This window comes from Macaca mulatta, chromosome 6, assembly GCF_049350105.2.
Source record: "Macaca mulatta isolate MMU2019108-1 chromosome 6, T2T-MMU8v2.0, whole genome shotgun sequence".
Classification (NCBI taxonomy): domain Eukaryota; kingdom Metazoa; phylum Chordata; class Mammalia; order Primates; family Cercopithecidae; genus Macaca; species Macaca mulatta.
The window spans coordinates 115,342,664-115,414,752 of NC_133411.1; the positions used below are offsets into that span (position 1 = coordinate 115,342,664).

The 72,089-nt window shown below is 35.1% G+C and overlaps 1 pseudogene; it reads right to left on the bottom strand.

Annotated features, from left to right (window-relative positions):
• Positions 1–7,583: 7,583 nt before the first annotated feature.
• LOC100429832 (uncharacterized) lies at positions 7,584–49,142 on the bottom strand (annotated as a pseudogene).
• Between the last annotated feature and the right edge of the window lie 22,947 nt (positions 49,143–72,089).

The window sequence follows — 72,089 nt, forward strand, 5'->3', positions numbered from 1 at the left end:
ATCTCTGCCTCCTGGGTTCAGGCGATTCCCCTCCCTCAGCCTCCCGCATAGCTGGGACTACAGGTGCTCACCACCATGCCAGGCTAATTTTTTCTATTTTAGTAGGAACGGGGTTTCACCATGTTGGCCAAGATAGTCTCTATCTCCTGATTTCATGATCTGCCCGCCTTTTGGGTGTATACCCAGTAATGGGATTGCTGGGTCTAATGCTATTTCTGTCTTTAGGTCTTTACGGAATCGCCACACTGTCTTCCGCAATGGTTGAATGAATTTGCTTCCACCAACAGTCATAAGTGTTCCCTTTTCTCCACAACCTCACCAGCATCATTTATTTATTTATTTATTTATTTTTACTTTTTAATAATACCCATCCTAACTGGCATGACATAGTATCTCATTCTTAATGGTATGAGATTGTTTCTCATTGTGGTTTTGATCTGGGCAGTATGTCCATTTTAACTATATTTATTCTTCCTACCCATAAGCATGAAATGTTTTTCCATTTGCTTGTGTCATCTCTGATTTCTCTGAGCAGTGGTTTGTAATTTTTTAGAGACCTTTTACCTCCATCATTAGCTGTATTCCTATATATATTTGTTGTGACTGTGAATGGGTATTTGTTTGTGATTTGGCCCTTGGCTTGACTGTTGTTGGTGTATAGGAATGCTAGCAATTTTTGCACATTAATTTTGTATCCTGACATTTCACTGAAGTTGCTTATCAGCTTAAGAAACTTTTAGGATAGGCCGAGATGATGGGTTTTCTAGATATAGAATCATGTCATCTGCAGACAGGGATAGTTTGACTTCCTCTCTTCCTATTTGAATTCTCATTATATCTTTCTCTTGCCTGATTGTCCTGACCAGAATTTCCAGTATGATATGGAATAGGGGTGGTGAGAGAGACCATCCTTGTCTTGAGGCAGTTTTCCAGGGGAATGCTTCCAGCTGTTTTTCATATGCTTGTTGGCTGCATATATATTTTCTTTTGAAAAGCATCTGTTCATGTCTCTTGCCTACTTTTTAATGAGGTTGTTTCTTTTTGTAAGTTTGTTTAAGTTTCTTATAGATGCTGGGTTTGTCATATATGGCTCTTATTAATTTGGGGGTATGTTCCTTCAATACCTAGTTTATTGAGAGTATTTAAGATGAAGGGATATTGAGTTTTATTGAAAGCCTTTTCTGCATCTATTGAGATAATTGTGTGGTTTTGTCTCTAATTCTGTTTATGTAATAAATCACATTTACTGATTTGCATATGTTGAACCAACCTTGCATCCCAGGATGAAGCCTCCTTGATCGTGAGTAAGCTTTTTGATGTGCTGCTGGATTTGGTTTGCCCATATTTTGTTGAGGACTTTTGCATTGATGTTCATCAAGGATATTGGCCTGAAGTTTTCTTGTTTTGTCATACCACCGCCAGGTTTTGGTATCAGGATGATGCTGGCCTCATAGAATGAGTTAGGGAGGAGTACTTGTCAATTTTTTTGGAATAATTTCAGTAGGAATGGTATCAGCTCTTCTTTGTACATCTGGTAAAATTCAGCTGTTAATCTATCTGGTCCTGGCTGGTTTTGTTTGTTTGTTTGTTTGTTTTGTTCTTTTTTTTCCTTTCCTTTTCTTTTCTTTTTTTTTTTTTTTTTTGGTTGGTAGGCTATTTATTACTGCCTCAATTTCAGAACTCATTTTTTATCTGTTCAGGGATTCAGTTTCTTCCTAGTTCAGTGTTGGGAGGGCATATGTCTCCAGGACATTATCAATTTCTTCTAAAATGTCTAGTTTATATGTATAGAGGCATTTATAATCTCTCATGATGTTTGTATTTCTTTGGGGACTGTGGTAATACCCCCTTATCATTTCTGATTATGTTTATTTGAATCTTCTCTCTTTTCTTCTTTATTAGTATAGCTGGTGGTCTATTATATTAATTTTATCAAAAAACCAGCTCCTTGGTTTGTTAATTTTTCTAATTTTTGTGTGTGTTTCTATCTCCTTCAGTTCAGCTCTGATTTTGGTTACGTCTTGTCTCCCGCTAGCTTTGGGATTGGTTTGCTTCTGGTTCTCAATTTCTTTTAGTTGTGAACATCTTATAGCATTAATGTCCTAATTTAAGCTTACAGTACCTTAACTTCAGTCATCTACAAAAACCCTACAATTCTACTTTTCATTCAACACATTTTATGCTATTGATGTCATACTTTACACCTATTTATATCATGTACGGATTAGCCAATTATTTATAGCTATAATTTTCCTTTTTATTATTTTGTTGGTACACAATAGATGTACATAATTTGAAAGTGCATGTGATAATTTGATATATTCATATAGTCCAATCAGGGTATTTGGGATATTCATAACATTAAATATTTATATTTTCTTTATGCTAAGAAGATCTGAATTGTTTCCTTCTAGCTATTTTGAAGTGTTCAGCAGATTAATATTAACTATTGCCACCTTACTGATTTATCAAACACTAGGTCTTATTTCTTCTATATAACTCTATAGTTATTTTTAATACACCTTTTTAAAACTCTTCTATTGAGTTAACAGTGATTTATACTCTACTTTTAAAGTAGTAGAATATCCCGAATTTGACTACATGTTTACCTCTATCAGTGAGTTTTACACTTTCAAATATTTTTCTATTGTTACTTATCATCCATTTGTTTCAACTTTAAGAAATTCCTTTAGCATTTCTTGTAATGTTGGTCTCACAATGAATGCCTTTAACTTGTTTGTCTTGTAATATTTTCATCTTTTCTTTATTGCTGATGGGCAGTTTTTCACCATATAGTATGGTTGATTGGTGATTCTCTTTTTCTTTCAGCACTTTGAATATGCCATTCCACTCCCTCCTATCTTCCAAGCATTTTGTTCAGAAGTCTACTGATAACCTTATGGTAGATACTTTATATGTAATGAGTTACTTCTCTCTTGCCACTTTCCAGATTCTCTCTTTCCCTTTGGCTGTCAACAATTTGATTACACTGTGTCTCATAGTATTTTTTTTTGAACTGATTTTGCTTGGCATCCCGTGAGGTTCCTGAATATGTATATCCCTATGCCTCCCAAGATTTGGGAAGTTTGCTGAGGATAATGGCTTCCAGCAAACCACCTTGGCACACATTTAACTATGTAACAAACCTGCACAACCTGCACATATATCCTGGAACTTAAAATAAAATTGAATAAAATTTTGTTTTAAAGATTTGGAGCCAGGCACGGTGGTTCACGTCTATAATCCCATCACTTTATTAGGCCGAGGCGGATGAGTCACTTGAGGCCAGAAGTTCAATACTAACCTGACCAATGTGGCAAAACTCCGTCTCTACTAAAAATACAAAAATTAGCTGGGCATGGTGGCACATACCTGTAATCTCAGCTACTCGGGAGGCTGAGGTGGGAGTATTGCTCTAACCCAGAATCAGGAGGTTGCAGCCAGTCAAGATCGCACCACCGCACTCCAGCCTGGGCGACAGAGCAAGACTCTGTCTCAAAAACAAAACAAAACAGAAAAAGATTTGGGAAGTTTTCACAAAGTATTTCTTTGAATAAGATTTTTGACTTTTTGTCTCTTCTCTTTCTTCTCCTTCAAGTACTGCCATAAATGTATATTTAATGATGTCTGATAGATTGCTTGTGCTCTTTTACTTTTTTTTTTTTGTCCCTGTAATTTGCTAATTTCAAATGACCTGTCTTTGAGTTTACTGATTTTTCTTCTACATAATTGAGTCTGTTATTGGAAGTTTCTATAGTTTCTATTAAAATTTTTAGTTATGTCATATTATTCAGCTCTAGGATTTCTTTTTTATTACTTCTATTTCTTTTTCCTTGTTTTTTCTTTTTTTTTTTTTTTTTTACCATACTAAGTTCTTGGAAACATGTGCAGAACGTGCAGTTTTGTTACATAGGTATACACATGCCATGGTGGTTTGCTGTACCCATCAACCTGTCATCTACATTAGATATTTCTCCTAATGCTATCGATCCCCTAGCCCTCCACCCCCCAGCAGGCCCCAGTGTATGATATTCACCTCCCTGTGTCCATGTGTTCTCATTGTTCAACTCCCACTTATAAGTGAGAATATGTGGTGTTTGGTTTTCTGTTCCCATGTTAGTTTGCTGAGAATGATGGTTTCCAGCTTCATCCAAGTCCCTGCAAAGAACATGAACTCATCCTTTTTTTATGGCTGCATGGTATTCAATGATGTATATGTGCCACATTTTCTTTATCCACGCTGTTGTTGATGGGCATTTGGGTTGGGTCCAAGTCTTTGCTTTTGTGAAGAGTGCCGCAATAAACATACGTATGCATGCATCTTTATAGTAGAAAGATTTATAATCATTTGAGTATATACTCATTAATGGGATGCCTGGGTCAAATGGTATTTCTAGTTCTAGATCCTTGAGGAATCACCACATTGTCTTCCACAGTGGTTGAACTAATTTATACTCCCACCAACAATGTAAAAGTGTTGCTATTTCTCCACATCCTCTCCAGCATCTGTTGTTTCCTGACATTTTAATGATTGCCATTCTAACTATTGTGATATGGTATCTCATTCTGGGTTTTGATTTGCATTTCTCTAATGATCAGTGATGATGAGATTCTTTTTTCATGTTTTTTGGCCACATAAATGTCTTCTTTTGAGAAGTGTTTGTTCATATGCTTTGCTTACTTTTTGATGGGGTTGTTTGTGGGGTTTTTTGTTTGTTTGTTTGTTTGTAAATTTAATTAAGTTCGTTGTAGATTCTGGATATTAGCCCTTTGTCAGAAGAATAGATTGCAAAAATTTTCTCCCATTCTGTCAATTGCCTGTTCACTCTGATGATAGTTTCTTTTGCTGTGCAGAAGCTCTTTAGTTTAATTAGATCGCGTTTGTCAATTTTGGCTTTTATTGCCACTGTTTTTGGTGTTTTAGTCATGAAGTCTTTGCCCATGCCTATATCATTTACTTTATTTCTGTCTTCCTCACCATACTATACTTAAGAGAGACACAAAATCTGTCTCACTCATTATTACATCCCCTAGTATCTGGCGTGGCACCTGACACATAGAAGATGCTCTATAAGTAAATATCAATTAATGGAATTAATTTTGCAAACTTTAGTAACCTATAAGATGGGTTTAACTTTGCAACACCGGTCTAAAGACTGGAACTTCTGGGACCACCTCTTGAGTTTCTTCCCTGATCTAAGGCTTCTGCCATTATTTATACAGGTCTCTTGCTAGAGCAGTATGCTGAGTTACCTGAGATCTGTAAACTGTATTTCCCACAGTGCTACTTCTATGTCAGATGCCCCTTTCTTACCCTAGAGAAGGGAACTTGGTGAGTACAATTAGAAACCAGAACTAACCATTTTACATATTAACCTTTTTCAGTTATCCCAGTATCCCTGTGGGGCAGGCACTCATCTCATGTTTGGAAAATAAGACACAGAGAGGTTAAGAAACTTAATACAAGTTTGTGCACTGAATAGGTGGCAGAGCAAGAATGAGGATCAGCTATTTTCATACTTTTTCATGCTGAGGCATAGCAGCCACCCAGATAATCCCTGCAGCATTCCATGGCTCATAAGAGAAGGCACTCTCAGTGCATGGTAGGGGCGGTCAACTGGAGAGGCATGGTAGACTTGCAAAATTTTATTTAATGAGGGGTGGATAAGAGTGTCTAGAGTTAAATATGTCACTAAATTTCAGAGTCCTGTTAACTCCAGCACTTGCAAGTAAAGAGAATAGACATCTGTGCTTTGCCTGCTCATCAAGCACCACTCACTCCCCTCTCCTTCTGGGAACCCCCTGCTTTCCCATTCTCAGTTTTGTGTCTCTCCTGTGGGTGTATGTCAATCAGAGCCATTCTAACACCATGATTGGCTCAGCAGTGGGCACATGACCTTTTCTGAGCCAGTGGCATGCTTGAGCCTTCAGGTGGAAATACCAGAGTGAAGACTCTCAAATTTTCCCCCTGGATCTGCACCTAGAAGTATGTGGCCCCAAATTGACAGAATCTGCTGAGATGGTTCAACTGTAAGAGGTGATCCTAATTTGGAAAGAAGCCAACACTAAAATAAAGATTCTATGACCTAATGGTGCCTTGTGTCTGTATCTGGAGAGACCTGACTTGCTGATACTAAGCAAGACAGTATATTATCTTCCTTCCTTCTCCTTTCCTTTCCCCTTTTTCTTTCTTCCTCCCTCTTCCTCCTCTTCCTCTTCTTCCTCTTCTTCTTATTCCTCTTTTCAACTGCTCCCTTCTCTCTTTCTTTCTTAAGCCAGTATTGCTTACATTTTCTGTTATTTGAGTTCCAAAGAATCCTATCAGATATAATTCATCTCATTTAAAGATCTCAACAACTCTATAAGACAGTATAGGCAGGGCAGGACAGAAATTAGAGGCATTGAATTTATAATAAAAATTTACAAAACTTAAATTTTCTTATAATCAGGAAAATTATTACAACAGTACCATCTTCAGTTGGCAGAACAGTGTTTTTGTTTGTTTGGGTTTTTTTTTTTTTTTTTTTTTTTTGTTGTTGTTGTTGTTTTCAATATTTTAGGCTGGGACCTAAAGAAGCTAGCTGCTGCTACATTTTAGTGGCTGACTGCTAAACTGGCTTCATTTTCCTTTCTTTCTTTTGTCTTGTTTATTGTTCTTCTTTTCACTTCAAAAGGTGTGAGCTGTGTTGAGAGTAAAATGATAAGGTCAAGAGCAAAGGTACAGGAGATTGACAGAGCCTTTTGCATGTGTTTTAAAGGGTAAAAGGGGAAAGCCTGCAGGTAAACTACCCAAAGTGTATTGAATTTTAATCTCTTTCACTGTTTATGTAAAAGAAACATGACTTTACAAATCTGGATTTTAAGTTCCATAGCAATTATTCTTTTTTCCCTTTTGAAATATGTTTTCATAAGGTACTTTTTATTATTTTTGTTTTGGAGGCTCACTACACCACAGCAGAATAGCAGCGGAAGAGCAGCAGAACAGGATAGACTCCCATTTGACTGGGCAGGAAACTGAAGCTCAGAAAAATGAACTGAACTCCTTAATATCTTATGACAAATAAGTCATAGAACAGTATAACAATTCTGGGTTGTTTATATTTATCTTAATGCAATAATATTCCATGCTGCCTTCAGCCTGTCTTAAAATCAATCAGGGAAGCCTGACTCAGGTAGTGGTTTGGTGAGTGGTAGTCTATTTCAGTGGTTCCCAAACTTGAATGCATATCAGAATACTCTGGAGGCCTTGCTAAAACAGGGCTGATCTCCACTCCCAGGATTCCTGAGTCAGTAAATCTGGAATGAATCTCAGTAATCTGCATTTCTAACAAGTTCCCAGGTAATGCTGGGATGCTGGCTTGGTGTCCACACTTGGAAAACTGCTAGTCTGTTGGACAGAATGACTTCAAATAAAGGAGCAGCAGATGCCAGAGAAATAATACAGAAGCTGGAGACTGACCACAGTCCACACCGCCAAGCTGAAGAGCAGCTTTCATAGACAGAGAACAACATATGCAGCTTCCATTTATTGGGTACTTACCGGAGGCAGGCATTGTATTAAAATCTCTACACAACTATCCTATTTAATGTTGCCTCTCTCTAGTATGAATTTGCTTATGTCTAATGAGATGTGAGAACCAGCTCAATGTTTTGCCACATTCTCCACATTTGCAGGGTTTCTCTCCAGTGTGAATTCTCTCATGATTAGTCAGGTCTGAGAAGCACTTAAAGTTTTTGCCACATTCTTCACATTTGTAAGGTCTCTTTTCCATATGAATTTTCTTGTGGTTAATCAGGGTTGAGGGGTGGGTGAAGGCTTTGCCACATTCTTCACTGATGTAGGGTTTCTCTACAGTATGAATTTTCTTATGTTTACTAAGGACTGAGAACCACTTAAAAGCTTTTCCATGTTCATTACATTCATAGAGTTTATCTCCAGTATGAATTATCTTATGTTTAGCAAGGTCTGAGAACCACCTACAGGCTTTGTTACATTCTTCACATTTTTAGGGTTTCTCTCCAGTATGAATTCTCTTATGAATAGTAAGGTCTGAGAAGCACTTAAAGGCTTTGCCACATTCTTCACATTTGTAGCGTCTGTCTCCAGTATGATTTCTCTAGTGCTTAAGAAGGGTTGAGGAACAGGTAAAAGTTTTGTCACATTTTTCACATTTGTAGGGTTTCTCTCCAGTATGAACTCTTATGTTTAGTAAGGTTTGAGAACTTTTTAAAGGCTTTGCCACGTTCTTCACATTTGTAGCATCTCTCTGCAGTATGAATTCTCTTTTGTCTAATAAAATCTGAGAACAACCTATAGTCTTTGCCATATTCTTCACATTTGTAGCATTTCTCTGCTAAAAAATTTATGTTCAGTGAAGACTGAGCACAACTTAAAAACTTTGCCACATTTATTACATTGACAGGTTTTTCTATGCATAGTTGACAAACATCAGTAAAGGCCATTATAACTGCTTTTCTGCCCCCTTGCACAGATGGATCCTTATATAAGCAATATTAAGCTGAGACTGCTGCAGAGTGGGGCTAGAGCCTAGTTACAAAAATAATTTTCACGTCAACTGCCAAGACCAATATTGATGAACACATGAGCCTTTCTGTCGAGAAACTATTGTGACTACTTTTGGACTCCTTGGTAACATTTGGTAGCAGGCTCAAGGCCAAACTAGACTCTAACCAAGCCCTTCTGGAAATGGGAGTGTTTCCAGGTTTGAATCCAGAAACACAGTTAATGAATCTATCACCTGGGTATGGGTCCTCACTCTCAAAATTACCCCCCTAGGTCTTGGACTCCATGAGGGATTCACAACCTGCAGCCTAAATACTAAAACTTCCACAAAGACTTTGGTCTGTGGAAGAATGCAGAATTATTGTTGTCGTGGAGTAATATAAGCAGTTGATCTCCTGTTCTGCCACCTTGCTAACATCATTTCAACAATGCCATTAAAAAAAAGATAAAAGCCATATAATTCTAGCCCTACAGCATTTGCTACTTTAATCAGATATTTTGAATAAAACTAATTAAATATTTGCCAGAAAATTTATTTCATATGGATTGAATGCACATAAGGAAATGTTTAAAGCAATTGTTTTAAGCATGAAAAATTGATATTTAGACAATTAATGCATCTATATGACAGACCTGGAGTAGTTACTGTGTGCTGCTAAGGTTTCTACCTCTAGATGCAAGAAAGGGTACCCTTGTGCTTTCTGTTTGTCTAGTTGTGGCAAGATTGAATGAGGAATATGGGGAATAAACATGGAAAGAGAATTTCTGCAACTCAGGAATAACCTTGGAAACAGTGAAGAGACTGTTTTACTCCAAAGGAGAACCCAAAATTTGAGTTTATGTGAGAAGTGTTAGAAGATGTCCCCTACCACCCACATCTGGTATATTATAACAAAACTAATTAAAAGCAAGCCAGGAAGGAAGGAAAAAAAGGAAGAAGGGAAGGAAGGAGGAATCAGGTGGGAGGGTTAGGGTTAGGGTTAGGAGGCAGAAAGGAAGAAAAGAAAAAGACTTCCAGTTTTAAGGTATTACATTAGAGATAATATGTCAATTACGGTATTATCAGACCATATACAATAGACAAAAATTGACCTAACATCAATATTTCTCCAATTTTAAATAATTTAAAAACTAGGAGTCATGCATATGCCATGAGTATCTAACTTAGTGTTTGCTTGAAGAAAGTATTCAATAAATGCTTTTCCTGCACCTAAATCTCCCTTTGTCTTTATCCATCCATCATATTATCCATTTTGAGGGTGTTTTCTTTTCTTTTCTTTTCTTTTTTTTTTTTTGACAGTAGAGATCTTAGTCATCTTTAAAGAAGAACACATCTATCTCCTTATCTTTGTTACTTACAGATAGACTACCTCTTGAACTCCTGACCTACTCACCAGATGTATTAAAATGTTAATATATATTCTCCACTAGTATTTTATTATCACTTTATCCATGATTATCTGTGGTCACCTCATCTTATTAAACATATTGGGTAGCATGATAGGAATCTTGGAATTTTTTTTTCCCTAAGCATACCATTTCTAACTACTTCAAAGGAGATACTTCATGGCTAGTGTTCAATGATATGCTTTTACTAGCCAATTCAAATCATTTTAAAAGGCAGGTTTTCTATGAAAACTTCACAAACTAGTTTTAATAAACTTACATAAGCCTGTTTTTCAAAATCATTAATATTTTATTAAGTTGATGGAATATCAGTTCTAGTTTATTAACATGCTCTCTGAGATCAACTAGTTATACTCACCTAGGTATTATAATTTACTTATTTAGTACTATATTAAATTTACTAAACCTTATAAAATGCTCTGAGCTTCTTAAAGAAGCCTTAACTACAAATTATATAGCTAAACCCCAGCAAATTATAATTACATTTGAAAGAAAATTTTAGCTTTGCATTAATCAAATATCCTTTATAAAGATTTTTTAAAAAAATAAAACCATTATAGAAAAGAGGAAACCAAAATCTCTCAAACACATGTGAAAAATATATCCACTCATTTAGTAATCCAAGAAATGCAAATTAAAACTCAATTAGATTTCATTTAAAAACTACCAGATTAACCTTGAAACAAATCAGAAACTGCCAATTGCAGGTGAAAATGTAGATAAAATATGCACAAACTAGTACATTTGAGGACATTAAGTAGAACATTTTAAGTTATTTATATTCTGTAATGCATCAATTCAATTTTATGTACATGTAATCCAGAATAGTATTTGTTCATGTGTACCAGAATACATGTACAGATGTATTCTTGGCAGTTTTTTTTTCTTTCAAATTAGTCTAAAACTGGTTATGTTCACCAAGCTTAGGATGAGTAAATTTCGTTATAGTCAAGCAACACAAAAATGTAGATTATAAAAACAAATAGTGGTATTCAAGAATATGAAATTACTTTACAATGTATAACACAAGAAGCAAGGTACAGAATTATGCATAGTATGGGTTAAAACCAAGCAAACCAAGGCAGTGTTTTGAAACGGTGAATGCATATTAAAATAAATAATATAAGCAAAATATTATCACAGAGATGAGAGTGATTATTTCTGCAGAAAGTAGTATTTGGTAGAGGGACACACAGAAGATTTAAGGGCACTAGAAATGTTCTCCTTTTTAAAAAGGTGACAGTTAAATGGATTTTTATCAATACTTAACTAAGCTACACATACATTTTATTTATTCTTGTGTGCCTATAATACTTCTCAGAATAGTAAAATTCAATCTAACTTGCATTTTACGTAACACAATATAGAACAAAAAAAGAAGTCAGGGGAGATTGAAATGAAATCAAAACAAATTAAGAATATAGAGAAAAAATTGGTTGGTTTGTTTTCCCGGGATCTCAATAAAGCATCTATTAGCTAAATATTCCTTGGCTTAGTTCAAATTTATAAAAGGCTTAACAAATGACTTCTATAATAAAGAGACAAGATACCTGAATAGCCACAGCACAGACAATTTAATTGGATTTCATTAAGATTGATTATATTGGCATATATAGTTATATAATGTGGCATATGATACTCAGACTATCAGGCTAGTAAATGACTTCAGTATTGACCGTGACTTTTGGAAATTAGGTGATTAGTGATTTAAAAGAAAATGGAAATAAAGTAAAAGAAACTGGAAGACAAGTAAAGGAGTACTTGGAAAATTTCTGTGCAGTCATTGTAAGATATTAATCTTTACCATTTTTTTCTATCACTTAGGTTATGTTCTAATTCTTTTAAATGAGTTTAGACATTGCACAGGTGTTCAAATACTCTTTTTTATACTATCCATAAAAGACTTTTAAAAATATTATTATTCCTGGAGCCCAAATTACTGGTACTCTTTTCTTTGTATTAGTTTTATAGGTATTGTTCCACAGATAATCAGTGTCTACCAACCAAACAAAGGCTTCCTTAGAAATCCATGAATGATTCATTCCTAAATGAAGAAACAATTTATCTTTAAAATACTATAAATAAAATTCAAAGTGACATTTAAGTCAATTTGTCTTTTATACTTGTTTAAGCCACTGCAATTTGTAAATTTCTTGTGGAATAACTATATCTAAAGGAAGAAGTCATTATACTGTAAACCTTTTGCAAAGCATCAATTGAGAAAAGGTGTGTCCTTCATGTAGCACATGTAATCCATTTCCTACATACACTTAGAGCAAATAACACATGTTAGTATACATAAGCTGTGGTAATTTTTTTTCTATAAGTTAAATTCATGCTAGCTCTCTTAATCAGAAAAATGTTCTATTACAACATGCACACACACACAGAGAAAGATATTATTCAACTGTATGGTGGAATGAATAATGCAAATAGTCTTATGTAAAAGACACTTATAAATGCCAAATAAAAGCATTATAAATATCCTCTTAATTGCCTGAATGAGCTCACAAGAGAGTAATAGAAATCTCCAGGGATCAAAAATGAAGAAGCTAAAAATTAAAATGGTTAGTTGAAAGTGAACTTGTGTCTAAACTGGGAATTTGAACTAACCTATGTATTCTAGAATTTTGATCTTGATGATTGCATGGATATAGAAATTGAGGGCTTAGTGGGGGTAGGGCGTGAGGATTCCATAAAGAAGTCAAAATCAGAACTGAAACTGAAATGCCAGAATAATGCCAGAAGAGGGATATCATAAGAAAAAAAGTATGCCTATTGTGAGCTCCAGATGGAGAATATCTACCCATGCAATTACAACCAAAGATCTGCTTTTTCATGAGTTTATTGCCTAAATTTATACTTTGAAGACACTTGGGATGTCAAGCAGGAACAAAGGCAACTTAGCAGTAAAATGATTATACAAAATTCCTACATATAAAGCATATCAAATATTGATACACAGTATAAAATAAGTTCAGACAAAAGTAAATATGCTACAACAAAGGAAAATGAGAAGCTTAGACACCCAGCATCTTTGGAAAATGGAATCTTTGGATATAGAATATAAAATATATGTCAAAAAATTTAGTGGAATAAAGATAAAAATAAAAATGTAAAAAGGAAGAAAAGATGAGAAACAAGCCCCCCAAAACAAATAGGCATATTATTTAAATTATCAAAAAGAACCTCTGGAAATTACAAACAGGATTATTCATATCATACATGCAATGGATAGATTAAATAGCTTAGGTAGAGATAATGGAAACATTAGTAAGCTCAAACATGCATCAGAAGAGATTACCTAGATTGGCACAGATAGAAGAAATTTGAAAATTTTGAAAAATGATATTAAAAATCATTGAATATAGGCAGATAAAAGAAAGAAATGGTATCCAAATAGGAAGAGAGAAAGTCAAAGTAACTCTGTTTGTAGATGACATAATTATATATCTAGAAAACCTCATAGTCTTGGGCCAAAAGCTCTATCAGCTGATAAAAAACTTCAGCAAAATTTCAGGATATAAAATCAGTGCACAAATCTCACTGACATTCCTCTACACCAACAACAGCCAAGCCAAGATCCAAACCAAAAAGGCAATCCCATTCACAATTACCACAAAAATTATAAACTACCTGGGAATACAGCTAACTATGGAGGTGAATGATCTCTGCAATGAGAATTACAAAACACTCCTCAAAGAAATCAGAGAAGACAGAAACAGATGGAAAACATCCCATGCTCATTGATAGGAAGAATCCATATCATTAAAATGGTCATACTGCCCAAAGCAACGTACAGATTCAGTGCTATTTCTATAAAATTAACAATGCCATTTTTCACAGAACTATGAAAAAACACTATTTAAAAACTCATACGGAATCAAAAAAAGAAAAAAGAGTCCGAATAGCCAAGGCAATCCTAAGGAAAAAAACAAAACAAAACAGGGAGGCATTACATTACCTGACTTCAACTTATCCTACAGGGCTACAGTAATGAAAACAGCATGATACTAGCACAAAAACAGGCACCCAGACCAATGAAACAGAACAGAGAGCCCAGAAATAAGGCCACACACCTGCCACCATCTGGTCTTTCACAAAACTGACAAAAGCAATGGGGAAAAGACTCCCTATTCAATAAATGGTGCTGGTATAACTCACTAGTCATATACAGAAAATTGAAGATGGACCTCTTCCTTACATCATACACAAAAATAAATTGAAGGTGGATTTAAAACTTAAATATAAATCCCAAAACTATAAAAATCCTGGAAGACAACCTAGGCAATACCGTCCTGGACATAGAAATGGGCAAAGATTTTATGACAAGACCCCAAAAGCAAGCATAACAAAAGCAAAAGTTGACAAATGGGATCTAATTAAACTTAAAAGCCTCTGCGTTTCAAAAGAAACTATCAACACAGTAAACAGAAAACCTGCAGAATGAGAGAAAATTTTTGCAAACTTTGCATCTGACAAAGGTCTAATATCCAGCATCTGTAAGAAATTTACAAGGAAAAAAACATTAAAGTGTGAGCAAAGGACATGAACAGACACTTTTCAAAAGAAGACACACATGCAGCCAATAAGCAAATGAAAAAAAAGCTGAATGTCACTGATCATTAGAGAAATACGAATCAAAACCACAATGAGATATCATCTCACACCAGTTTGAAAGGCTATTCTTTAAAAGTTAAAAAATAACAGATGCTGGTGAGGTTGTAGAGAAAAGGGAACACTTAATTCACTGTTGGTAGGAGTGTAAATTAGCCTAACCATTGTGGAAAGCAGTATGGCGATTCCTCAAAGAGCTAAAAGCAGAACTCCATTCAACCCAGCAATCCCATTACTGGGTATTTACCCAGAGAAATACAAACCATTCTACCATAAAGACACATGCACAGGTATGTTTACTGCAACACTATTCACAATAGCAAAAACATGGAATTGACCGACATGTCCATCAATGGGAGACTGGATAAAAAAATGTGGTACCTATACACTATGAAATACAATGCATCCGTAAAGAAGAATGAGATCATGTTTTTTGCAGAAATATGGATGGAGTTGGAGCTTTTATCCTTAGCAAACTAATGCAGGAACAGAAAACCAAATACTGCATATTCTCACTTGTAAGTGGGAGCTAAATGATGAGAACTTAAGAACACAAAGAAAGAAACAACAGACACTGGTATCTATTTCAGGGTGGAAGGTGGGAGGAGGGAGAGGAGCAGAAAAGATAACTATTGGGTACTGGAATTAATACCTGAGTGATGAAGTAATCTATACAAGAAACACCTGTGACACAAGTTTACTTATATAACAAACCTTCACATGTACCTCAAACCTAAAAGTTTTTTTTAAGAATACTAACAGTAGTTTCAGAAAAATAGACAAAAAAATGAACAGAGTATTTAAAGAGAGTAATAATTTTCTAGAACTGGTAGAAGATAATGATATATAATATATAAAAAAGTACAATGAATACCTGACAAACATTTATATGAATGGAAATAAAACTTCAAAGAAGTACCAAAGACAAAAACAAGATTTTAAATTAGCCATAACAGAAAGGTAGTTACGCAGAAATGTGTGATGATTAGATTGGCAGAAGACTATCAATAACAAAAATAGACAATAACAAGAACAGCGGAAAAAACTCTTAAAAATGCAGAGAAACTACAACTGCCCATTCAGAATTTTATACACATTTAATATTCTTTTAAGAATAAAATGTTAAATGGTAGTAATTTAGACACTGATTGAAAGTTAATTAACCCTTACTAAATAAAGGTTCAAAGTATTTGCTTCATAAGAAATGTAAACTAAAATAAAAGAAGAATCAAAATATGAAATGGAATGGTGAGGAAAGGTATTGGTAAATATGAATTCAATCTAAAAATAATATAGAATGTAAACAATATCCAAAAATGTTGGGAATGGTATGTAATATGTAAGTAAAATATTAGACAAAACATGCAAGAAAGAAACAGTTCTTAGAAATTCCACTGTTCAGGCTGGGCATGGTGGCTTATGCCTGTAATCCCAGCAGTTTGGGAGGCCGAGGTGGGCGGATCATTTGAGGTCAGGAGTTCGAGCCCAGCCTGGCCAATATAGTGAAACCTCATCTCTGCTAAAAGTACAAAAATTAGCTGGGTGTGATGGTGCACACCTGTAATCCCAGCTACGCGGGAGGCTGAGGCAGGAGAATCGCTTGAACCCTGGAGGCAGAGGTTGCAGTGAGCCGAGATCCTGCCACTGCACTCCAGCCTGGGTGACGGAGTGAGTCTCCATCTCAAAAAAAAAAAAAAAAAAAAAAAAAAAAAATTCCCATGTCCGAGGGCCTCCCATACTTTTTGAGATTAATAGAACTACTGGTGAATTTAGATGTATAGATAGATACACACATAAACACGCACACATATATAAAATGTAAGTGTGTTAAGCATAAATACCTACAATTTAAAAAAATTTGATTACATAGTTTAAATACCATTAGAAGAGAGAAAAAAGAATACAAAAACATCAAACCCAAAGAAGGCAGTAAAGAATATTAAGAACATATTAAGAACAAAACAGGGTCACAGGATGCTACAAAATATAGTTCTTTTTTCCTTTCCCCCCCTTTTTTTTTTCTTTTGGTTGGAGACAGGGTCTCACTTTGTTGCCCAGGCTAGAGTGCATGGTGCCATCTCAGCTCACTACTATCTCTCCCTCTGGCTCAAGGGATCCTTCCACCTCAGCTTCCCAAGTAGATGGGACCACAGAAGTGTGCCACCACAACCAGCTAATTTTTAGTATATTTGTAGAGAGAGGGATTCTCCATTTTGCCCTGGATGGTCTTGAACTCTTGAGCTCAAGAGATTCACCTGCCTCAGCCTCCCAAAATGCTGGGATTACAGGTATGAGCCACTGTGCTTAGCCCAAAATAAAGTTTTGATAATACATTAAAAGGATTCATAATTGTGATAAATGCAAATAGTTTACAGTTGCTAGTTAAAAGGCAAAAATCATAGAATTAAAAAGAAACCAGCATTTTGCTATTTGTAAACATAAACCATAATGGCAAAGACTGACTGAAACTAAATAGACAAAATTGTGCTAATTAAATCTTGATGAAGACAAGTGATATAGCCAGATTAAAACTAGACACAGTGTAATTTTAGGTAGAATCATCACATTATAATAACATACACAATTTGGGGCACTCGTTATAAATGTTATTAGCATATGATCTTTGAATCTCTTGATTTTTTTTATATATGTAACTAATGTAGTTCCAAAACACGTAAAGAAAAAATAGACATAATTCAATAAGATATTGATAAATTAGGCATCAAGCTCACTAGTATCAAATAAATAAATAAAATTGGCCACATACTAAAAATTAAAACAAGACTCAGGGATTATGAAGGACTTGTTTAACAGACCACATTTTGCTATCAAAATTCCATTAAGTTAAAAATGTATAACAAGATGACTGGGAAAAATATTTTCAAAAGCAAACATGAAAAGTAGTAGAATAACTTGTGGTTCAAAGTAAAATAGTGTAATTGGAGAATTCACCACATGATTTTAATTTTTATAAAACAAAAGAAACTGTTAGCAAATTAGGAATAGATGTGAGTTTTCCAAATTTAATTGCATGTATCTTCCAAAAATCCATCAACAAACAGTCACGAACTGATTAAAGTGTTCTTTTAAAAACAGGAGTGAAAAGACATGGTTGTATGTTTTCATTACTGTTTTTCAATATTTTATTTGAGGACATATCTAGTGCAAAAGGACAAGAAAAAGGAATAAAAATAATAAATAGAAAAGAAACCTCTAATTATTTACAGATATTTTTAGAAAATAATTAGACTATAGACAAATTGTTGGAATCCATTAGGTCAATGTGTAACAAACTGTATCATTGTTATGCAAATAAATTATTGGTCAATCAACCAGAAGCAAAAACAGAGGCAATATAATAGAAGAAAAATAGCATTTAGAAAAGAAGTGGCAATATTAAATTTTTATGAATATCTGAATTACATATGCAAGATACTTTTGAAGAACAATATAAAATTTTATGGATGGGCATCACAGAAAACCAAGAGGAAGAAAGAAGCAGGAGAAAGAGAGGTTTTCTATGTCATGAATGTAAACACCCTAAATCTTGTTTTAGGAAAGATTTTTAAAACCACACTCCTAAGTAAAAAGAAGGAGAATAAAACCTGATAAATATGACCATGTTTCTGTGTTTCTATAAATAGCAAACAAAGAAGAAAAAATTACCAAGAAACTATGAGAAGGTATTTGCACAAACATAAAAACATAAAAACTTTTGGTGTTCGTGTATTAATAGGTAAGTATCCCAAATATAACAAGTGATGTATTCAATAAAGACAGATGTACTTCCTCTACAACATAGCAATTCTTTTCCTAGGTATATGCCCAAAAGAAAGATCTGCTTATGTGCGGAAGTAGACATGCATAGCAATATTATAGCAACATTGTTTACAAGACTGAAAGAAATGGGAGAAAACCAAAATGTCCAATGCCAGAAAAAGTTTTGATGGAAATGTGATGTAATAGTATAATGAAATAGTAATAATTAATAAAAATTATGAAGTTAGCTATCAACAAAGATGAATGCAATCAAGTTATTAACAGAAATAACAAATTGTTCAAAACAATTATTATAATTATTTTGTACCTCTTTTACAATCTTATTTTAAAACCTATAATACAAAATTATAAATGTTTATAGATACATACATGTGTTTTAAAAATTTTAAAATATGTATGGAAATGATAGATCTAATGATAATTTCCTTTGTGCAGGGAAGAATGAAGAGGAAAGGAAATGAGATAGGGTGTACTAAAAGACTTTCAGTATTTTAGGTGCTGTATATCTTAAGCTAGTTGGTGGAAGGTGAATGTGTATAATTTTTGTATACTCTGGCATTTCTTGAAAAATTAGTCATATAAAATAGAATGTTTTTTAACTTAAAAATCATTAATGTCAACTTAGGGAGAAAATGATTTTTTAAAAAATCAGAAATGACAGTATTTATTTACATTATAATAAAATTCTATGATGTATCTAATAATAGAATGAAGAGATTTACATCTGCCTCTGTAGTCTCTTTGCTGTCAAATTGTAGTGATGACAGAAACTGAATATTGCCTGATATCTGAACCATAATGAGCATGATTTTGAGTTTAAAAAGGTAACACTCTGGGTTTTTAAATATAAAATTATTGGTGATTATAATGCTTTTCAAATCAATATTAAAGTTAAATAGGAATATTTATTTAGAAACAACATATTTCCAACTAAGTGTTTACTCTTAACTCTAGACTTGTCCAATATTCAATTTAATAAAGTATATCCACTACTTATGAATGATGTATCTGAGATCATCTTTAACCATTGTCTGCTTTATAATATATGTTCCCCCATGGGTATTATCTCTGTGCAACTCTTTTGATTTATGGAGAAAATAGAATATTATACACTGTTGTTTTCAGAAAAGCTAAATCTAGCATAGAGCAAATGATTTAGCAGAAAATATTACTACCACTAAAAATAAGTATACCTGCCTAAAGTATTTTTTATTATTTGCCCAAGTTGTCATTTTTAATCTCTTGCAGTACCACCACCACCCCAACAATCCTCTCCAACCGTACACACACACACACACACACTCCAGACTTGACACTTTCCTGCAGTCTGTATCCCATGTTCTACATTACCCATCCATAATTTCCTTTTCTACAAGAATGGATAACCAATTCTCAAGTCCATCATCTCACTATGTACAAGGACCACCTTCTCCACTAATTCTAAATCTCAATTGCAATGATTACTTTATTTGCTATCCTTACTAGATCTTTTATAATCTTATTGGGAACTTAAGACCAACAAATGATTTTTTTATTCTTTTCTCTTCACACCCAAATTTTTAGAATAAGTTATATATATATATATATATATATATATATATATATATATATATATATCTCCCATTTATTCTCTTTAATTCTATAACCACCCTCCTATCAAACCTAAATCCCAACACTTTACTGGAAACGTTCTCATAAATCAATCAACATCGTGTCACCAAATCCAATGAATGTTTTTCATTCTATGTATTCCTAGAATTATCAAAATTAATTATTAAACATAAACAACCTTATATAAATGCATAGCCCAGTGACAATTTTAATGGCACAATACATTTTTGTATATCACTTTTTCTCAGAATGCTATATCCTTATTTTGTCCACTAAATCACAACTTTCATGGTCATCTCTTTTATACTGTTTTTCCAGGAATTGGGTTGGTGTCAAAATAATTGTCATTTTTGCCATTGAATATAATAGCAAAAACCACAATTATTTTGGCACCAACCTAACATATAATGACTTCTACAATTTGAGTAAATATTGGCTGCTATGTTTACCATTCGTTGAGTTTTTTTGATTTCTGTGATACTGCAATTTCCTGATTTTCCTCCTATTCCAATGGGTCATCCTCCTCTGTCTCCCTATAGACTCTTCCTCCTGTACTGGATCATTAATGGTCATAAAAGATAGAATTCCTTAGAGCTTTACCCCAAATTATCTTTTTCCCTTAGGCTAATCTTTCTACTTAGATTATATTATTTGCCCTAATAACTTCAGTTATGAACAAAATGCTATGAACATCAACATTTTAATGTCTAATCTGAACTTTCCTTCTGAGGCATCTCCATTTTGATGGCTTAGACGAATATTTACTTATTTTTAAAAGGCTTGTATCTACCTCCAAACCCCTTCCTTCTCTACAAATCTGGTCAAAGTATAATTGGGTAGAACTTCAAAAGAATGTTAGCTACATGCCTTTAAAAGGCTTAACGTATTTATAATTTTTGAATGACACATTTCCAATAATTTTAAAATGTAAGAAAATTTCAAATAATTCTTAAAGCAATAATCATATATAGATACATTGTAAAAAGTTACCTAGTATAGTTTATGAAAACTTGGAACATCCTAGTTCTCATTATTATGTATTTGGCACACACAGACTGGAAAATAATAAAAAAATTAGACATATAGAAAAAATATGCTAAAGTGTACAACGTGCATTGTTAACTGAAAAAGCAGTGTTCAAATGAGTTTACGTTAATTATAAGAACAGTGAAATTTTCTGTACATACAAAGTGATATATAAATATAGCAGTGAAGAGAGAAATATGGTGATAGACAAAAGTAGATGATAGATACAAATCTGATTTGTTTTAACAACTGTTTCTACATTTATGCATTGTACTCCTTACACCACTGTAGTCATTATACATTAGGTACTCCTTACACAGCTATAGTTTTTTTTTTTTTTTTCAATGAACACAGGAAAATCAGTCATTTACTTTTAATATAAAGCTATTTTGTTTGGGCAAAAGAATGTTACCCCTCAACTGAATACTCAATTTATAAAATGCATCAAGAAGTTAATGAGTTTTTACTTTGTGAAATATTTTTCTAATTTCTCTGTGGTTTAAAAGACAAATAAGAGAGGATCCTTTTCCTTTCCCTCTTGAACCAACACTGAAGAAGCAGTTTGTTTCTTTTACACATGAATGTAGATCTGATGCCAAAAACTTTTGATTATTAATATGAATCAAATGTACCCTCAACAGTCAAAGGAACACTGCATTGTGAATATCAAAATAAAATAGTACTTTATTATATGCAGGCAATTATGAAATTGAAGATGACAACTCATTTATGTGTATGTGTCTGTAATATTTTTTGAGAAAAATCATTGCTTACTTTGTTAGAATCATTTTGACCGCTACCATATACAGTCTATATATGAAATTTTCTAAATTGGATTACTCATACTGACATATTGATATGTTTTAAAAATATTTTCTCATCCTTTGCCCTCTATTAATTTAATGAGATTTTCTAGTCTTCTGAAATTAACTAGTTGAGTATAATTTTAAATAATTCATTTCAAATTTACTCACAAAAGTCATAATTGTGACATTAACAGAGATGATCATAATAAAGGTGCTATGTTTTTGGGGGAATTTTCTTTTTTTTTTTTTTCTGTCTTTCTTGAAAGATGACCAACTTCAGAAAAAAAGAATCAGGTACAGCTACCATAATCGCATGTATCCAGACATTCACAGTATGTTTACTCATGCTCCTTTCTATAGGCTCATTCAGACTAGCATTACTTGAAGCAAAAATCTGTATTCTGCATTGAAAGTCAGTGATAGGGAACTAATGTCAAATTTGGTCTAAATTTCTCTTTTCTCTATCTCTTTGATTTCTCCTCTTACTGCATATATGACATGATTGAATGTTTTTCTTGATTTTGAATTAGCTTATGGGGATCTCCTCTTGCTTGTGTCATTCAATAATAAATGATAAAAATATTCACCTACCTAGCACAAGAAGGACAAGCTTTACCCACAACAGTCACTGTTTATTGCTACTTGTGTTAAAATCCGATCTCTGAGCGCATCAGCGCTGTTATCATTCCTACTAATTATCTTATGTTGAATGCATTTTTAATGATTCCAGACTTTTCTTCTAAGCAGATGTTCCTTGAATAGTTTCACTTACTTTTTTCTAGTATTAGACTGCTTAAATAAGTTGGCACCAATTTGTTAGGTTATAAAACTGGGTACTTTGCTGGAACCAATTTTATATTAGCATAAAACTTCAGCATACTCAGCCCTGAGTGTTTCCCCATGGAAAGGAAGTAGCCTTTCTTACCATTTTATTGCTTCATTCATCAGCGTTTTATTTGGAAACTGAAGTTTCTTTCCGTGAGTGTCTTTTTCTATGCTAATAAGCTACAAGCCAGTGTTGCCCAAGAATTGTGTAGCCCTTCAGGGTTAATTTCAGAAGCAAAGTAATTCAATTCCCCAGCAATTCCCTGGAAAAGATAAGTACAGGACAGGATTAGTGCAGACATAAAAGCAAGCTTTGAATATTCCTTCTGAGGTAGCTACTCACATATTTATCTCTACCCTTAAACCTTAATTACAAAGAATGTTAGAAATAATGGCAATATCATCATTTATACTTGTTGCTAGAGTCACAGTATATACGCTGTAAAAGCTCTGTTGCGAGGTAACCCAAGTTGGTTCTTTACCTCAGAGGTGAGATAATTGTCTACCTACTCAAACTAATTATTGACCATTATATAATTTACACTTTAAAAGAAAATACAAAGTCTCACAATAGTCCACAATATTGATGAAAAATGCACCTATTTTCACCATTAACACCGTATCAAGTTTTTATGATTAAATTTAATATTATCTCCATCTCTTCCATATTTTCCTCTCTTTCATAATAACTAAAGTGGGATTATTAAGGTAAAAGAAATATTATACTCCTTGTAAATTTTATGAAATAAAGAGAGGGCCATTTGCCCTTTGATCTGTGGTCTCTCACATAGTGCCACCGTATTGTAGATACATCACATATACAGGCCAAACACTAGAAATAGTTTACTTCTATGTCACCTTTTACTATTACTACTTAAAATAAATGTGAAAATTTCATTAAGTAAGCTATATTTTCTTTTTACTGTGAAATAGTCCTATTTGTGTGTGTGTGTGTGTGCGTGTGTATGTATGTGTTGAAATTTTCCTTTCAGACATGAAGCATTATTTTTCAGATGACAGAAAAAAAAGTCAAAACCTCCAAACAAGGCACAAACTCCCTTTATGTCAGATTAAGATATCCATGAGAATATAGTTCTATTTAATACAATATTATAATAGTAAACTACACTTTAAGAAAATAATACATTATCACCTTTGACTTTAATGAGTCTAAAATGTGATGTTTGTTTAGGTATTAACTGTGCCTCACTTCCAATATTCTAAAATTAACAGTGAATGTTCAATACAAATATGGCATAAAACAGATGTACCACCTCCCCTGGTCATCCTTCAGTGATCTCATCATTTGGTTTTCAAAACAATGATACCATAATATACACGTTTGATACAAGTGCCATCACAGATGTGGCATCACAAATCTGCCATGAGGACACTACCTACTTTTTTCTTCTATTCTTTAATACTGTCATATTATTCAAATAATTAAATCACATAAGATCATATCTGCTTACAAATGAAGAGCATCTTCCTAACCCTCTCATATCATTTAAGTTAGATGTCTTATGTCTTTTAATTAAGCTGTAGGCTATTAGTCAATTGGGCTTTTATCCAAAATTGGTAAGGGGAAACTTTTTTTAGAACCCTAATATTTTTAAAGTTTTACTACAGAGAATAAAAATACACAAAAGTAGGGAGAATAATGAAGCCCATGTACCCATAATCTAGTAAATTATTTTCTAATTGCTGCTGTAAAAAAATTACTATAAACTTTGTGAGTTCGAACAACACAAATTTATTGGTCTCACTGGGCTAAAATTATAATGACAGCTACATTCCCATTGTGGATGCTCTAGAGGAGAGTCTGTTTTCTTGTCTTCCCAGCTGCTAGAGGCTCTCTGTATATTCTTTGGCTTACTGTGCTGTTTCTCAAACTGCAAAGCCAGCAAATGTCAGACCAAGTCCTCTTCCTGCTGCCATCTCCCTGGTGTTCTCCCTTCTGCCTTGGTCATCCACATAAAAAAGACCCTTATGATTACACTAGTCCTACAGAAGTCATCCAGGATAACCTCCCCCATTTCAAGGTCAGTTGATCAGTTAATTTTTATCTGGAACCTTAATTCACCCTTGCCATATAACAAAATATGTTTACCTTTTTCTGACATTAGGGCTTGGACATCTTTGGCAGGGGAAAGAGGGTCAGTTTTCTGCCTTCTATACCTGTTATAATTACCAGCATTTTGAAATACTGTTTCATCTCTCCCTCTTATCCAAATCACAGACTTTTTTGTTTGTTTACTAGTTTTTTTTTTTAATTTATTTATTATTATTATACTTTAAGTTGTAGGGTACATGTGCATAACATGCAGGTTTGTTACATATGTACACTTGTGCCATGTTGGTGTGCTGCACCCATCAACTCGTCATTTACATCAGGTATAACTCCCAATGCAATCCCTCCCCCCTCCCCCCTCCCCATGATAGGCCCCTGTGTGTGATGTTCCCCTTCCTGAGTCCAAGTGATCTCATTGTTCAGTTCCCACCTATGAGTGAGAACATGCGGTGTTTGGTTTTCTGATCTTGTGATAGTTTGCTAAGAATGATGGTTTCCAGCTGCATCCATGTCCCTACAAAGGACACAAACTCATCCTTTTTGATGGCTGCATAGTATTCCATGGTGTATATGTGCCACATTTTCTTAATCCAATCTGTCACTGATGGACATTTGGGTTGATTCCAAGTCTTTGCTATTGTGAATAGTGCTGCAATAAACATACGTGTGCATGTGTCTTTATAGCAGCATAATTTATAATCCTTTGGGTATATACCGAGTAATGGGATGGCTGGGTCATATGGTACATCTAGTTCTAGATCCTTGAGGAATCGCCATACTGTTTTCCATAATGGTTGAACTAGTTTACAATCCCACCAACAGTGTCAAAGTGTTCCTATTTCTCCACATCCTCTCCAGCACCTGTTGTTTCCTGACTTTTTAATGATCGCCATTCTAACTGGTGTGAGATGGTATCTCATTGTGGTTTTGATTTGCATTTCTCTGATGGCCAGTGATGATGAGCATTTTTTCATGTGTCTGTTGGCTGTATGAATGTCTTCTTTTGAGAAATGTCTGTTCATATCCTTTGCCCACTTTTGGATGGGGTTGTTTGTTTTTTTCTTGTAAATTTGTTTGAGTTCTTTGTAGGTTCTGGATATTAGCCCTTTGTCAGATGAGTAGATTGCAAAAATTTTCTCCCATTCTGTAGGTTGCCTGTTCACTCTGATGGTAGTTTCTTTTGCTGTGCAGAAGCTCTTTAGTTTAATGAGATCCCATTTGTCAATTTTGGCTTTTGCTGCCGTTGCTTTTGGTGTTTTAGACATGAAGTCTTTGCCCATGCCTATGTCCTGAATGGTACTACCTAGGTTTTCCTCTAGGATTTTTATGGTATTAGGTCTAACATTTAAGTCTCTAATCCATCTTGAATTAATTTTCGTATAGGGAGTAAGGAAAAGATCCAGTTTCAGCTTTCTACTTATGGCTAGCCAATTTTCCCAGCACCATTTATTAAATAGGGAATCCTTTCCCCATTTCTTGTTTCTCTCAGGTTTGTCAAAGATCAGATGGCTGTAGATGTGTGGTATTATTTCTGAGGACTCTGTTCTGTTCCATTGGTCTATATCTCTGTTTTGGTACCAGTACCATGCTGTTTTGGTTACTGTAGCCTTGTAGTATAGTTTGAAGTCAGGTAGCGTGATGCCTCCAACTTTGTTCTTTTGACTTAGGATTGTCTTGGAGATGCGGGCTCTTTTTTGGTTCCATATGAACTTTAAAGCAGTTTTTTCCAATTCTGTGAAGAAACTCATTGGTAGCTTGATGGGGATGGCATTGAATCTATAAATAACCTTGGGCAGTATGGCCATTTTCACGATATTGATTCTTCCTATCCATGAGCATGGTATGTTCTTCCATTTGTTTGTGTCCTCTTTTATTTCACTGAGCAGTGGTTTGTAGTTGTCCTTGAAGAGGTCCTTTACATCCCTTGTAAGTTGGATTCCTAGGTATTTTATTCTCTTTGAAGCAATTGTGAATGGAAGTTCATTCCTGATTTGGCTCTCTGTTTGTCTGTTACTGATGTATAAGAATGCTTGTGATTTTTGCACATTAATTTTGTATCCTGAGACTTTGCTGAAGTTGCTTATCAGCTTAAGGAGATTCTGGGCTGAGACAATGGGGTTTTCTAAATATACAATCATGTCATCTGCAAACAGGGACAGTTTGACTTCTTCTTTTCCTAACTGAATACCCTTGATTTCTTTCTCTTGCCTAATTGCCCCAGCCAGAACTTCCAGCACTATGTTGAATAGGAGTGGTGAGAGAGGGCATCCCTGTCTTGTGCCAGTTTTCAAAGGGAATTTTTCCAGTTTTTGCCCATTCAGTATGATATTGGCTGTGGGTTTGTCATAAATAGCTCTTATTATTTTGAGGTACGTTCCATCAATACCGAATTTATTGAGCGTTTTTAGCATGAAGGGCTGTTGAATTTTGTCAAAAGCCTTTTCTGCATCTATTGAGATAATCATGTGGTTCTTGTCTTTGGTTCTGTTTATGTGCTGGATTATGTTTATTGATTTGCGAATGTTGAACCAGCCTTGCATCCCAGGGATGAAGCCCACTTGATCATGGTGGATAAGCTTTTTGATGTGTTGCTGAATCCGGTTTGCCAGTATTTTATTGAGGATTTTTGCATCAATGTTCATCAGGGATATTGGTCTAAAATTCTCTTTTTTTGTTGTGTCTCTGCCAGGCTTTGGGATCAGGATGAGGCTGGCCTCATAAAATGAGTTAGGGAGGATTCCCTCTTTTTCTATTGATTGGAATAGTTTCAGAAGGAATGGTACCAACTCCTCCTTGTACCTCTGGTAGAATTCAGCTGTGAATCCATGTGGTCCTGGACTTTTTTTGGTTGGTAGGCTATTAATTATTGCCTCAATTTCAGAGCCTACTATTGGTCTATTCAGGGATTCAACTTCTTCCTGGTTTAGTCTTGGAAGAGTGTAAGTGTCCAGGAAATTATCCATTTCTTCTAGATTTTCCAGTTTATTTGTGTAGAGGTGTTTATAGTATTCTCTGATGGTAGTTTGTATTTCTGTGGGGTCGGTGGTGATATCCCCTTTATCATTTTTAATTGCGTCAATTTGATTCTTCTCTCTTTTCTTCTTTATTAGTCTTGCTAGTGGTCTGTCAATTTTGTTGGTCTTTTCAAAAAACCAACTCCTGGATTCATTGATTTTTTGGAGAGTTTTTTGTGTCTCTATCTCCTTCAGTTCTGCTCTGATCTTAGTTATTTCTTGCCTTCTGCTAGCTTTCGAATGTGTTTGCTCTTGTTTCTCTAGTTCTTTTAATTGTGATGTTAGAGTGTCAATTTTAGATCTTTCCTGCTTTCTCTTGTGGGCATTTAGTGCTATAAATTTCCCTCTACACACTGCTTTAAATGTGTCCCAGAGATTCTGGTATGTTTTATCTTTGTTCTCATTGGTTTCAAAGAACATCTTTATTTCTGCCTTCATTTCGTTATGTACCCAGTAGTCATTCAGGAGCAGGTTGTTCAGTTTCCATGTAGTTGAGCGGTTTTGATTGAGTTTCTTAGTCCTGAGTTCTAGTTTGATTGCACTGTGGTCTGAGAGACAGTTTGTTATAATTTCTGTTCTTGTACATTTGCTGAGGAGTGCTTTACTTCCAATTACGTGGTCAATTTTGGCGTAAGTACGATGTGGTGCTGAGAAGAATGTATATTCTGTTGATTTGGGGTGGAGAGTTCTATAGATGTCTATTAGGTCTGCTTGCTGCAGAGATGAGTTCAATTCCTGGATATCCTTGTTAACTTTCTGTCTCGTTGATCTGTCTAATTTTGACAGTGGAGTGTTGAAGTCTCCCATTATTATTGTATGGGAGTCTAAGTCTCTTTGTAAGTCTCTAAGGACTTGCTTGATGAATCTGGGTGTTCCTGTATTGGGTGCATATATATTTAGGATAGTTAGCTCTTCCTGTTGAATTGATCCCTTTACCATTATGTAATGGCCTTCTTTGTCTCTTTTGATCTTTGATGGTTTAAAGTCTGTTTTATCAGAGACTAGGATTGCAACCCCCGCTTTTTTTTGTTCTCCATTTGCTTGGTAAATCTTCCTCCATCCCTTTATTTTGAGCCTATGTGTGTCTCTGCGTGTGAGATGGGTCTCCTGAATACAGCAGACTGATGGGTCTTGACTCTTTATCCAGTTTGCCAGTCTGTGTCTTTTAATTGGAGCATTTAGTCCATTTACATTTAAGGTTAAGATTGTTATGTGTGAACTTGATCCTGCCATTATGATATTAACTGGTTATTTTGCTCGTTAGTTGATGCAGTTTCTTCCTAGCCTCAATGGTCTTTACATTTTGGCATGTTTTTGCAATGGCTGGTACTGGTTGTTCCTTTCCATGTTTAGTGCTTCCTTCAGGGTCTCTTGTAAGGCAGGCCTAGTGGTGACAAAATCTCTAAGCATTTGCTTATCTGTAAAGGATTTTATTTCTCCTTCACTTATGAAACTTAGTTTGGCTGGATATGAAATTCTGGGTTTAAAATTCTTTTCTTTAAGAATGTTGAATATTGGCCCCCACTCTCTTCTGGCTTGTAGAGTTTCTGCCGAGAGATCTGCTGTTAGTCTGATGGGCTTCCCTTTGTGGGTAACCCGACCTTTCTCTCTGGCTGCCCTTAAGATTTTTTCCTTCATTTCAACTTTGGTGAATCTGGCAATTATGTGTCTTGGAGTTGCTCTTCTCGAGGAGTATCTTTGTGGCGTTCTCTGTATTTCCTGGATTTGAATGTTGGCCTGCCCTACTAGGTTGGGGAAGTTCTCCTGGATGATATCCTGAAGAGTGTTTTCCAACTTGGTTCCATTTCCCCCCTCACTTTCAGGCACCCCAATCAGACGTAGATTTGGTCTTTTTACATAATCCCATACTTCTTGCAGGCTTTGTTCATTTCTTTTTCTTCTTTTTTCTTTTGGTTTCTCTTCTCGCTTCATTTCATTCATTTGATCCTCAATCGCTGATACTCTTTCTTCCAGTTGATCGAGTCAGTTACTGAAGCTTGTGCATTTGTCACGTATTTCTCGTGTCATGGTTTTCATCTCTTTCATTTCGTTTAGGACCTTCTCTGCATTAATTACTCTAGCCATCAATTCTTCCACTGTTTTTTCAAGATTTTTAGTTTCTTTGCGCTGGGTACGTAATTCCTCCTTTAGCTCTGAGAAATTTGATGGACTGAAGCCTTCTTCTCTCATCTCATCAAAGTCATTCTCTGTCCAGCTTTGATCCATTGCTGGCGATGAGCTGCGCTCCTTTGCCAGGGGAGATGCGCTCTTATTTTTTGAATTTCCAGCTTTTCTGCCCTGCTTTTTCCCCATCTTTGTGGTTTTATCTGCCTCTGGTCTTGATGAAGGTGATGTACTGATGGGGTTTTGGTGTAGGTGTCCTTCCTGTTTGATAGTTTTCCTTCTAACAGTCAGGACCCTCAGCTGTAGGTCTGTTGGAGATTGCTTGAGGTCCACTCCAGACCCTGTTTGCCTGGGTATCAGCAGCAGAGGCTGCAGAAGATAGAATATTTCTGAACAGCGAGTGTACCTGTCTGATTCTTGCTTTGGAAGCTTCCTCTCAGGGGTGTACTCCACCCTGTGAGGTGTGGGGTGTCAGACTGCCCCTAGTGGGGGATGTCTCCCAGTTAGGCTACTCAGGGGTCAGGGACCCACTTGAGCAGGGAGTCTGTCCCTTCTCAGATCTCAACCTCCTTGTTGGGAGATCCACTGCTCTCTTCAAAGCTGTCAGACAGAGTCGTTTGCGTCTGCAGAGGTTTCGGCTGTGTTTGTTATTGCCCTATCCCCAGAGGTGGAGTCTACAGAGACAGGCAGGTTTCCTTGAGCTGCTGTGAGCTCCACCCAGTTCGAGCTTCCTAGCAGCTTTGTTTACCTACTTAAGCCTCAGCAATGGCGGGCGCCCCTCCCCCAGCCTCGCTGCTGCCTTGCCGGTAGATCACAGACTGCTGTGCTAGCAATGAGGGAGGCTCCGTGGGTGTGGGACCCTCCCGGCCAGGTGTGGGATATGATCTCCTGGTGTGCCTGTTTGCTTAAAGCGCAGTATTGGGGTGGGAGTTACCCGATTTTCCAGGTGTTGTGTGTCTCAGTTCCCCTGGCTGGGAAAAGGGATTCCCTTCCCCCTTGCGCTTCCCAGGTGAGGCAATGCCTCGCCCTGCTTCGGCTCTGGCTGGTCGGGCTGCAGCAGCTGACCAGCACCGATCGTCCGGCACTCCCCAGTGAGATGAACCCAGTACCTCAGTTGAAAATGCAGAAATCACCGGTCTTCTGTGTCGCTCGCGCTGGGAGTTGGAGACTGGAGCTGTTCCTATTCGGCCATCTTGCTCCACCCCCCTGTTTACTAGTTTTTTTTAAAATACATCTCATACTTCACATCACATCACCAATAAATATGTCTGTGTGTATCTCGATGGATAAGGACATTTGTTTAAACATAACCAAAGCAAAATAACACCTTAAAAAATAAACAATAATCCAATAATATCATTTAATACATTACTTCTAAGGCTTTCTAATTCTTTTACAAATGTCTTTTTTACAATTTTTGATGGAATAGGGACCAAAACAAGATTCACATATTTTAATTGGTTGCTGTGTCTCTTAAACCTCCTTTAATAGTTGATGCTACATAATTGTATATTCTAGAACTTTCTAAACTTTAAATTTGACTCATAACTTCATAGCATAGTTTAACATGAATCTCTATACTTCATATTCTCTATAAACTGGTAGTTAGATTTAGGAATGTTTCCCCTAAGAATACATTATTATAGTGTGTGCAATTTATAGCATATCACATTGGCTAATACATACTGGGTGATTTCCCCATTTTAGTGAATTTGAGAGCGATTATTCAGGAATTGTCATCTGTATTAGGGTTCTCTAGAGAAACAATTAATTGGATATATATATCCAGTTTATTATATATGATATATATAATATATATACACATATATTATCTGTGTGTGTGTGTGTGTGTGTGTGTTTGTATATATATATCAAACTTAGGAGCAAGGAAGCCAGTCTGAGTCCCAAAACTGAAGAACTTGGAGTTTGAGGTTCGAGGGCAGGAAGTATCCAGCACAGGAGAAAGATGTAGGCTGGGAGGTTAAGCCAGTCTAGTCTTTTAATGTTCTTCTGCCTGCTTTTATATTCGGGTTTCACTGACAACTGAGGGGATGGTGCCCACCACATTAAGGATGGGTCTGCCTTTTCCAACCCACTGACTCAACTGTTAATTTCCTTAGGCAACACCCTCATAGACACACCCAGGATCAATACTTTGCATCCTTCAATCCAATCAAGTTGATACTCAATATTAACCATCACAAGTCCATCCCTTGTCAACTGGAACCCATACACATCTCCTCAGATCATACATAATCTTCAAAAAAGGCAATAATGTTATAATTATGCCTAACATAATGTATCATTCGTACAAATGGAAAACACACCAGTCCCCAAACTGAATGCTATTACATACAGTTAACAATAATTAAATACTGATATTAAGTCAATAAATCTTATGTCACATGATAAAGGAAAAAGAAAATGAAGATATTTTCTTAGCACAAATGTACACATGCACAAACATGTTTTTCACAAAAGAAGGAAATACTTGTTACAGTTACAGTCCTTCTTTCTGCAGCTGTTCACATGGTCATAGCTGGTATTGATGTCTACCTTTTTCTACTACCCATTCTGTATTCCCTTTGCCTTCAGCAAGCACCGCAGCAGATCCTGACTTTTTTCCCGGTGGAGTGACCCAAAAATGCTAAGCAATCTACTTCTAAGTATGAAGAGCACTGATAGTTCTTGGCATGAACTGTTTAGAGAGTTATGAAAAATAAGTACATTTGACACTCCTGATTCACTGCTTGTGAGAAGCAAGGAGTTTAGTGACTCTATGCATAATACCTTTGACTATATGTGGAGAATCGAGGAACATAATGAAGTTGGTTGATTGCTCCTAAGTTCACTGGACAAAGTGATAAAAGGAAATGATGTACTCAGGGATTCTATCATTCTATCTCCCAGCTTCAGAAGCAGATACTGAGCCTCAAATCTGCTAAGATTGTCCTGAGTGAGAGTCTTATCTCTTGCAGAGAATGAATTGAAATTGTCAAAAATCAGACACAAGCTCTTATCACGCAAATGACTGCCCTGCAATGGAAGGCGCATGCACAGCCTCACCAGGTGTCTACTGTTAAACTGAGGCCAGTGATTGGAAAAGAATGGGACCCTGAAATGTGGAATGGGGATGTGTGGGAGGACCCCGATGAAGCTGGGGACACTGAGTTTGTAAACTCTGATGAAATTTTTTTGCCAGAAGGAACAGTTTCCCCATCCCCAGTAGGGGCAACATTCCCTCCTGAACCTATGCTGCCATCAGCCTTTCTATCTTTGTCTGAGGATATAAACCCTGCGCTGCCTGAGGCAACAGTGATGGCCTCCCCTGAGGCAGTTGCCAGGCAAGATAATGTTGATTCACTTCCGGAGTCACCCCCAACACCCTGTTTACTTCTAGACCTATAACTAGACTAAAGTCTGGGCATGGCCCTAGAGGTGAGGTTGAGAGTGTGGCCCATGAGGAGGTGCACTACACTCAAACTGCTTGAGTTTTCTAATTTACATATGCAGAAATCTGGAGAACAGGCATGGGAATGGATATTAAGGGTTTAATGGTGGAAAAACAGAGTTCGATCAGGCTGAATTTATTGATTTAAACCCACTGTGTAGGGGTTCTGCATTTAATATTGCAGCTTGGGAGTTAAAATTGGTTGTAATAGTTTATTTGCTTGGTTAGCTGAAATATGGATTAAAATGTGGCCCACTGTGAGTGAGCTGGAAATGCCTGCTCTCCCTTGGTTTAATGTAGAGGAAGGGATCCCAAGGCTTAGGGACATTGGGGTGGTGGGGATTAATCACTTTACACCTACTCATCTTAGCTGGGAGAGTTTAGAAGATATACCCTTGAAAAATGCCTTGTGAAATAGATTTGTGAGGGCAGTACTACATCTTTGAAGAGCCCCATAATTCCTCTGTATGTCAGATCTAACAGTGGAAACCACAGTCACTCAACTACAAAATGTAAATACAATGGGAATAATTGGATCCTGAGGTAGCAGGGGCCAAGTGTCAGCACTCAACCATCAAACGCAAGGTGAGCATAGCTATGGGAATGGACAGCAGAGGCAGAGCAGCAATCAGAATAGTCTGACTTGTGTAGAGCCCTGACATTGACTAATTAATCATGATGTTGCTAGAAGTGAAATTGATTGGAAACCTACTGCATTACTACTTAATTTATATAAGCAGAAAACTTCCAGGTTGAATAGACAAAAATCATAATTTTAATTATAAAAACAGAATCACAGCTCATCAATCAAGTTCCAGACTTGAGCCAGTTTACAGACCCAGAACCCGTTGAATGAAGGGGAGGCTGGGTCCCCTCAAGGAAGGACCCCACTACAATACGAACAATTTATGCTGTTACTCTTTCTCCCATCCTTCCCCAAGGAGACCTCTGGCTTTTTACCAGGGTAACTGTGCACTGGGGAAAGGGAAATGATCAGACATTTCTGGTACTACTAAACACTGGCTCTGAGCTGACATTGATTCCAGGGAAGCCAAAACATCATTGTGGTCCTCCAGTTAAAGTAGGGCCTTATGGAGGTCAGACAATTAATGAAATTTTAGCTCAGGTCTGACTTACAGTGGGTCCCCAGGCTCATCCTATGCTAATTTCCTCAGTGGCAGTGGCATCCAAACCTTTTTGGATGTGAATCCACTAAGCTGGTGCATACCTAAAATAAACAATCCTCCTGTTCTTCACATTTGTCTCTCCAGTCCTCAGTTTCCGCAACACTAGATTGCATAATTGGCATAGGCATACTTAGCAGCTGGTAGAACACCCACATTGGCTCCCTGACTGGTGGGGTGAGGACTATCATGGTGGGAAAGGCCAAATGGAAGCCATAGAGCTGCCTTTACCTAGAAAAATAGTAAATAATAAATAATATTGCATCTCTGGAGGGACTGAGATTTGTGCCATCACCAAGGATTCGAAAGATTCCCACCACGTCCCCATTCAACTCTCTTATTTGTACTGTTCAGAAGATAGATGGATCTTTGAGAATAACTGTGGATTATCGTAAGTTTAACCAAGTGGTGACTCCAGTTGCAACTGCTCTACCAGATGTGGTTTCACTGCTTAGGCAAATTAACACATCTCCTGATATCTGGTATGCAGTCATTGACTTGGCAAATGCCTTTTTTTCCATTCCTGTCCATAAGGCCCATCAGAAGCAATTTGCCTTCAGCTGGTAAGGTCAGGAATATACCTTTATCATCCTACCTCAGGAGTATATCAACTCTCTGGCTTTGTGTCATATTCAGAGATACCTCGATTGCTTTTCACTTGCAAAAGATACCACTGCAAGATAGATAGATAGATAGATAGATATAGATAGATAGATAGATAGATAGATAGATAGATAGATAGATAGATAGAAAGATATAGATAGATAGATATCTCCTATATGGGAGTTTGTTAAGGAGTATAACTCATACAATCGCAAGGTCCCACAATAGGCCACCTGCAAGCTGAGGAGCAAGGAAGCTAGTCTAAGTCCCAAAGCTGAAGAACTTGGAATCCAATGTTCGAGGGCAAGAAGCATCCAGCACAGGAGAAAGATGTAGGCTGGGAGCCTAAGGCAGTTTAGTCTTTTCATGGTTTTCTGCCTGCTTTTATGTTCTGGCCATGGTGGCAGCAGATTAGATGGTGCCCACCTAAATTAAGGATGAATCTTTCTCAGCCCACTGATTCAAATGTTAATCTCCTTAGGCAACACCTTCACAGACACACCCAAGATCAATATTTTGCATCCTTCAAAGCAATCAAGTTGAATTCAGTATTAACCAACACATCTTCCTAATCTATCCATTATAAAGTTCTGCACAGCCATTCACCTAATTACTTAAACAGTGGTCAATAATGGTTTCCTACCTATTTTGAGATTATCTTTCAGGAGCTTCCTTTAATATCATACTTCTTCAGTGCTCTATGAAAATTAAGGTACCCATATATCACAGGGATTTAACTATTGAGAACATGCATGTACATTGATAACCTGACCAACTTACCTGTCTACAGAAATATAAGGCTTTCTTAGCTTATGTCTCCACTATCTGCCATGTTGACATTAGTATTTTCATCTCTACAATTATGTTGAATGATATATGCTCAAAAAATCAAGTACAACAATGTGGCTGATTATCTTTACTAATGTTATAGTGTCAGAATTTCCATGTCGTGTGTGATTAAATATATAGTGAATTTTTGTGGTTTTTAACAGAATTTCCATAGACACTGGATACAAACAGTTCCCTAGACAAATATTACCCTTATTTATAATATATTATTTAATCTCCTTTTAAGATGTCATTTTCATTTCCCTTATTTAAGAAAAGTGGGGAATGACTATGTGTTTTTTCTCATTTCTACCTAAAATAGATTAAGATCTTTTACTATATACCAACAGTTCCAGTCATATATTCTAATTATTTCATTGGCATAAGTACTATACATTAAGTTGTATAATTAGGACATGTAATTAAATAAAAGTTGAGATGCATAATTAGCATCCAGAATATCTATGTTTATGCATTACTTTTGCTAACAAATGTAATGATAAATCATTTTTATAAAAATATTGGAGTTTTAAAAGTCTTATGCTTTGGACACTAATCACTTCATGAGTTTAGTCATCAAATCTATGTTTCAAACTGCCTCAGGGAGAAACAGATTTGTCATTTCATTTTATAAGAGTACTCCTAAGCAGGAATGTATTAATGCAATATTTAATCTTACAATATTTTTATGAACATGTGATAATAGTCCTTGGAGAATTGTTATATTTTGCGCTCCCATTCTTCAGTCTTAATTACAGATGCTATAATCTATAAGGTCACTAATCAAACATTTTCAATAAAAATTTTGAAATCTATTTGGTGAATAAATTACTTTTAATAATTATTTATATGAAGAAAGAATAAGCCATATTTTAACTACATATTCCAAACATTGGAAACAAAATTTACCCATGTGCAAGTTCACAATTAATGAGTAAAGCATTTTTGACTGATGTTTTATGAATCTTTCAAATGTCCATACTTAGTATGTTTTCTATTTGAACATTGTCTTAGTCTGTTTTGTGCTGCCACAACAGAATACCTGAGACTGGGTAATTTTTAATAAACAGAAACTTATTTTCTCCCAGTTCTATAGGCTTGGAATTCCAGGAACAAGGCAACAGCATCTGGTGAGGGCAGTATAATTGTGTCATCACGTGGCAGAAGGCAGAAGAGCAAAGAGACAAAAGAGGGCCAAATTCACCCTTTTATGAGGCATTCATTTCCCTCATGAGGGTAGAACACATGCCTTACTACCTCCCAAAGGCCCCACAGCCTAGCACCTCCACACTGGCAACAAAACTTCAACATAAGTTTTGGAGGGGACAAACATTCAAACCATTAACAACCTTGTATTATTCATTTCAGAAATATTGTAGAAGTCATATTTCATTCTTTGTGAATATGAAATACTTCAAAGGTTCTCTTTATCACAGCTCATTTAAGTACATGTAATACTGTACTTGATACTTTTTCTATGACATTTGCTTTGTTCTAACATTAGCAATCATTCCTTTCTACTGATTTATAAATTTCCTAAGAGCTTCCGTATTATTCTGTTTTGAAAGAATCTAAGTATAGTGTGTGTCCAGAACATAATATGAAAGGAAGCTTATGACGTTGATTTTTTAAAACAAGAAATAGTCCAAATAAGGCAATTGACGAAAGGCATTTTAAAATCAACATTTTAATAGATTTATTATTAAATTCCACAAAATTCTCAATTTCTTTATTTTCTTTCTCTGTATCTGTCTCTCTCCTCTCCCCTTTCTGTCTCCCTCTTTCTCTCTCCTCTTTCTGTCTCCCCCATCTCTCTCTCTCTTTCTGTCTCCTCTCTCTATCTCTGTCTTTCTCTCTCTCTCTCTCTCTTTCTTTTCCTCCTCCTCCCCATCTCCCCACCTCCCCACCTCCCCACCGCCCAGAGAAAACACTCTAAAGAAAGAAAGGGACTGAGGAACATAATCTACTTAATAGCAAGCTGAGAAGGCTCTGTTTATATTCTGTGACTCAGTTCTGTATACACTTTCACCACCTTCAATTACTCTCTGAACATAGTCTCTAATTATTTGCAGTCATCTTAAGTCAAGCTGGACTGTGCTTACAAAACTAACTGTAATACTGTTTCCTGAAATACAGTTTCAACTCCAGAACAAATTATTCTTCTTCCCATCCCATTTTATATTCTCCCTTCGCTTATCACCATGTAAAATTATCTTGCCACTTTTTGCTTGTTTTATAGCAGTTTAGTAGTTTACTTACTCACATTCAGCGTCCTCCACATTCCCACAGCTCCCTACCTGCTCCCTCAAATTTTCATGAGAACAGAGACTGTCCATCTCATTTTCTCCTGCATCACCAGTCTTTGAAGCAATGCTTAACACAAAGAACCTGCTCAGTAAACATTTTCTCATAGCTTGGTCCCTGAGATTTGTGCATATTTAGCTTTTTGTATTTTCATTGGTATTAGTTTTTTTTTTAATTTCCATTTTTATTTTACATTTGGAAGGCACATGTGCAGATTTGTTACAAGGGTACATTGCATGGTGCTGAGCTTTGGGCTTGTGTTGATACCACACCCCAGGTAGAGAACATAGTACCCGATAGGAAGTTTTTCAGCCTTTGTCCCTTCCCTTTCAGAGTCTCCCATGCCTATTATTCCCATCTATGTCTGTGTAAATCCAAGATTTAGCTCCCACTTATAAATAAGAACATGCAATATTTGCTTTTCTCTTTCTGCCTTGGTTTGCTTACAGGAATGGCCTCTAGCTGCATCCACGTTCCTGCAAAGGACATGACTTCTTAATGGCTATGGAGTATTCCTTGGTGTATATGTACCACATTTTTTTAAAACAATCCACTGTTGATGAACACCTAGGTTAATTCCTTGTTCTTGCTATTGAAAATAATGCCACAATAAGCATAGGAGTGCATGTGTCTTTTTGGTAGAACAATATTATTTCAAGTGTATAAAATGAGTAATGGGATTGCTGTTGTGTGTCGTAAGTTAAATGAAGTGTATTTTGACTACATTTCAAATATAGTCAAGTTATAGTGCAATTGGCATTATTGCTCTTTATATTTTTCTGTTTGTTCTTTTCAGGCAGAGGTTTCTTAGCATATTAGTCATGAGCATTTTCTGAGCTACTTCTAACTCTCAATGTAACATGTTGTCCTGTTAAATAATTTCAAGCATGCCTAACCATTCATTGTCTTTAAATTGCAGGTATAAACTCCGTAAAATTATAACTTGAATGTCTTTTATTTGTTCAATCCTTTATTTTGCTTATCAAGTCTATCTAAAACTATTTTGAGATGTTGACTCCTAATATGTAGCTCTATTAAATGCACAAGATTGTATTTTAGTACATATAAAAATATATATGAATAACTTATTAAACATTTTCTGGAGCACATTATTTTTTTTAACTGAGAGAGATATACTATATTCATGGATGGAAAGAAGAATAATTAAGAATACCTTTTCATTCTCATGAATTACAGGTGTAAGATTCAAATAAAATACAAATGAGGTTGCTTTTGTAACTTGTCAAAATTATTCTAGATTTCATTTGAAAAAACAGAGATTAGATAAGACTATTTAAAAAAATTAATAATATGAAACTTTTCTACCAAAAATTAATAATACTCTACAATAATGTATATTGCATGAAATACACAATAAATCTATTTTATCTTATATAATATTTTGTAAATAATATTATATGTATGTGTTTATAAAAATAGTATTTTAAAAATACAGTATAAGAATTATCAGGTCAATGGAAGATAATAAATATCCTAGACATTAATCTTAATATAATCCAAAATCATTTAGAAATCTATGTATTTAAAAACCTGACGAAATATACACTGATTTATAGGTATCTATTTTTCTGTCTCCCTTCAGAAAGATATTATTCTGTCCTTTGGTTATATTATGCCCTTAACAGCTTATATATTCTAATTCAGTTGCTTTCTGCATTATTTCACAGTACCGGTTCTGTTCCTAGAACAACAAACCAACTAGCCAACTAATTACTTTATTTTTTTTAATATGGTAATAATCTTTGCATCAAGGAAAACTGAATTAAAAATTAAGTGGATTTACAAAGAACTTGCAGTATTTATTCTCATTGCAAATGTGGGAATGTTTCTGTTTTAAAAACAAAATCAATATCAGGTCACCATCTACTACTGAAAGTATTAAAAAGCAGTTCATTTCCCTACTGTTGATATTTTTTGAAAAATGTATTGTTTGTGTATTTCTACAATATTAAGAATGCAAGTACTTTTTTAAAAAGTGTGTCTCATGGTGCTAGACCTGCGGAAATACTTATCCTTTCACTTGAAAGCCCTTTTTTGGTATGAAGACATCTATCATGGTCCCAGGAATTTTGGGGGTTAAGCATCATAGCTTCCAGTTTCCAAAATTATATGGTTTCTAAAACAGATAGCTCCAGCATGGCAGAATTCATTTAGAGGCTCTGCAAATTGTTGCCATGTCTTCCAAATTTTTCAGTTATTCTCGTGTCCCAGTGTACTTGACTTTGTAAAGTAACAGAGATCTATGACTTTTAAACTTTTTCAACATAACCTGCAGTAAAAAAAAAAAAATACATTTTTCATCCTAATTCAGTACATAACATTTATTGAGCACACTTCATGTGCTATGCAACTTTCTACATCTATGTACCGGGTATTCAGAAGTAATTGGTATAATAAAAAATACTTATTTTCTTGGAACTGATAATCACACACAGATACACACAAGTATACACAACTATTTCTTTATACCCATTGCATGAACAATGTTCCCTTGTTCTTTTTATTCCATTCTATCCTTTTCTATTTTTTTTTTAGTTATAACAAATAAAAATAAAACACTTTTCTCTTTAGGATCCACAAAGTGATTCAGACCTCACTAATGGATCTTGACTCCAGCTTTGAAAAACCCTGACATAGAGCTATTGCATACTGTTAACATTCTCATTAAAACAACCTAGAGTTTAATGTTTTTTAAAATTCTTGTTTAATTGTTGGTTTCTCTCACTAACTTCTTCTATCACCAACATTTTCACTGAACTGCTTTTGAGATAGCAAAAATTATATATTCTTTCTGAATCTGTGTTTATGTAACTTGTTTTTAATCTAAATGGAGAATCTTTTATTTATTTCTGTCAAATTCTTCTTTATTGGTTTCAGTCCATCATTCTAGCATATCAAGATTTGTGAACCATGCCACTGTCATGAAATATATTAGATAATCCTCCTAAATCTGTGTCATCCACAAATATGAAAAAGGTGGCTTCTATGTTATGATCCAAGTGACTGATAAGAAATACAGAAATTTGCAATATTTTTCTTTAGAGACCTATCTTGTGAACATTGGTTTATCAATCTACATTTTAGAGTTATATTTGCATATCAAAAATGAGTTCCCTTAATTATCCTATGATCCTGTCTTAATTTTCTCATACAAAAGAATCCTAACAGATTCTCAACAATGTTACTATATTCTTGATTTTTCTTTCCCTGAGATATCAATACCTCATTTATGAATACAGCTAAGTTTCTGATTATCCCAGCCCCATCCTTTCACAATAATAGACTTAAGTTTACAAGTTCAGCATCAGAGCAAATGAGACTCTGATATCACAGCACATTAAGTTATTCTCAGAACTAAGGGATGGTTTGATGTGTATGCTGCAGGGATAAGCAATATTCTTGGTGATCATAATATCACTCAACTATTTCTCCTCAACTATTAGTGATTTCCAACCGATAAGGATTCTGTCTTAGTCACAATGTCTTAATGTCTGTGACAGCTCCTGAATGGGACTAAATTCTAGTTAGCTAAGGCTAGATACTCTTCATCTAGTTCAAAGATCTCAATTTTTCTGTCGAAAGCATGTTTCTTTGGATGTAATTTGCATTCACCTGATGAAATGTTATTAATAGGATGCATTAAAAGGATGGTAGTAACAGGATGGTTTCCTTAGATAAGAATATAGGGCAAGGGATTAACCAGTTCTGAGTATGAATCCCTATTTTAATCACAAATGTACTGCAGTACTTTTGGCAATATCATTAACCTTTCTAAGTCTCTGTGCCCTTTTTTGCCAGAGATAGGAGTGCAAACTTCACTTAAAAACAAGGTTCTTGAAAGAATAGATTATGTGGTAAAGAGCACGTTCTATGTAATCACTGAATAATAAGCATAATTATTGATTGGTATATGAGCATTATTTTTAAAATGGGTTACTTTTTAATAGAAATGTTGAATTATGATTATAATCAGGGGAGGGTGGGAATCTTTATTCTTAAAGAATGCTTGCTAGTGATACCATCTCCTTTCACCTCTATATAAGACACTTTCATCCCTCAATTTTGTCAATCTTCTCAACCTTGCCAGAGCAGAGAGCATATGGGCATTTTATTATTATAGGCATTTATATGCAATGCCTGACAACCACTAGCATTAGCTCTCTTTGAGTTTTGGCAAATCATTCAGCTCTCCAAGCCCAATTTTTCTCATTTGTAAAACAACAAACTTTTACTTTGAGGCAGTTTTATAAACAATTATGGATAATATATGTAAAATACCACAATAATTGGCACATATTGAACACTGAGTAAATGGTGACTGTTATTATTTCTAGATGTTTTTTCCTATTCAATTAAAGAATGTGATCCCTAATACACAAGAAAGGGGAAAATGCATCTTTAGACATTCTTATCTTCTTTCCACCAGGAATATTCTTCTGTCCTCTCACAAAATTATAATTACCTTTCCTCTCTAAGCAACTAACTAATACATCTAGATGAACAGCCAAATTCCCAGTGAGGAGGAAAGTGCCATTAAATTAAATGGCCTTGGTCAACTAAAGCTGCCTCTGTACAGATTTTAGGTTTGGTCTAAAGGTTTACGTAGTAATCTGTAACCTAACTTGATCTGTAGACAGAACCACAGCAGCTAAACTTCAGGCAACCACAGGCAGCCAACTGTTGAAACCAGGTTCAAATAAAGCAAAGGCTCAGATGTAACGAGTCCAGCTGTTTCTGCACCTTGGTTTTGCTGTCTGTATGTCACCTTCCTTTCTCTGTTCATAAGTGTTATCCAACCATGTGGCAGTCCCGGAGTCACTCTGATCCTACTATAGTTCTGGGGGCTGCATGATTTGTGAATTGTTCTTTGCTCAGTTAAACTCTATTAAATTTAATTTACCTAAAGGTTTTTCTTCTTTTATAGTGCAGAGCTAATACTTCTGCCATAGTAGCAGAGAAGACATTTTACTAGGAATAGTTGAGAAGTTTAGTAATTAATAGTAGAGCGTTTTCAAGCAGGGAGACACAGCTGGGTTTGGAATTAACCCTTGCTTAGTCACAATGTGAAAGTTACTGAACCTTGCTTATTATGTCTTCTATCAAATATGCATAATAGTATTTCTTTGAGTATACAGTGGCATAAATGAGAAATGTTTAAAATTTCAGTGCTTAGTACATTGGCAGGCAGTAAATTACTGATAAATGGAAGCTCATTGTTATTTCTTCTAGTACTCAATTTAAAACTTTCATGTTCCAATGGTCTTAATTGATGGTGGAGGTCATAACTATTTTACCTTTAGAGTGTGAATTTTAGTATTTATTGATCAACATTTTCAAATAAGACCATTTAGATGCCCTGTAGTGTTTCTTATAAATTAGCCATGTAAAGCTTGATATTTTTGTAAAGCTGCCAGGGGTTTCACCTGAACACAGGATTTATATAACTACTAAGAAAGATGAATTATAATTCTGAGAGATAACTAATATCCATCAGCAATTTTAGTCATGATGAAGGCCATCAATAAATCTTGCAATCGTTTTGCTGCTCTTGTTGATGTGGTTATCACTGAATGGTCTATCATTTCATATCCTGACTCCTAGATTAAATCTAATTTCTGGTGTCATCCCTGCATACTTCAGTGGCATTTCATGCAACTCCATAGGAATGTACAAGATGGTAGACATAATTTGGAGATACTTCCTGGTCTCGATTGCAATATGTGAAGACACTTTCCAGTTCTCTGGTTGGGAAGACATGTGTAGGGATTCTGGGTCCTTGATTCAGATTAGTAAGATAATGTGCTGGTTCTATTTAACTTCCTTTCCTCCTATAGCATTTTAGAAATCCCAAAATATATCCTAAATATATTATCCTCCTACCTGTACTGGGTACCTCTAAAGGGGAAAATACATTTTCTAGTCTATAAAATCCCATTTAATCCATCTTGAAGGTATTCATAGAGAACAAGATTAACTTATTTGAACAGTTGGGAAAGTGGGCCTAAAAATACAATTATCTACGTACAAAATAAGCGTTCATTACAAATCTGTGCTTCACACATTGTTCTAGAGCTAAGGAGACATTGGCCCTGCTTTCCAAGGGATCTCTTGGTGAGGAAATGGGGACAGGCACATATGTAAATAATTAAGCAGAATGTAATGCTTATTATGCCAGGGTTAGAGAAACCCTATTGAAAGCAAGGGAACACAACTCTTATATCTATTTAAGGCTTCCTCAAACTGGTAATATTTGAGTCATCAGAAGAGTTGAATTAGGATAAAGAGCAGGTAGAGAATCTCAACTAAAGAGAAAGAGAGGAGAGAATTACAGGAGAGAGAGAAGAGGAGGGAAGGAGAGGAGAAGAGAAGGAACAAATAGAGAAATTGCCCAAGTAGCAGTCCCTGGACATTAAACATCCTACCAGTACTGATATTGATGAGATTCTAGAGGTAACAGATTATTGGTAGAAATAACTAGACCTTAAATACAGAAATCAATATTTCAGTCATTCAGATATATTTTGAAACACTCAGTTCTTACCTACAAGAAAATAAAAATAGTAGTTATTTTCCAAGATTAATATGTGAAATTTTAGAAATTCTATCCCAAATACTATTATTATTCCAATAAAAAATGGAAACGATATGTTATAAACAAAATCATGGGTTACTTATGTAAGTGAAACATCTGAAACTTTTCTAAGAATTTTTATCATTTTTCTAGCTGGTAATAATCTACCTTTTGAAATTTTATTTCTGTGATTTAGGTAAACCTACACTGATACAGATAATCTCATAAACTATATTATCAACCACATTTGCTAGATTGAACTAGAAGTATGGAAAGAAAAATTGTACTATAGTAACTTTATACTTCTAAAATTATTTGTAAGGGAAAGATATGAGATTTATTCAGTTTTATATAAGTATTTAATTAGGTAATGTTGTATAGTGTTTTGAACTTAAAAGTTTAAGTCTAACATTCAACTCAACACTTGATTGTTAAGAAAGTGTTAATATGCTTTTATCTATGCAGTTAACACAATTGTGCCATTTGCAAGTAATTTACCTTAAGAGATATTACTGAATCTTTAAAATTAATAAAAATTAAGCATAATAATGCATGTTTACATTAAAGTCCTATTTAATCAGAAAGATTCAATTTACAAAGACAGTTTAGAAGCAAGTCATTATGTCTAAATGGTCCAGTTGGTTATTTCCATTCGTACTTCACCTTGAAAGCTAAATTAACTACATCATAAAATAGGGATTTATACATTACCAAAAATATTTCGAGTTATACTCTGAAGCAAAGATTAGCCTTTAAGGTCATTTTTCTGCTTTATCTTAATTGGCTAGCGGTTTCCCCTAAGTTCTAGCTAATTGATATAGAAATAAGTCACAAGTCTATTTTACTCTGAGATAGAAGGTCAGCATGCATCCAATAGTAATATGCTATTCTTTTTCTGCCATAAGTTTTATAGATAATTATCTTTCTTAAAGTCAGCAGACTACAGGCTCAAACATGACAGTGGATTAATAGTATCATATTAATTGTAATGATTGAACTCATTTTCCCTGGTGTTCCTGTGCATACTGATCATGACAAATGGCAGGCAAACATTTACACAGATTGATTGAGAATTCAAATTTAAATGTATCAATACTTATTGTTTTAGTTATTTTCACTTGTTGAATAAGAACAAGCACGTTAATAGTTTTTACAGAGGAAAAATAAGCTTCATAGAAACCAGGCATCAAGCAGAAACGTTAAGATTAATGTGTCAGATTGACCAAGGTAAGGAGAATCAGGGAGCCCATCAATGGAAAAGACCTTTCTTTTCTGTGAAAACAAGGCAGTGGACTGGGGACTCCAAGACATAACTATGAGCGCTGCCCTCAAGCCTTCCCAGTCTCTTACTAATGTAAATATAATATTTTTGTTTCCCATAATAGAAGAGAGAGCAGATAGTTTCAGGAGGAGAAAATGCACAGAAAACAACAGTGCACACTATAAGAACATGTTCAAATTACAAAATATAAAGTAAACTCATTAAGGAAATTTTCTGGGCCGGGAATAGTAACTCACACCTGTAATCCCAGCACTTTGGGAGGCCAAGGCAGGTGGATCACCTGAGGTCAGGAGTTTGAGACCAGTCAGGCCAACATGGTGAAACCCTGTCTCTTCTAAAAATACAAAAATTAGCCTGGCATGGTGGCGCATTTCTGTAATCCTAGCTACTCGGGAGGCTGAGGTAGGAGAATCACTTGAACCAGGGAGGTGGAGGTTGCGATGAGCCGAGATTGTGCCACCGCACTCCAGCCTGGATGACAGGGCAATACTCCATCTAAAAGAAAATAAAATTTCCTGTGATGGAAATTAAGGAAATTAACTAATTTTAAAAATTATACTCTCTCTTATGAATTGAGTTAAACCAAAAAAATTTTCAAGAAAAATAATAAAAATCAAATAAAAGCAAAAAAAAAATCTCAAAATTGACAGTGCTTTATCATTATCAAGCAATATAACAAAGTATAAATGTTTTAAAGAAAATGTTAAAATTGGAACATTCTTGATAATGGAAAAATTATAGGGATAAGTATATAACGGTTTTCATAATGCAGATGCACACTGTGAAAAATGAAGGTAAGGCACATGTATGAAAAGTAAACACCAAGTCCTCAGAAAGGGATTCAGCACACAATGCTCCCCGAACTCCATCTAGAAGCACGGGACCAGCTCATTCCAAAACCAAAATTCTGGCCACTTAGTGCTGCTCACCCATGTCTTAGCATTCTCTTCTTTCTCTAAAATATTCACTTTCCTCAGTTTTTTTATTTTTTATTTTTTATTTATTTATTTATTTATTTATTTATTTATTTATTTATTTTTTGAGACAGAGTCTCGCTCTGTCGCCCAGGCTGGAGTGCAGTGGCGCGATCTCGGCTCACTGCAAGCTCCGCCTCCCGGGTTCACGCCATTCTCCTGCCTCAGCCTCCTGAGTAGCTGGGACTACAGGCGCCCGCCACCGCGCCCGGCTAATTTTTTGTATTTTTAGTAGAAACGGGGTTTCACCGTGGTCTCGATCTCCTGACCTTGTGATCCGCCCGCCTCGGCCTCCCAAAGTGCTGGGATTACAGGCGTGAGCCACCGCGCCCGGCCTGTTTTTTTATTTTTTAGACTTTTTTGGAACTTTGAGAACTAAGGTTCAAGTCTCTTCTGTGACACAAAGAGACGTCTTGATATTACATTTATGCACCACTGTTCTTCCCCCATAAACAAAAATAAGACCAAAAATAACAGTTTCACATAAAAGCATTTTGTTTTAACTTACAGTAGCAAGAATAGATGTAAATGTGATGATCAGGGGCACAGACTGTGTGGCCACATTGCCTGGGCTCCAGTCAGGCTCCCCAATTACCAACTCACAGCCTTTAGGCAGGTTGTGCCACTTTCTCTAAAGTTGATAATCCTAGGACCTATTTTGTGTGCTTCTCAGTGAAATTCATTGTGAGGTGCTTATCATGATTCTTGCCTCATATACGACTCATGTATTTTTAATAAATAGCCTAGGCTTGTGGAAAAGTAATGTTAATCTCTCTCACACAGCCAGAAGAGGAAAAAAAATCAGTTGTGACATATCACTTCGTAATATTTCCTGGTTACAATGAGTATTCTTCTATATATTTTTAGATTGCCAAATGGAACTATTTGGCTCCTTGAAAAACATAAAATTAAATGTTACCTGGAGACTTAGAGAATAAAAGTTGTACATGGACATATTTGTTGGAATGTCTAGCTCTGACAAATCAAGCATCAATATTCAATCTAAACACAAATACATTTTTAATTATTTAATTGAGAATTTTCCAAGGAACTTTCCTGTCTTCTATAAATGGAATACAATAACAAAAATTTTGTGTTTTTTCCTTATAATCCAGATTATTATTATAACATCAGGTTTTGTATTGAATTTTACAGCAGTAAGGGCTGCAAAACATATTAAATTGTTTAGAGCTCTTGATACTGCATTAATTGTTTATTCTTTTTGTTTGTTTCGTTTCTTAAGATGGAGTTTCGCTCTTGTTGCCCAGGCTGGAGTGCAATGGCACCATCTCAATCTCGGCTCACTGCAACCTCCACCTCCCAGGTTCAAGTGGTTCTACTGCCTCAACCTCCCATATAGCTGGGATTACAGGCATGCACCACCATGCCTGGCTAATTTTTGTATTTTTAGTAGAGATGGGGTTTCACCATGTTTGCCAGACTAGTCTCAAACTCCTGACCTCAAGCAATTCGCTCACCCCGGCCTCCCAAAGTGCTGGGATTACAGGCATGAGCCACCGCGCCTGGCCATTTATTCTTTTTTTAATGATTATTTTCCTTGTTGTCTCTCAACAGTCCTCTGATACAAATAACAGTGTAAAAATCCCTCATCTTCTTTCAAGTTTGCTACTTTCCAATATCATGTGCATTAAAACCAAGGAATGATGCATTTTTAAATTGTATGTAATAGAATAGTTTATAGATCTGATTAAAGTGCTGCGGGAATTTCTAATGAGATAAGGGCATTAGCTTAATGTATTAACTCTGATATCTAGATGGCTGGCAAGAGACCTACGCATTCTCTTCAGTTGGGTAGTTAGCTGATTTAGTTCCCTGGAAAACTGAGCCTACCATCTTACATGCTAACATGTGATGAGGAGTAAATTCCAAGGGAAGGAAGATTGAGAAGAGGAAGAGTGGCTAGGAAAGGATGGTTTTCTATGAATAACTCTGTCTCCAAAGGATCTTTTCAGAGAAAGGATGGTCAAATAATTTTCTCATTGGCTTCTGTCTTCCACTGATGAACATTTGCTTCACACAGTGTCAATTCCTTCATACTTAACCGTCGTGCCATCCTCTCAGGTAAGTTATCAGGGGCATCTGGTTCTAAGACAGCCATGGTAGCACCCAAAGTATAAGCCACAAGGTGCAGGGAATGTCACCAAGTGGGTGCAAACTGGCATTCTTCTCTGCTAGCAGCTTGCAGCCTCCAGGACCAGGTCTGGCAAGCTAATATACTTGTGTGAGCTCACAGCGGCCCTCTGCTCCTTTCTTGACTCCATGGGAATAGAGACTCTCCAGAGCAGAAGGCCAAAGTACCTTGAACAAGGCATGTGGCAGCTTACCATTGGGTTGTGTCCCTGAGAGATATGAGGGTCTGGGACCAACTACTGCAGAAGGCCAGGCCAGCCAAGTAGGCCAGGGGTCACAGAGAACTGGCCGCTCTGAGAGATAGACACTGCACACCAGTGGCCTGCTTCCAATGATGGCAGAAAGCCACTCTTGGGCCCAGCTCCTGCTACTAGGTGATCTTTTCTCTAGGATCCACACAGCAGCCAATTGATGTTCAGAGCTGGGGAATCCCTGTGGCTCATAATCTGGATCCAAATATGTTAAGTTTATTAAGTGAGTGAACACTCAAACAAATAGTCTAAACTATGTTCTCATTGCTTCCACTTATTTGATGAGTGGTAAAAATCTTGAGTGTAGTTTTTACCTTCAATATAAATGAAATGCTTTCTAAGCATGTGCAATATTTAGTGTTCTTAGATTATTTGCTAGGGCACTTGTAGAATCAAAGGGAAAATCGACAGAATTTCTTAGGCTGTTTTTGACAATCTAGCAATATTTTGCTCATTGTTTATTTCTGGAGACAGAATTATTAGTTCAATCCTCCAATACAAAGATAAGAATGGGAAGTTATTTATAGAGTTTTTTCATATATCGTTACATAATTAACTTACATTGTAATACCACAATGAGATGAGATTTTAAATATATTACTAGGCAAATAATTACTAGGCAAATAAATAAATTTAAGTTTTTGTCTGATGCTCTAGAATTACGATAATTTCTGCTTCAAACTAGTGGTTTTTGCTACTCTGAAAATAATTCCTGACAAAGTTGAGCCATAATGAATTACTAAGCATATACTTGAAACAAACACAGAAGTTATTTGTCATCTTTACAGCATACTATAAGCCTAATAATGGGATAAATAATAATGTAATTTTACGTGTTGCCACCCAGCACTAGACATAAAAAACTCTTCTCTCTAAAATGCTAATAAAATCTGTGAACTTCCTTTTAAAAGAATCACTCTGCCTTTTCATTTACTCCCTAGTTAATACTACTCTTTTTATCACTTTTTTTTAAATTGCCAGCTGGAAATAAAGAATTCATTCACATGGGCATTATCTCTCTGCATTCCTGTTTCTTTCCAATCAGGAGCAGGATAGGGCTTCAGTAATCCTAACTTCTGGGCATCTGGAAAAAAGTGTTTGTTCCAAATCCATACAAATGCTGAATCATAACATCTGAGAAGGGTGATGGTGATTTTGCCATGGAAATTCAGTGAGCAGTAATCTTAACATTGACTGAGGATTAAGTAAATGGTGAGAAAATGGAGATCCCCTTGTACCCAGCAGTCCTTATAACTGCTAATTTACTACATGATGCTAATTAAATGAAGCTGGCTTCATAATGGCAATGTATGGTGCCTGTGTAGGAAAGCTGTTAACATAATTATATCTCTAACACAGGGGGCAAAGCAGATTACAATTACTAGAAAGCCATGGGATATAGATACCATGAGTGTTACATTAGGAGGTGGATTTACAGTTCTAAATTTTCCCAATACAGTGTAAAATTTGTATTTAAGTTTGCATTCATTAGGTGGCATCTAATAGAGATATTTAAAATATAAGCATTCTTCTCTAGGTAATCAGTTTTTACATTCAGAAAAGGAGGAGATAGAGTGTATTTATGTGTGTGTGTATTGGTAAAATAAATTTTGGTGTGCAATTTCCTGCCTTGTCAAAATATTACCTCTTTTGAAGTATGTATGGTGTGACAGTTACATATCAAACCATAAATAAAAATTGGCCTATAAGAATGAAAGTACCTTAATATGCAATATTGGATCCCACTTCTCCATACTCTTTACCTCTTATCTCCCACCATGGCAACATATTATTAAATATCATTCAAAGAATATCAGGCTGAAAAAGGAAAATCTCTCAAAGGTGAAATATTTTCAAAGCCAGTTTATGCTATTGAGAATAATTGGCATGGAGTAATTTCGTAACTCCAACATTTTGTGAAAGGTAAAGCTGTTGTAACAAACCTGCCTGTTCTCAGAAGCCTGGTTCATTTTTTCTACTTACTATTTTTAAGGGTGTTATGTGCAACTTATAGTACTAACAGAAATATGAAAAATTCATATCTAATTTGAATGAAGGTAAAATTTTTAGAATGAACATGAGCAGATAAAGAGATATAGGAATCAAATAAGAAAATTTTAAAAAATTTAATATTGCTCAAACCCATATGCTAGCCCTATACAGCATAACAAGCATTTTGAAAACTGTTACTCTCAAACTCTGGCTAATCTTTCTTTTTGAACATTTTAATATGTAAAAATGGTTGCCCAGAATATCAAGATATCATAGAATATCTTTAAAATAATTGATTAAGTAGATGATTAATCATGAAGGCAACTGAAACGCTTCCTGACCTCTGGAATAATTTGTAAAAGAAACTGAGTATTTGTTGATTGGAGAAGAATTAGCCTTTGCATATTGCCTTCTATATTTCAGGAACTTTATATGTGTTGTCTCATTGAATTTTCAAAACAACAAGCACCACTAGTGCTTGCTTTTATTAAGAAACTGGAGATCCTGAATTATTAAGTACCTTGTCAGAGGTTCCCAATCTAACTTCTCCCCACATCTAATTCTTTGCATACATCAATCAGGCAATCCTGCTATCTAGTACTACTCAAGGATGCCATGAGTCCTCAGGATTTACTTTACCAAAATTATAGAAGTGTAACTTGTGTTTATGTATTTATTTTTGTTTTGATAACTTATATGATGTAGAAAATAACAGAAAATGATGTTATGAATACCCATGTACCCATTACCCAAATTTTTCCATGTTAAGATTGAACTCAGTCATGCATTTACATGTAAAATAAATTAAACATTACAGATATCTTTGTGCTTTCCTCCCCAACTTTCCTTCACTTTATCACCTCCTAGAGCAATGGTGTTTTTGAACTTGGTGTATAAATCATTATACATGTTTTAATAGCAGATATATACCTATAGTTAAGGACATTACATAAATATATATATTTGTATAAATGTTTTGTACTGTCCCTATGCAACTCTCCTCACTTAACATTAATTTTTTCCATATGGATCCATGTTAGAGAATGCAGTTTTAATTCAGTAATTATGGAGATAAATTTATAGAATTGAATACTATATAGCATTTTAAATAAATGAAGTCAATTTCTAATCATTTGGAATTTAATCCTATTTTCAAAACAAAATTTATTTTATTGAAAATGATAAAATATTTTGCATATACTATTGAGGGATTGTGGGACATTGGTTAGAGAAGCATAAATTAATTGAGAAAAGTAAGATATAATTCTTAATTTGAATTTTGAGAATTTACAAAGGATATGCAAATTGTAATATCCACCAGTGAAAATGTGCTACTTCATTTTGTGTCTTAAGCATTTAGTCCCCTAATTTTGTCAGGAATCTGCTTGGCATTGCTAATGTATAGCATATTTGTGTGTACATGTGTGTATATAAGAGATTATATAAGTATGAGAAAGATATAGTATATGTAATATAACATATATGTATGTATAAAATATACGTAACAATGTTTTGTCTCATTACAAACTTGCAGATAAAATTTTTACTCCTCAGTTCATATATTTTAATTTGTGCTAATAATCCTTGTAGTTTTTTTATTCCTTAGAATCTCTATGCTCTCTTTAGGTTTGCCCGACGTAGTTCAGCTATCTGCTGAATTTTATACTTTAGTGTGCATCAGGTTAGGGTTACGTAGGCTGTGGGTAATAGAAAACTTGAATCACATAGCTTGTAGTAAAAAAAGGCTAGAGGTAGTATAGCCTCTGGGACTGGTGTTTTATGAATTTCAGTTCATGTCTTCAATATCCACTTTCTTTCCATTTCTTTGCTTTGTCATCCTACTTTATAATTTCTACTTTTATAATTTCAATGATAGCCCAATATTTAATATATAATATATGCTAGTACACAATGTGATATATCTAATATGTAGGCAGAATAACCATGTACAACAGAATTCAGTAGAAGCAAATAAACTTGTTTTCCTGTTAGAATAATGGAATTTTTTTTTTAATCATATCTCCTTGCACAAAATTGTCCTGTATTCCCATCCATGAACGACATCATTAGCCATGTACTGGGATTTTTCTTTTACTAATGAGGCCCATGCTTGGAAGTTGGGGTATTTATCTGAAGTATTTAAGTAGTGGCATAATGAATACTTGAAAATTTAAAGTAGAATTCCCTTTTGAAAGAAAAAGGGAAAAATAGTGCTTACAAAAACAATACAAAATTGTTGTGTTATTAAGGGCTAACTAAGGTCTTTGAAATCCTACATTCTGAATGGTTTAATTTTTCCGTTCTGTTTTCAATTTTGGAAACATTATTTTTCCAGTTTTCTTTTACACAGAGTCCTACCTTTCTTTATATTTCATTTATTCACTTTAATTTTTAAATATACTTCTTTTTGCTTTTTTTTTTTTTTGCTTTTGCTTCATATTTGCTTCATGTCTTATTTTTCATGATTTTTTTCCCCAGTTTTAAAAATTTAGTTCATCTAGTGCACAGTTAATTTCTCTCTAGTTCAGTAAATTCTAGGTAATAAAAATGATGCAACAGGTGTGTTACAAAATTTGGATTAGTAATTCATTTTAGATAAGTCACATTAAAGGTTTGCATTACTAGTTTATTATCCTTTCTTTTCCTCTCAAACAGTCAAGAGTAGGCATCTCATCTTTTCTGAGGGATGAGCAGTGTGCCTCCGTCTTGGTTTCTTGTATGAACCATGTTTGTCAAAGCCAAACAACAAAACTGGACACTTAAAGTGGTGAGAGCAGATTTTATTCAGTGATAACCTATTGCAATAGGGAATTGGGTTCATCATGAACTGAAAACTTCAATTTGTACAGAGATGACTGGGGATTTTAAGGAGACAATGAGGGAATAGGAAGGAGGCATAGCAGAGGCTTAGAGCAGAGAAAGAGAAGTGGACATTTTCAAAAAGTAGAAAGGAGGCTTGTGTGTGTGACTAGGCCACCGGGGTTTGCTAATTGGTACTTACCAAATTCAGCTCCTACCCTCCCACCGAGATGGACTCCCTATCTGCAAGTGCTGACTAGAACCGCTAATTCTTTTGGCAGATTTGAGCTTTCTTCAGAAGGTATTTTAAGAAGGGCTGAGGTCATCCTGCGGTGTGGCCTAGAGCTGTTAGAAACTATGTGTGTATTTGTCTCCGGTGTGTCTGTGTGTGCGTGTGTGTGTGTGTGTGTGTGTGTATGTGTATATGGGAGCGCATGTCTGCATGGCGGGGATTGGGTTGTCGATGAAATTATTTGCAATGACATTCTGCAGTTTTTACAGACCAGGGCTGAGGCTTAATCAAGAAGAGGGCTTATGGGAGCTTGATTGCAGTTTGGTCAGGGACAGAATTTTTGTCAACTATCCGAGAGATTTGGCAATTCTCCTTTGCACAGCAAAGCCACATTCCTCTTCCCAATGTGGGAATTAAACTCCCAGCAGTTATCTACTAAGTCAAATTTGGAAGCACCATCTCCAGTGACTGTACAGTTAGGTCAAATTTATTCTTCTAGCTTGGAGTCTTCTCTTCCTTTCTGGTTCTTTGTTTGCAGTTTTCCTTTCTTTTAAAATTGTCCAATGAATGCTTAAAAATATATGCCGTCTTAAAGTTGAATTTATCTAAAAGATTGAAAAGGATACTCTAATTCTGTAAAATTCAGCACTGCACTCCAGCCTGGGCGGCAGAGCGAGACTCCGTCTCAAAAAAAAAAAAAAAAAATGTGTAAAATAGTATTATATTGCCAGAGGAATGATGAAAACAAAAGGTTATTAAGAGTTTTCTCACGTAAGCAATGAAGCCTTTTCCAACTCTAATATTTAACAATAAGTTGCATAATTAATGCCTGGACAATGTGATTTCTAGTCAAGACATATTTATTAAAATTCTATCTTATTTCCACTAATAGTGTAGTAGATGAACAACACAAATGGGAGTCGAAATACGATACTGGCATGATTGACTGGAGATAGCCAAATGAGTTAATCTCTGTTGCTCTAATACAGCAGAATCTTTAGTTATTTCTGTTAGTGTCATAAGGATTTTAACTCCTGTATAATGAAAGAACAGTAGACAAATATAAATCTATGTATTTGTGTGAAAATGTGAAAGGCAAATTGTTAACTAACAACTCTATGGTAATTCTTGAGTAGTTTGGAATAACTAAAATGTTGTCCTAAAGTATGCTTTACTCTGTCAATGACATATACTCTGATTTGCATACATATAATCTATTCCTTATGGTTTAGAAAGCACCTAAACTCCGTTTGAAGAATCTGGAGTCACAATTTAAACTCTAATTAAGGGCTTTGAACCTCCTACATTCTGTGTGGTTTAATATTTCCATTCCTGATTTTATATCTCTTACATATTCCATTTACTACATAATGAAACTAAAATTTTCATAGAGTATAACGTGTCCTCTGAATTGTGAGCTGCATTTCCATAGTATACATGAATCTTGACTGACTCAGAGGCAAATTCTTGTTACCAAAAACGATACTTGTGGCAATTTTCTACATTTTTTTCCCTGGATCTCCAGCCTGCAAATTACTTGAAAATATTTAGCTCAAGTGATTGGAACCAAAACTAATTACGCGAACATGATTGCCTGAAATTAAACCAAGTGTTTTCTTGTCAGCTTTCTGAAACAGTGCCATAATATGTTGGAGAGAAAAATGTATACCTGAAGCGCCCAGACCTGTGTAATACAAATTAAATTTTAAATGAATTTCTGTTTGAAAACTCCTAAGTGCCTCCTTAGATACTAAGGCATGGGTAGAATAAAAGACTCACTTATAAAAATCATTACGTATTTAGGGCATTATACTAAAGGGCCAATCATATGGATTGTTGCAAAATATGGTCCCTTTCCCCAATGCATGTATAATCCACTGGGGATATTGGAGATTTTGCTAAACTATATCATGTTTAATGCTAGGTTCCAAATTAGCCTTTTAAATAAAAAGAGAAGTGGGCAGACAGAAATAGAAATGATTGCCAAGCTATAGATGTGGTCAGGAAGTCTTACAAGAGCAACTAGAAGCTGGACTAGAATTTAATGAAGAAAAGACAGGTTTCAGGTCAGACATCATAAACTTATATGTTCATGGGAGTCAATCAACAAGTGGAAGCAATATCCTGAGTATGTGAAGGACACTGCACATGTCCTAACCAGGAAACAAATACTCAGCTTGAGTGGATTCAGAAAGAAAGTGGACACAAAGGTAGTAGATATCACAATGTTATGAGAAGTAGAAAATCTGGATTATCCGTTAAATATCTGGATTTTAAACTATTGGCAGGTAATGATAATTTAACAACAACAACAAACACACACTGGACAGAACAAAATAGTCATCTATAGTTAAGTGTGCTGTTGCTGTCAGAGGCGTGTGAACCAGAGCAACTCTATCTTAAATAGGAGCTGGGTAAAATGAGGCTGAAACCTACTGAACTGCATTCCCAGACAGTTAGAGCATTCTAAGTCATAGTATGAGACAGGATGTCAACACAAAATACAGGTCATAAAGACCTTGCTGATAAAACAGGTTGCTGTAAAGAAGCCAGCCAAAACCCACGAAAACCAAGATGGCGATGAGAGTGACCTCTGGTTGTCCTCACTGCTACAATCACACCAGTGCTATCACAGTTTACAAATGCCATGGCAATGTCAAGAAGCCACTCTACGTGGTCTAAAAAGGGGAGGCATGAATAATCTACCCCTTGTTTAGCATATCATCAAGAAATAACCATAAAAATGTGCAACCACCAGCCCCCGGGTCCTCTCTGTCTATGGAGTAGCCATTTCTTTTATTCCTTTACTTTCTTAATAAAGTTGCTTTCACTTTGCACTGTGAACTCACCCTAAATACTTTCTCACACAAAATTCAAAAACCCACTCATGGAGACAAGAACCCTCTCTTGGGAGTCTGGATTGGGACCCCTTTCCTATAACATTGCCACCACTATGAAACATCAGATTTAAATATATCACTACTTAGAGGAGAATGGAGATTACTATTTCAAATACAGTGCTATTATTGTTTCAAGTTCCAAACACTGGAGAAATAATGTAAGTCTAGATTGAGTATCTATTACATATTTGGAGCAAAACAATATATACATTTTGCTAGATTGGTATTGTGGTGAGAATAAAACAAGTTTTCAGTTTAATCATTTAAATGGGTGTTATACTGTTGATGTTTCATTGGCCTCTGCAGTGACTAGAACTCATAATTGATGGGAGTATCTAAGACGAAAAATAATCATCTTACAGAAAAGTATCTATCTCAAGAAACAAGACCAGGCATGGTGGCTCACTCCTATAATCCCAGCACTTTAGGAGGCCAAGGCAGGCAAATCGCTTGAGGCCAGGAGTTCAAGACCAGCCTGGCCAACATGGTGAAACCCCATCTCTAGTAAAAATACAAAAATTAGCCAAGTGTGGTAGCGTGCACCTGTAATCCTAGCTGCTCAGGAGGCTGACACAGGAGAATCCCTGAACCTGTGAGGCAGAGGATTTAGCAAGCTGAGATTATGCCATTGCACTCCAGCCTGAGCAAAAGAGAGAGACTTTGTCTCAGGGGGGAGAAAAAAAACAAGAAACAAGAAGACATCATTAGGAAAATATTACTTTAAAAGAAAGTAATCCCAGCACTTTGGGAGGCCGAGACGGGCGGATCACGAGGTCGGGAGATCGAGACCATCCTGGCTAACACGGTGAAACCCCGTCTCTACTAAAAAAAATACAAAAAACTAGCCGGGCGAGGTGGTGGGCGCCTGTAGTCCCAGCTACTCGGGAGGCTGAGGCAGGAGAATGGCGTGAACCCGGGAGGCGGAGCTTGCAGTGAGCTGAGATCCGGCCACTGCACTCCAGCCTGGGCGACAGAGCGAGACTCCGTCTCAAAAAAAAAAAAAAAAAAAAAAAAAAAAAAAAAGTAAGTTATTTATATAACATCTAAAATTGTTCTAGTACAAATAAAAATTTATTAATTTTAAAAAAATTATAAATAATTTAATTTGCAAATAAATATGGAGCTACCTACAGAACCCTAAAATTTGTATATATGTTGCACTGTGCATAAGAAAAACTTAGCTTTAAAAAACATGTTTTTCCCTTTATTCTACTTAAAACCCATTCAATCCTGAGTTGAAAAGAGAGAACCTCATTAAATATATGTAAATAAAACCTTTCAAAAGGATAGCATTACCTCTGCTCTTACCTATATGTCATAGTGATGAATAGGGTTGTCCATCCCCACACTTGTACCATCATCACTTATGTACTAAGTTCTCTTTGGACTTCAAGGTTATTTTGCAGAAAACTTTTGTGTTCTTGTTTGAAAACTGAAAACTTTTCTAACCAGAGAAATATATTAACTTAAAATTTCTTATAGAGTTAACATAATTCCAGTCAGCAAGCAGCTGTCTGAAAAATAATTGAGAATTTACTTCCTAAGAATAACCAAAAATATTCTTTTAGAATGAAGGTCTTCATTGTCCCATGCTTGCATTTGTTCAATATGTATTACTCATAGAAGTTGTTACCCTAAAATATTCTCTTAAGTATGGATCAGAATAGTGGCAAACAGATCCTATTTGATCCTATGAGTATCATGATCAAAATGTCTTTCCCTTTATCCAAGTGATTAAAAGTTCAACTTCATTTCTATTTTAGAGGGAATTGTGTTTGATATGTGCCACATCTCTGTTCTAAATTTACTATTGTCACATTCAGGTTAATTTACCTACTATGTACCATGGGTATTCTTAATGTCTAATGTTGAAATTAAGTTTATAGTATCATCTAAATTTTGATTCATGGAATAACTTGAGGGGATAAAGATTACATTAGAATCAAGTGTGGAAATTTTACCAAAAAATTCTTAGCAGTGAGGGAAAAAAGTCTTTTAAATAAAGAGCTGCTGGAGAGATACACAAAAAAGTACTGTCACAAAATTCTCATGCTTGAATGTATATATAGTTATTTGTGAAGATGTCTTTGAATAAAATAATGAGCAAATTCATTGAAAATCAATGTATATAGATATACAATTTAAGAGGCAGAGAACAATATGGAAATCTGAATGGAAAGTATCAAGAGCGAGAGATAGACCTTGATAATATTCATCTAAGATAATCTCCACATTAGGAATATGTTATGAAAATCCCATAACTTTAATAGTTTAGGGATTAAGAGAAATGTTAAAGTCATTGAAGAAAAAATAAGAAAAAAGACTTTCAACTGTTGTTCAGTATAAACAATTGTTTCTCAAAGTTTCAAAAAAAGAATTTAAAATTACTTATTGAGCGAATGGAAATAGCATCAGAGGAAATTTACTAGCCCAGGTGTAAATACTTTCAATGTTCTGAGCACGATCCAAAGCTAGTGTTAGCTAACAATTTATGAGGTGCTTACAGGGGTTCAAGACTACAGCTAAATGAGAGATTTGACCTTGCTCCCACTGTGAATTATACATGATCAAAAATGGATAACTTGTATTAATGCAAAGTGACTTAGGTGGTTCAATTTCAGTTCATTTTATTAGTTTATAAAAATAAAAATGTTCTCTGTGATAAAATCAGAAAGCAATATTTTTTTTCACAGTAACACAGGATCAAATTTTTAAAAATGAATTTTGCTATTGGCACACTGAACAGTTCCATGTCCCTAAAGATGAGCAGTTTGATTGAAAAGAAAGATGTCCAGGTGCAGAAATCTAATAGCATTATTTAGCAACACTCCATCTATTCAGTAAAAGAAGAGAAACTACTTCCAAAATAAAGAGCTCTTAAACACCCATCAGAAAAAACTCATAGAAAATCCAAATAATAAATTGAGCAGGTCTGAAAAAAATTAAAATGATTGGAATTAGGTAGAAAATTTACAGGTCACAAGAGATCTGATTTAGAAATAAACAATAAAAATATCTGGAAATGCTCCAAATATTTAAAACTTAAAGACACACTTTCTCTCTCTCTCTCTCTCTCTCTCTCTCTCTCTCTCTCTCACACACACACACACACACATCTAAAACAGGAAATCACCGACTCAGAAAATATTTTGAACTAAAAAGTAGTGACAGCACAATGGATCAAACTGTGTGAGTACAGGTAAAGCAAGACACAGTGAGAACTTGCAGCTTTAGATGTTTTCCAATATATAGAAGAAAGATTTAAATTAGTGGTCTAAGTTTCTACCTCCATATCTACAAAAAGAAAATTAAACCCAAATAAGTAGCAAAAGGAAATAATAAAGGTGGGAGTACAAAATAAAAGAATAACAGTGGAAAAACAAGAGAATAATCAAACCAAAAGCTCATTTTTATAAAAAAAATCAGTAAAATATATAATCTTTTAGGTAGGGACCAAGAATAAGAAGACAGATTATAACAATTTCATGAATAAAAGAGTATATGTCACTATAGATTATGAAAACTTTAAAAAGAATATTATGATAAATTATATTTCAGATATCTGAAAAAATAGGTTGAAGGAACAAATATTTTGAAAGTCAAAAATGAGAAAACAAAATCTCTTCAAAAACTTTTCAATAAATAGAATACTTAGATCAACATCTATTTTTTACATAAAATTCATAATTAAAAGCATTTTCCCAGAGAAAACCCAAGATTCAGACAGCCTCACTGGAGAATTTTCTCAGACATTTAAAACAAACCAAAAATAGTAATTTCAATCATGCACAAACATTTTCCAAAAATAGAAGAAGCAAGAATAATTCCCAACTCATTTTTGTAAAATGAAGCTAGCATAACTCTAATAATTAAATGAACTAAACATACTGTAAGAAAACATATCTCTCATGAACATGATAATAAATCCTTTACAAAATGAGAGAGAGAGAGAGAGAGAGAGAGAGAGTGTGTGTGTGTGTGTGTGTGTGTGTGTGTGTGTGTGTGTGTGTGTGTGTCTGCCTGCCTGCCTGCCTGGCGGCCTGGATTTTTTCCTATCTCCTCTCTCCAAAAGACTTTCTTTTCAACAAGTGATGCTGGAACAAGTCCCTATTCATGTATACAAAAAACAAACTTCAATCTTTGTCACAACATATTCAAACATTAATTTGGAATGAATCATAACCTAAGTTAAAACTAAAACTCTTCAACTTCTAAAATGACAAATAGAGGGTATTTCCAAATTGGATGTAAGAAATCTTTTAATTTGAACATATAAAATCATTACCAATAACATAATAATAAAAAAACTTCCTATCTCTGAAAGACAGCATTAGAAAAATGTCAAACCATAAACTGGGAGAAAATATTTCCCTATGTGTATTTGACAGAAAAATTGCATCTTTCTGTTATCTATCGTCTATATCTCTTTAAATCTTTATATCTATATATTTAACAAAAACTAGCATATCAAAGCAAAGAAGACAAACACTCCCAAATGAAAAGAGACATGAAGAGACACTTTACATAAAATGATATAAGAATAGCTAGCTGTTCAGCATATGAAAAGATGTTCAACATCCATTAGTCATCAATAAAACACACTCACAATAAGATGTCCCTACACATTCAACAGAATATCTAAATGTTAAAGGTTTATAATACACAGTGAAGGATTTAGAGTAACTGAAACATTCATATATTACTGATGGGAATATAAAATGTTAACAACAACTTTGGAAAACAAACAGCTTTAGAATTTCTTATAGAGTTAAGCATACATTTGCTATAATACCCAGCAATTCAACTCTTAATAATTTACCCATGAGAAATTAAAATAAATAGCTGTGTAAGGACTTGTATGCTAATATTCATATATTTATTCATAGTTCCAAAGTAGAAACAACCTAAATGACCATCAGCTGGTGAATGAGTACACAAATTGTGGTATATCTGTACAATTGAATATTACTCAGCAATAAAAAGCAACAAACTATTGTTTATGCAACATGAATGAATATCACATATGCTAAGTGAAAGATGCAAGATATAAAGACTATATCCCACAAGTTTCAATGTTTGTGAAACTCTAGAAAAAACAAATCTAAGTGATGATGGTAAAACAGATCAATGGCTAACTTGAAGCAGGTATTCTCTAGGAGAAGGGGTGATGTTTTTCTAAGAAATGGCCCAAGGGAACTTTCTGGGCACTGGAAATATTTTATGACTTCATTGTGGGGCTAGTCACCTAGGTGTACACATTTGCCTTTTAGTGTATATATTTGACAATAAAGTTGATTAAAAAGCATATTACTATTGAAGTATGAAATGCAAAATTAAAATACTACAAAATTAAAAGCTGGTTATTCGAAAAGATTAATAAAACTGATAAATTCTAGCCAAGATAGCCAAGAATAAAAGAGAGAGTACACCAATTACTCATATTAGAAATGAAAGACTGGTCATTGTTACTGATTTAATTGTCATTAGGTGGGTAAGTAACAATACAAACATTTCTTTGCCCACAAATTTGGTAACAGATAAAATGAGCAAATTCCTGGAAATGTTCAAACTATGAAAACTCACACATGAAAAAATAACCTGAATAAGCTCTTATTTATTAAAGAAATTAAAACAAAAATAATATTCTTCCACGAAAGAAAGCGCCAAGACCAGATGATTTTTCACTAGTGAAGTCTAGCAAATGCTGGAGGAAGAACTGTTGTTACTGTCAACATTGAAGACAGCTGGTACCTCACCAACAAATAACACACTGAACAAAAGTGAAAGGAAATGGTGAATTATGTATGATAGCTAAAAAGAATAATTCATATGTGTTTGAGTTTGTATGACCTGAGTCATTATGTCCTGAAATACCAGATATATTGAGAGCCAAGAAAAATTTTTCAAGTTTTAGTATTGCCCCTTTTTATATAAATACATACAATAGCATAATTTTTCACTCATAAATTATTTCCTTTGGCCCTTATGTTAACCATATGAAATGTTGTTATTTCAATTCTAAATCTGAAATCAAATATTCTGAGATTTGTTCAAGGTTTTTAAGCTATTAAGCATTGAATAAATTCAATAATTTGAACTCAGAGTCTAGTTATTTTCCATTTTTAAATATTGTCACTACACCTAAACCCAAGTACTTAACATGCATTCAGAAGTGACTCTTAGGGGATATTTCTGCAAGTGTCAATCTATAGAATTACATTATATGTGTAATCTGAACATGCAGAAGCTGAGAATCTCTGCATTTGCTGAATGTACTGACTTCTTAATTTTCAACATGTTCATTTGTTATCTTTCTACCTAAAATAAACAAAAAGGCAAAAAAACAAAACAAAACAAAAAACACCTTTTCCTTGGCCTGCTACTTTTTAATCTAAATTACTCATAAGATAATGGCAAATACTGCCCACGGTAATTTATAGATTCAATGCTATTCCCATTAAACTACCATCGACATTCTTCACAGAATTAGAAGAAACTATTTTAAAATTCGTATGGAACAACAACAACAAAAAAGCTCATATAGCCAAGACAATCCCAAGAAAAAAAGAACAAAGCTGGAAGCATCACGCTACCCAACTTCAAACTATACTACAAGGCTACAGTAACCAAAACAGCATGGTACTGGTACAAAAACAGAGGTATAGACCAATGGAACAGAATAAAGAATTCAGAAATAAGACAGCACATCTACAAACATCTGACCTTTGACAAAATGGATGATAACATCAATGAGGAAAATAATGCTTTTTAAATAAAAGATGCTGGGAGAACTGGCTAGCCATATGCAGAAAATTGAAACTGGACCACTTTCTTACACCTTATACAAGAATTAAGACTTTAAAACCCCAAACTATAAAAACTCTAGAAGAAAATTTAAGCAATACATTCAAGACATAAGCACAGGCAAAGATTTCATGACAAAATCACCAAAACCAATTGCAACTAAAGCAAAAATTGACAAATGAGATTTAATTAAATGAAAGAGCTTTTGCACAGCAAAAGAAACTATCATCAGAATGAACAGGCAACCTACAAATTAGGAGAAAATTTTTGCAATCCATCTGTAAAAGGTCTAATATCCAGAATCTACAAGGAACTTAAACAAATTTACAAGGAAAAAAAAACTAAAAAGTGGTCAAAGGATATGAACAGACACACAGACACTTTTCAAAAAAAGACATTCATGTGGTCAAAAAACATATGGAAAAAAAGCTCAGCCTCACTGATCATTAGGTAAATGCAAATCAAAACCACAATGAGAGACCATCTCATGCCAGTCAGAATAGTGACTATTTAAAAGTCAAGAAATAGCAGATGCTCGTAAGGTTGTGGAGAAATAGGAATGCTTATGGGAATGTAAATTAGTTCAACCAGTGTGGAACACGGTGTGGGGATTCCTCAAAGATCTAGAACCAGAAATACCATATGACCCACCAATCCCATTACTGGGTATATACCCAAAGGAATATAAGACATTCTATTATAAAAATACATGCATGCATATGTTCACTGCAGCACTATTCACAATAACAAAGACATGGAATCAACCCAAATGCCCATGAATGATACACAGGATAAAGATAGTTTAGTACATATACACACATATACTATGCAGCCATAAAAAGGAATGAGATCATTTCCTTTGCAGAGACATAGATGGAGCTGGAAGCCATTATCTTCAGCAAACTAATGCAGGAACAGAAAACCAAGCACCCCATGTTCTCACTTACAAGTGGGAGTCGAACAATGAGAACCCATGGACACAGGGAAGGGAATGCCACACACTGGGACCTGTTGGGGTGGGATTGGGGAAGGGAGAGAATTAGGAAAGAAAGCTAATTCATGATGGGCTTAATACCTAGGTGATGGATTGATAGATGCAGCAAACTACACTATGACACACGTTTACCTATGTAACAAACTTGCACATCCCGCACATGTAACCTGGAACTTAAAAATAATTTTTATTTTTTATTTTTTATTTTTTATTTATTTATTTATTTTTTTTTTTTTTGAGACGGAGTCTCGCTGTGTCTCCCAGGCTGGAGTGCAGTGGCGTGATCTCGGCTCACTGCAAGCTCCGCCTCCCGGGTTCACGCCATTCTCCCGCCTCATCCTCCCAAGTAACTGAGACTACAGGCGCCCGCCACCACGCCCGGCTAGTTTTTTGTATTTTTAGTAGAGACGGGGTTTCACCATGTTAGCCAGGATAGTCTCGATCTCCTGACCTCGTGATCCACCCGCCTCGGCCTCCCAAAGTGCTGGGATTACAGGCTTGAGCCACCGCGCCCGGCCAAAAAAAATTGGCAGACTACCCCAGTGACTCACACTTGTAATCCTAACACTGGGAAACCAAGGCAGTGCAGTGTTTGTTCTCAGGAGTTCAAGACCATCCTGGGCAACATAGTGAGACTCTGTCTCTATAAAAATTACAGGTGGCATGCACCTGTAGTCCCAGCTATTTGGGAAGCTGAGTTGGGAGGTTGGCTTGAGCCCAGGAGGCAGAGGTTGCAGTGAGCTACTGTACATCAACCTGGACGATGGAGCCAGACTCTCTCCGATCTCTCTCTCTCTCTCACACACACACACGCACACACATACAGTAAAAAAGAGATTGGCAAACAAGAAATATGCTATTGTATTCACAGGGGCCTGTCCCTCCTCTTTATCCTGAGGTCTCTATAGCACCACCTATTTTCTTACTCCTTCTCCTCATCTTCTATGAAGCTAGAAAATTATCTCTCTAGTCCCAAAACTCTTCCCTGTTATGATCTGTTTATTTCAATAGAGTTCAACAAGTATGAATTGAGTGTGTACTATTCCAAGGTGCTCATTAATGTGTACATTGTACTCATTCAATTTCCATACTTCCTTCCTCCTTCTCCACCACTGCAATCTTGAGTCTTGAACCATTTACACCTTTTTCTGAGAAAGGACGAAAACTTGAGTAGCTACTTAGATGAAAAATATTGCTACATTTTTCTCGACTAATTAATGACACTCAAGTACCTGATACAAATCTCATCTCTCTTTACTACTTCTGAGTGGCATTATATATGGAATTTCACTTGGGAAATGCTATATATTTATAGTATTTTATTTACATATATTTTCTTACAATTAAAAAAAGTTGGCTCCCTTTTGTTTCCTTTTAGCTTCTCCTTCTGTTGTCCCTTTTTTCCTACCCTCCTTTTTCTTCTTTCCTTTGTCTATACCTGCACCGGTTGCATAAAGGATTTGTTGTTGTTGTTGTTGATTTACAATGGTGAAGACAAAGACTAAAAAGAATACTAAACTTAGTCTAATGTTATACCACCCTATCTCCATATGATACTTTCATCTTTCTTATAATTCAGCACTTACTAAAAAGGAAAATGCCAGGATACAGATATTATTACGGAAATTTGTTTAAGAACTTGCATTAAATTTTTAACAAGTCAGTGTATTTGGAAAATAAACATGAAAAAGGCTGGGCATGGTGGCTCACACCTGTAACCCTAGCACTCTGGGAGGTTGAGGTGGGTGGATCACCTGAGACTGAGAGTTTGAGACCAGCCTGGCCAACATGGTGAAACCCTGTCTCTACTAAAAAAATACAAAAAAAAAAAAAAACCTGGATATGGTGGTGCGCACCTGTAATCCCAGTTACTCGAGAGACTGAGGCAGGAGAATCACTTGAACCCAGGAGGCAGAGGTTGGAGTGAGCAGAGATTGCATCACTGCACTCCAGCCTGGGCGACAGTGAGACTCCATCTCAAAAAATATATGTGAAAAGATGGCTAACCCTAAGTTGTCATTAGGTTATTGCTAATGAAAATAAGATAGACCTAGAAAGTATACTAACAGGTATGTAGTACAGCTACTTTAAAAGACACTTTCACAATTTCTTACAAAGCTAAACATAAGTTTACCTTATAACACAGGCATCATAAACCTAGGCATTTACTCAACTGATTTGAAAACTTATATCCATATAAAAACTTGCATATAGGTGTTCATAGGTGTTTATTCGTAATTACCATAATATGAAAACCTAAATGGCTTTCAGTAAGTGAAATTTTTTTAAAAACTGTGGTACAACTGGACAATATTATTTAGTAATAAAAATAAATTACTAGGCCATGAAAAGACATAAAAGAAACTTAAACATGTGTTGTTAATTGAAAATAACTCATCAAAAGGCTATAGATTATATAATTGCATTATATAACATCTTGGTAAAGGAAAACCTATAGAGTCAGTAAAATATTCAGTGGTTATGAGGTACCCAAAGGGAGAGGGATAGAGTTAAATAGATGAAGCACAGAGGATTTTTTTAGGGGATGAATTTATTCTGTATGGTACCACAGGACAACACCATGCACTTGTCAAACTCATAGAACTTTAAAGCAGAAAGAGTGAGCCTTAACGTATGACAACTTTAAAATAATATCTAGGAGGCCAAGAGATCCCAGAATGGGATTTATACTGTGTTAAAATATTTTAATTACATTAAAATGTTTAAAACAACCTTACTGAAGAGGGTGGAGAGGAAAGGTCCTGGACTAATTAATCTTGGAAATGACTGAAGTCTGTAAGACTACAGGTAAAGGACATGTACATACATACTGAACTCTAGTTGATAAAATTGTTCCCAAGGAGGTATAGGATAACCATTCTGTTACTTACATTACATGTGTACTGGAATTACAAAATTAAGTTTATGGTGAATGACAGGAGCCAAGTTTGTTTTTCACTTTTGAAGTGTGAGTTCACAGGTAAGCAAAAGGAGAAAGCTAGAATTATCTATGTAGTAATGGATTAGAATTGAAGATATCAGTATGAGTTCATGTTTAACTTGATATATATGCAGATGATTACATATAGAAATATTTATACATGTTATTTATGCACATATTATAATAAACACATATATGTCCTTGCTCTGTCACAACCTAAGACATAAAAGCAACAGATCTAAAATAACACCCCGGTAGCAATGAGCACACCTAGCACTCATATTTTAATTTCTAATACTGTTCTCTAATTAAAAGAACTAGGTGATTCAAAACTGGGACAAGAAATATAAAAGATGTGCCTGATGTATATTGTAGTGCCAGAAAGTTAAGAAGTATTCAAAACAACAACAAAAACAACAACAACAAAAAAAACAAACAACTCACAATAGCCAAATCTGGAATGATTTCAACAACAACAACAACAACAAAAAAAGTAAGGAAATAAAGTACTTGGATTATAACACAAGATATACAATAAATATTCATGATCCCATGCAGATATAAATAAATGAACAAGTAAAGAATGGGGGAGGGTGAAAGAGACACATTTCCTGCATGAAGAATTTCAAGTAATGTATGTAGATACTCTGCTCTTAGGAATAACTACTCACTCCATGAGTACAGCCTCCTCATAATGACTCCTTCAAATACTACAGTACTGCGAATAAAAGGTGACAACAATAACTTTATAGTCGAGAGACCTCACAAACACTACTTCAGCCAAGTGATGGAGTCAACTTCAACAGTGTTAAGTCATGTTGATTGACAGTGTGCGTCCCTCATATGACGTGATGACAATTGCAATTGACATCTGTGATCTTTCTCCCAAATGTATAACCTCAGTCAAATCATGGAAACAAACCAAATCTCAACAGAGGAGCATTCTATAAAATGCCTGATTAATACTCCTCAAAACTGTCAACATCATAAAAAAATATGGAAAATGTAAGAAAATGTCATGACCAGGAGGGAACTAAGGAGACATGACAAGTAAATTTAATGTGATATCTTGAATGGTATTCTAGAACACAAAAATGATATTAAATAAAAGCTAGATAAATCTGAATAAAGTGTAAACTTTAGTTAATGTCAATATTGGTTCATTAAAAGTCCTTATCAAAACTGTATACTATCCCCTCAACTTTTCTATAAACCAAAACATTAAATGTTAAAATTGAAAAGTAAAGTTTATTTTTAAAAAGTCAAACATGTTAAAGTATATCCGAATTTTTGATTCCTCTGTGAAGTTTATAATTTATATATAATTGTTTTATTTTTCTTTTCTTTCTATAAACTTATCTACTTTGATCCTGTTCTTCCCATTAAATTTTATTTTTATTTTATTTATTTGTTTTTTTGAGATGGAGTCTTGCTCTTGTCACCCAGGCTGGAGTGCAGAGGTGCAATCTGGGCTCACTGCAAGCTCTGCCTCCTGGGTTCACGCCATTCTCCTGCCTCAGCCTCCTGAGTAGCTGGGACTACAGGCACCCGCCACCACGCCTGGCTAATTTTTTGTATTTTTAGTAGAGATGAGGTTTCACCATGTTAACCAGGATGATCTTGATCTCCTGACCTTGTGATCCGCCCTTCCTCGGCCTCCCAAAGTGCTGGGATTACAGGCGTGAGCCACCATGCCAGGCCCCTCCCATTATATTGAACAAATCTATAGATTTCTGTAAGCACTATCATTTTACCATCATTGTTATTTTGTACTAGAACTACTTATTCAAAAAGTAATTAAATGATTGGTAACTTGCCTTTCATTCTTTTCATTTATGTTTGTAAGTTCTCCTACATGTAGTAGGTGCTTATAAGTCAATTGATTAATAAAATAACAGACTTTTGACCAAGAAGAGAAGTCACTTATTAAGTAATACAAATTGCCACTAGGTGTACATTTTGTATGTAGCTAACATCTTTGAAAATTAACTGGTATATAAATATAAGTATAGATAAAAATCATTCTGCAGGATAGACTATGTGAAGTACCATTTGTGTGTATAACATTGTATACTACTCACTGAAAGACAGGTTATTATCTAATTTGAAAAATGTATTTGAGTTACTATAGAACATTTCTCTTTCTTCAAGTGCTATAACACAAATGCTGTGTTTTTGTATACAGTCGCTATAGAAACTGTTATTGAATAGTAAATTTGAAAACTCATATAGCCTTTTGGAAACACAAAGATTAGAAATCGTGTTTGGTTTGTTAGATATGTCAAATACAATCCTGAAAAAGAAATGAATGACTCTAATCAAGTAAGCAATTTTCTTATGCTGCTATTTTTTGTTTTTCGGTTTTTCTTACCCAGAGTAAGTAAGGATACTGTGAGGAATGGCTAATGGATGAAGAAAACAATCTTATATGAATAAACTCTAAGGGCTTACAAATACACACACACACATGTATACATACCTACATATACATAGGTATATGTATGTTGTTTTTACTACCTCTAATTACATATCAAAGTCATAATAATTGCATAAAAGTTTGCTACAAGGTACACCTATGAAGTTGAAAGGAAAAACTCCTTTAATTCTAGCTCATTATTGAACCATTGTGCAACATATATTGCTAATATTAAAATCACTTCTATTATTATACTGTTTTTCTGTCCCTTTATTTGTGTCTTTCTGGAAACTAACAATGCATATATAAAATGTCAAGATATGTGAATTTAATTTGTACAGCTGACATATATGAGATTACAATAATGTTGCAGCAATCCATTTTCCACAGAATTTCCTATTCCTTAGAAGTAAATAGCTCTCTTTTAAATACCAATTTCTAATTCAAAAGACAAAGATTAGGCCTATAATGCCTTAGTGAAAGGCAGGTAACGTAACACAATTACCTGGTGAAATCAAGGTCTGCTTTAGTTCCTTAGTTAGAGAAAAGGGCTCTTTAATGGCTCGAAGGCAGGTTCCTCCAGTACCACTGAGGAATACGAAAATGTAACGTAAAAAAATACTTTAAGTTGATACCAACATTTTGATAATAATGAAAGCCTAAGAATAGTTTATTAAAGGTGAGAAATCAAAATGGGCATGCAAGCAAATATAGATTCATTTATTAAATGTTCACCAGTCAGAAAAGCTCATTAGTCACCCTACCAATGAGCTCACTGGACCTCAGAGTACCACAGTACTAGGGCAGACCTGGAATTTAGAGTCAATTTTCACTGTAATTAATCAGAAGGTAGAAATTTCTCATTTGCATCTCATTGCACCCCAGCATGAAACACAACGTCTTATATCTACTATCTGTTAAATAAATATATATAAACATACATGAAAATGAATAATAATGAGATTTTGGAAACACAAGTTAAACCCTTCAAACTTTAGTTTTCTTGAATGGCATACTTGTGGGGGAAAAAATAGCCTGCATTTCTTTGGCCCGTAATGTCTCAGCATTGATAGAATTCAGGAAACACTACCCCCCAAAATATAGCACCTTCTCATATCGAGTATTTTAAGCTGAATAGAATTAAGAAAACCACAGAAGCAAGAATTTTTCAGATCTTTTTCTGTCTTCCTTTCTCCTGCCCCCTTTTCTTCCCTGAAGCAGGTCATAGAGACTAGATCCTCCTGAACCCCAGAAAGCCAAAACACCTAGGAAAGTCACTCTCTGAGCTCCTCCTGTTCCTTGAAGACCCTCATGTGACAGACGTCCTGCCCCAAAGCTGGGATTAGGATTATCGTACAGAGCAACAGAGAAAACAGTCTGAACAAAAACGTCTTGCTGAGTTCCTGCCAGTGTATTACCATTAGATCATACCCCTTTTGTCCCGTCATGTTTCTCTACAAGGATCCACTTCTTTCACCAAACAACATAAAAATGCAAAGTTTTCCCATGGTCTTTGGGTCTTCATTTCTAAAGGCTCCCATGTTACATACAATGTTTATAAAAGAGATTTGTTATGGTTTTCTCTT